The sequence below is a fragment of the Mizuhopecten yessoensis genome, unplaced genomic scaffold, assembly GCF_002113885.1.
Source record: "Mizuhopecten yessoensis strain PY_sf001 unplaced genomic scaffold, ASM211388v2 scaffold4359, whole genome shotgun sequence".
NCBI classification, from domain to species: domain Eukaryota; kingdom Metazoa; phylum Mollusca; class Bivalvia; order Pectinida; family Pectinidae; genus Mizuhopecten; species Mizuhopecten yessoensis.
This window is the reverse complement of record NW_018405506.1, coordinates 1,057,472-1,129,560: the sequence shown is the minus strand read 5'-3', so window position 1 is coordinate 1,129,560 and position 72,089 is coordinate 1,057,472. Positions and strand designations below refer to the sequence as shown.

The window sequence follows — 72,089 nt, the reverse complement described above, 5'->3', positions numbered from 1 at the left end:
ACAGGTAGTGGTATGACATCGTCCATACATCTCCACTGTATCATATAAAATGTTGGCCACATGCTTGACTGGATATTTAAGAAATCCTGTCCCTAACGCTGGAATTCCAAGGCTAACACAATGCTCTTTTTCGGCTTGAAGCAACGCTTGTGTGATGACGGATCGCATCACCTGTAATTAAGTAATACAAAGCAAACCACAATGAAACATGTTTTTTTTATATGCTAAAGTTTCTCTGCGTGTCCCATTTGTAGCATATTGGCTCCATATTACGCTGTTTGTCCTACTAGCGAGCAAAAGTCTACCTTTTGGTGTCCCGTTTGTAACAGATTGACTCTATATTATCCTGTTCGTCTTACTAGCACGCTAAAGTCTCCTTTTGGTGTCCAGTTTGTAGCAGATTGACTCTATATTATCCTGTTTGTCTTACTAGCACGCTAAAGTCTCCTTTCGGTGTCCAGTTTGTAGCAGATTGACTCTATATTATCCTGTTTGTCTTACTAGCACGCTAAAGTCTCCTTTTGGTGTCCAGTTTGTAGCAGATTGACTCTATATTATCCTGTTTGTCTTACTAGCACGCTAAAGTCTCCTTTCGGTGTCCAGTTTGTAGCAGATTGACTCTATATTATCCTGTTTGTCTTACTAGCACGCTAAAGTCTCCTTTTGGTGTCCAGTTTGTAGCAGATTGACTCTATATTATCCTGTTTGTCTTACTAGCACGCTAAAGTCTCCTTTCGGTGTCCAGTTTGTAGCAGATTGACTCTATATTATCCTGTTTGTCTTACTAGCACGCTAAAGTCTCCTTTTGGTGTCCAGTTTGTAGCAGATTGACTCTATATTATCCTGTTTGTCTTACTAGCACGCTAAAGTCTCCTTTCGGTGTCCAGTTTGTAGCAGATTGACTCTATATTATCCTGTTTGTCTTACTAGCACGCTAAAGTCTCCTTTTGGTGTCCAGTTTGTAGCAGATTGACTCTATATTATCCTGTTTGTCTTACTAGCACGCTAAAGTCTCCTTTCGGTGTCCAGTTTGTAGCAGATTGACTCTATATTATCCTGTTTGTCTTACTAGCACGCTAAAGTCTCCTTTTGGTGTCCAGTTTGTAGCAGATTGACTCTATATTATCCTGTTTGTCTTACTAGCACGCTAAAGTCTCCTTTCGGTGTCCAGTTTGTAGCAGATTGACTCTATATTATCCTGTTTGTCTTACTAGCACGCTAAAGTCTCCTTTTGGTGTCCAGTTTGTAGCAGATTGACTCTATATTATCCTGTTTGTCTTACTAGCACGCTAAAGTCTCCTTTCGGTGTCCAGTTTGTAGCAGATTGACTCTATATTATCCTGTTTGTCTTACTAGCACGCTAAAGTCTCCTTTTGGTGTCCAGTTTGTAGCAGATTGACTCTATATTATCCTGTTTGTCTTACTAGCACGCTAAAGTCTCCTTTCGGTGTCCAGTTTGTAGCAGATTGACTCTATATTATCCTGTTTGTCTTACTAGCACGCTAAAGTCTCCTTTTGGTGTCCAGTTTGTAGCAGATTGACTCTATATTATCCTGTTTGTCTTACTAGCACGCTAAAGTCTCCTTTCGGTGTCCAGTTTGTAGCAGATTGACTCTATATTATCCTGTTTGTCTTACTAGCACGCTAAAGTCTCCTTTTGGTGTCCAGTTTGTAGCAGATTGACTCTATATTATCCTGTTTGTCTTACTAGCACGCTAAAGTCTCCTTTCGGTGTCCAGTTTGTAGCAGATTGACTCTATATTATCCTGTTTGTCTTACTAGCACGCTAAAGTCTCCTTTTGGTGTCCAGTTTGTAGCAGATTGACTCTATATTATCCTGTTTGTCTTACTAGCACGCTAAAGTCTCCTTTCGGTGTCCAGTTTGTAGCAGATTGACTCTATATTATCCTGTTTGTCTTACTAGCACGCTAAAGTCTCCTTTTGGTGTCCAGTTTGTAGCAGATTGACTCTATATTATCCTGTTTGTCTTACTAGCACGCTAAAGTCTCCTTTCGGTGTCCAGTTTGTAGCAGATTGACTCTATATTATCCTGTTTGTCTTACTAGCACGCTAAAGTCTCCTTTTGGTGTCCAGTTTGTAGCAGATTGACTCTATATTATCCTGTTTGTCTTACTAGCACGCTAAAGTCTCCTTTCGGTGTCCAGTTTGTAGCAGATTGACTCTATATTATCCTGTTTGTCTTACTAGCACGCTAAAGTCTCCTTTTGGTGTCCAGTTTGTAGCAGATTGACTCTATATTATCCTGTTTGTCTTACTAGCACGCTAAAGTCTCCTTTCGGTGTCCAGTTTGTAGCAGATTGACTCTATATTATCCTGTTTGTCTTACTAGCACGCTAAAGTCTCCTTTTGGTGTCCAGTTTGTAGCAGATTGACTCTATATTATCCTGTTTGTCTTACTAGCACGCTAAAGTCTCCTTTCGGTGTCCAGTTTGTAGCAGATTGACTCTATATTATCCTGTTTGTCTTACTAGCACGCTAAAGTCTCCTTTTGGTGTCCAGTTTGTAGCAGATTGACTCTATATTATCCTGTTTGTCTTACTAGCACGCTAAAGTCTCCTTTCGGTGTCCAGTTTGTAGCAGATTGACTCTATATTATCCTGTTTGTCTTACTAGCACGCTAAAGTCTACCGTTAGGTGTCCCGTGTGTAGCAGATTGACTTTATATTATCCTGTTCGTCTTACTAGCACGCTAAAGTCTACTTTTGGTGTCCTGTTTGTAGCAGATTGACTCTATATTACCCTGTTTGTTTTACTAGCAGACTAAAGTCTCATGTTGGTGTCCCGTTTGTAGCAGATTGACTTTATATTATCCTATTTGTCTTACTAGCACGCTAAAGTCTCCTTTTGGTGTCCAGATTGTAGCAGATTGACTCTATATCATCCTGTTTGTAAGTCTACCGTTAGGTGTCCCGTGTGTAGCAGATTGACTCTATATTATCCTGTTTGTCTTACATTGGACACTAAAGTCTACCTTTTGGTATCATGTTTGTAGCAGATTGACTCTATATCATCCTGTTTGTCTTACTAGCATGCTTAAGTATCCTTTTGGTGTCCAGTTTGTAGCAGATTGACTCTATATTATCCTGTTTGTCTTACATTGGACACTAAAGGCTACCTTTTGGTATCATGTTTGTAGCTGATCGACTCTATATTATCCTGTTTGTCTTACATTGGACACTAAAGTCTACCGTTAGGTGTCCCGTGTGTAGCAGATTGACTCTATATTATCCTGTTTGTCTTACATTGGACACTAAAGGCTACCTTTTGGTATCATGTTTGAAGCAGATCGACTCTAAATTATCCTGTTTGTCTTACATTGGACACTAAAGTCTACCGTTAGGTATCCCGTGTGTAGCAGATTGACTCTATATTATCCTGTTTGTCTTACATTGGACACTAAAGTCTACTTTTTAGTATCCTGTTTGTAGCAGATTGCCTCTTTATTATGCTGTTTGTCTTACTAGCATGCTTAAGTATCCTTTTGGTGTCCAGTTTGTAAGAGATTGACCCTTTATGATGATGTTTGTCTTATTAGCCCACTAAGTCTCCTTTTGCTGTCCCGTGTAGCATATTGACTCTCTATCATATTAAGTGTCTTACCTTTACGCTGAGGTCGACCTTTAACGCTATATCATATTATGTGTCTTACCTTTACGTTGAAGTCTCCCTTTGACTTTATATCATATTATGTGTCCTACCTTTACGCTGAAGTCTCCCTTTGACTTTATATCATATTATGTGTCCTACCTTTACGCTGAAGTCTCCCTTTGACTATATATCATATTATGTGTCTTACCTTTACGTTGAAGTCTCCCTTTGACTTTATATCATATTATGTGTCCTACCTTTACGCTGAAGTCTCCCTTTGACTATATATCATATTATGTGTCTTACCTTTACGCCGAAGTCTCCCTTTAACTCTATATCATATTATATCCTGTTTGTCTTACATTGGACACTAAAGTCTACCTTTTGGTATCATGTTTGTAGCAGATTGACTCTATATCATCCTGTTTGTCTTACTAGCATGCTTAAGTATCCTTTTGGTGTCCAGTTTGTAAGAGATTGACCCTTTATGATGATGTTTGTCTTATTAGCCCACTAAGTCTCCTTTTGCTGTCCCGTGTAGCATATTGACTCTCTATCATATTAAGTGTCTTACCTTTACGCTGAGGTCGACCTTTAGCGCTATATCATATTATGTGTCTTACCTTTACGTTGAAGTCTCCCTTTGACTTTATATCATATTATGTGTCCTACCTTTACGCTGAAGTCTCCCTTTGACTATATATCATATTATGTGTCTTACCTTTACGTTGAAGTCTCCCTTTGACTTTATATCATATTATGTGTCCTACCTTTACGCTGAAGTCTCCCTTTGACTTTATATCATATTATGTGTCCTACCTTTACGCTGAAGGCTCCCTTTGACTCTATATCATATTATGTGTCCTGCCTTTACGCTGAAGTCTCCCTTTGACTCTATCTCATATTATGTGTCTCATCTTTACGCTGAAGTCTCCCTTTACCTCTATATCATATTATGTGTCTCATCTTTTCGCTGAAGTCTCCCTTTGACTCTATATCATATTATTTGTCTTACCTTTACGCTGAAGTCTCCCTTTGACTTTATATCATATTATGTGTCCTACCTTTACGCTGAAGTCTCCCTTTGACTTTATATCATATTATGTGTCCTACCTTTACGCTGAAGTCTCCTTTTACCTCTATATCATATTATGTGTCTCATCTTTACGATGAAGTCTTCCTTTGACTCTATATCATATCATATGTCTTACCTTTACGCTGAAGTCTACCTTTGACTCTATATTATATTATTTGTCTTACCTTTACGCTGAAGTCTCCCTTTGACTATATATCATATTATGTGTCTTACCTTTACGTTGAAGTCTCCCTTTGACTTTATATCATATTATGTGTCCTACCTTTACGCTGAAGTCTCCCTTTGACTCTATCTCATATTATGTGTCTCATCTTTACGCTGAAGTCTCCCTTTACCTCTATATCATATTATGTGTCTCATCTTTACGCTGAAGTCTCCCTTTGACTCTATATCATATCATATGTCTTACCTTTACGCTGAAGTCTACCTTTGACTCTATATTATATTATGTGTCTTACCTTTACGCTGAAGTCTTCCTTTAACTCTATATCATATTATGTTTCTCATCTTTACGCTGAAGTCTCCCTTTGACTCTATCTCATATTATGTGTCTCATCTTTACGCTGAAGTCTTCCTTTGACTCTATATCATATCATATGTCTTACCTTTACGCTGAAGTCTACCTTTGACTCTATATTATATTATGTGTCTTACCTTTACGCTGAAGTCTCCCGTTGTGTCCCATCTACTGTACAGCAGTCCGTGACAGATCTTTTTACAAGGAAGATTCCTAGCACCTGTTGAGATCGTTTCACCAAACCGCAGACCTTTGGAAGCCTGTTCATCAAATTCTTCTTTGATTTGATATCCACCTTGTTCTACGATGGTTTGGCTGATAGAACCACGCAATGAATCTCCTTTGCAACCCACACTGTTCACAAGCATGTCGACGTTCTATTAAGACATGGAAAAGCTATCATTATGATACTACGTCAGTTCCACAATGATAGGACTACACTGTCGTAAGGATATCGTCTCTCTGTCTTATTGAATGCTCTATATGCCACTGTCGGAACGATAAACAATTACTTGTATTAAAAATTCCGTCGGTGCAGAAAGCCAAAGTATATATACCATCTGTACTCTGGTGCCATTTCGTCTAGCTAGGTCTATTTGAGGGTACACGTGTCAAAATGAAAACAAATCCATGTCAAATACAGCAAGTGGGAACACGTCTAAGATCGTTACAGATATATACATTTTTTAACCACAAGAGAAATGTTTTTATTTATTTGGATATTTTTTAATATATTATTTCATTGTGTAAATCGTCCTTAAGTACATTCTAGCTACAAGGTTACGACCAACCACGGAGACTGAGAATTCACCTTTAGGGTCAACCAAATAGTGAGGTATAATATTAACATAAACTACAAAGTAAAGATGCGTTATGCAGCAAGCCAAACACATCAAATATCTACTGCAACATATCGTAACGTCTTCTTGTCATTGGTACAAATATTCAGAAGAATGAAAATCCAAACCGGGAGGGACCGATACATATGAGTAATTAAAGCAAAATGGGAAGGATGCATACAAAACACTCAATAACTATACGCCGGAATACACCACATAACTTAGTGTGATTAGGTGATTAATTGATTACAGTTTACTCCTACAAAGGTACATACACATTTGATTTTCTTTTGAGCGAAGTCACTGGCGGATGACGACGCTCGGGATATGTCTTTTCAAACGGTTTACCTGTATTTCGAGGTTTAACTCTTAAATGATGACACTCGAAACACTTTGCACGACACATAATATTCGGGTGCACAGCGAAATTTAACCCCCGCGAATATGAACTGAATATGAAACCGCGAAATATTGACCCCGCGAATTTAAAGCGCTATAAAATAAAAACTTAATATTACAAAAATCATGTAAATCAAATACGTTATTAACACTTGTCTTAATCACTCTTTTAGCCAGGATGTTATCACGCAGGGGGTCTTACAATGGGAGGAAACCAGAGCACCAGCAGAAAACCCACGGAATCTGCCAGGTGACCCCATGCCTTTTCACATGCGATCGGGTAATCGAACCCTGGCCGTCTTGGTGAAAGCCCAGTGCGTTATTCACTGCGCTAACCGACCACCCTTTGTCACAACAATAAGAATACATTACTTCATCATAGTCTTAACGAAAACAAATTCTAAGTCCTACTAATAAAGCATCATTGTAAACGCCAAGTTACAAACTATTTAACGCCGGGCTATGTAAGGCCCGTATTTTGACTCCATCGGTCCAAAAACCGGCTGATTAGTTCAACCTATAGAAAGTTGTTTGTCTAAACATGCCATAATGAAAGACTGCCTTATATTGCGATTTATCGGAGCAAATGTATTCAAACATATTTTTATAAAAATGTAAATACCTTAACGAGATCGGGATGTGTCAGATTCCCTTGAAAAATCTCGATTTGTATCGGAGATATTGCTTTCTTTGCTTCAACTGCATCTGGAAAATGCATATGTTGTTTTAATATCATTATCATATTAAACTGTTTTGTAATTACACTATAACACAAACAGGCCATTGTGTGTCTTTCTACCAGCGATTCGGCACTGACTTAATGTGAAGATTAACACATCATACGAAGACAAAAACAGCACAACCTCTGGCTTATTGTATTGCACTGTATATATATTACTAACGTTATTTATAGAATGTGGATATATCTTACAGTGCATTGTTTTATATTTAACTACCGTAGTATACAGAAAGTCAATAGGCTAGAGAAGGAGTACGTAGTAGAAAGGCTATAGAGAAGCATACAATATTCTACACAGCAAGTAAACACAAGTCACCTTCAGTACATCGGGAATGACTTTTTCGATTAGTAACATCAAATTAGAAAAAGTCGAAATAAAAACAATATTAGAAATAGCATAACATCCACACATAAAGCTAAATCGAAAGTAAAAAATTAACATGAAATGCTATAACACAAACTAGCGAGACCCAAAACAAAAGGGAAGACAACATGAACCTTTATAAACAAGAAGAGGAAAAACCAGGTTGTCCGGTACGGAAAGTGTTTCCGGTACCTCAAAAGGCTCCAATTATTATGTCATCAATATTGTATCCAACCCAAATAAGTTTCATGTCAGATAACTGCATCATACTTTTCCCGTAATAAACACTACTGTTGTAAATAGGGAGAACAGTGATTTTACATATTAATCAATAAGCACGTACCATCTAGCTGACAGTTGCAGAGATCCAGCACGTGTTGAGATCTTGGTTTAGGTAACAGCACATCTTCATATCCCGACAATGCTTCAAAAAGACTGGTCACACCCTCTTCAGAAGTTACAACCAACCTTACTTCTTTTACAAATTTGAGTTTCTTGTCTGGAAATTGTTTTAAAGATTTGGCGACTGCTTCAACTAAAGTGTGCATAGAAAACGTGGTTGTGTAGTCGATGGCTAAAGCTACAGATCTACATACATGCTGGTCCGATTTAACCAAGAGATGAGACACTGCCCTTTGTATCATGGTATCGATATCACTGTCGGTAGTTTGTTCATTTGGAAGGACAGCGAACATGATACGCCTGTTTTTAAGGTTACGACAAACGCTGTCTGTGAAGTGAGGATGATCTCCATCAATCAATGTCGCCCTCTTTTGCAGGACTTTCCAAAGTTCTTTGAACATTTCTTGTATGAGGTCATCGCCAACTTAACCAAAATAAATGAAACTATATCAAATGATATTTATATATACGTTCGTCATTTGATGGAATGATTCGGAAAAACCACATCAATAAACGATAAATTGAAACGGATCTGAATATGTACTGCAGCATTAAAATATATAGCATATACCTGACAATATTTGTTCAGCAATCTAGATAATCAAATTGTTGACGACTTTCTAAACATCATGACAATGCGAATAAATATGGTTGGCACATGTTACATTATCAGCTCTGCGACAAACAGATATGATTCCTTAACGAAGAAAACCTGTCATACTCACTTTTCTCAAAAACAGTCTCGCCTACACCAACAGCATTGTGCATGTCGTCAACCGGACACAAGATGACGTCGGCGTCGCTGTCTAATAGGACTCCCTGCTGGATCAGGATCCGCCGATTATTCATCATAAGAAAGCAATGTCTGTCTGTCAAAGTTGGCCGACATTTTGCTAAAAATCCGTCTTTGACTGTAACATTGCTGTTTATAAATTAATATATTTATGAATTAATACGGTACAATGTCAATGAAAAGAAAAGGAGAGATTTTATTGCCAGGCCATAGCTAGTATCCGCACTTATTTTATTGACTATGCATATATATTTGTGCTCTCATGAATTTCTATCTCAGAATTATATCATTTTGGAAATATGATAACAAATACGAAATAATCTGAATTATAATACATGGAATTATGTTTCAAGAGGCTACCGAATGGAAGTTTATGAATATATAATGAACTAAAATAAATAGTGGTCTTTTGAGAGAGAGGATCGCTTAATAGAGATGGGCTCTTGAGCAGATTTGACTGTAATAATATTATAAACAATGTATTCGATATAAATAGATAGTTACTCTACCTGCAGAAGCGTTGTCCGAGACCAACGAAGAACTCTCTGTCGATCGTTTCAGGAGGACGACATAAAAATTCGGCTCTGTGTGGTTCTGAACATGCACGCAAAGCGTCTCTTATTTTCGTTTTGATCTCAGGCATAACCGAATCCAAAAAGACAAAGTTAAATTGATATTGTATCTCGTCTGTTCCGTTCTCACTGGTTTTTAAGTGCTGATAGATGAACATGTTTTTGTATTCTTGTTCAATACCACCCTCAATGACTTCTTTCGTGACGTCTGATTGTACCTGAGTGCTCACTGTAATACTCCATTTACATAGACACTGGGAGATCAGTGAGGCCGCATCCAAGGAAATCGTCTCCTTCCTGGAAAACACATCGATGGACGTACCGTCTTTGCCACATGCCCAAAAGCACACCAGCTTCAATCCGTTCATCCTTTTATTGATGTATCGTATCACAGATGGGTTGGAGAGCAGTTGTATTTCTAGCTTTTTCATTGGTTGTGAAACCTTTTGAATGCATTTAGTAAGAAATGTCTGAATGAAGTCGTCGTGTTCCAAGTGTTCACGGTGCCCTTTTAACACGAGAGTCGAGTCTGTAACGTCATTGAGACAAACATCTAATTGTACATATTCCTCTCGGAGAAACAACGCAAATTGTTTTTTGAATGTCTTCAGCAATCCCAGAGTGCGGTTATTTAGATTGATTGTTTTCTCTGCTAAATCATCAGCAGATCCTTGCACTAAATCGCGGTTTCCTTTCGTAGATCCCTTATCAACGTCTGTTAGATCAGGATAATTTACTCTAGCGGTAATTGGGGTACAGTAACCAACAGAATCAGTTAAAATTGACTCTGTATTGTTGTTTCCACTTTTAACGTCATCGTTTCCAGCGTTTGGAAAATTGTGTTCTTCCTCCGTATCGAAGTCGGTTATCCCTCGTTCCATTGTTTGTGCTCCCTCGTATGTTTGCTGTGGTGACACTAGCTCGTCTGACATACTTTCCCGCTCCACCATTGATTCTGATCGGTGCAATGGTACTGTTGAGACAAGCTCGTCCGACTTCTCCGGTGATTCTGGCTGGTTGCTTTGTTCCTCAATATTTTTATCTTCGGAATCTTCCTCTTTCGTTTTTAGCGTGGTCGATGATATTGTTTTGTTCTGATCTAGTAGGGTTGAACTGACGAACGACCTGTAAACATATTTGTCGTTTACATAATCGCCATCAGTGTGTTCTTGATTTCCCACTCTGCTGCCCGACTCGTGGTCTAACAGGGTGTTGTCCTCCACTAATGATAAATATTGAGGTAGACAAATATCCTGATCCATCCTTTGCTTAGTTGGCCGCTCCTTCGTCTAAAGGAAAGTTTTCTTAGTCCCGATGCATACCATGACAATGACATTCATCCTAGTTCATGAGCCAACTAGGGTTACTGCAGGCTCATCCACTAGTATTGATGTCATTATGTCAGATAACTGTAACATAGTCAAAAATGTTGAAGTAAATGCACCCATGTGTAGTGATCACTGTCCAACTGGAGCAGAAATAACATATAAAACTCTGAAACAAAAATATTATGAAAAAAACTGTATTGTATTATAAGAATGCAGATTTTGTGAAAGCAAATGAATATCTATCATCTATTGACTGGGAGGACAATTTATCACAGTTACATGCAGAAAATATGAATGAATATATCACACAAGGTTTTTAGCGTGGTCGATGATATTGTTTTGTTCTGATCTAATAGGGTTGAACTGACGAATGACCTGTAAACATATTTGTCGTTTACATAATCGCCATCAGTGTGTTCTTGATTTCCCACTCTGCTGCCCGACTCGTGGTCTAACAGGGGGTTGTCCTCCACTAATGATAAATATTGAGGTAGATAAATATCCTGATCCATCCTTTGCTTAGTTGGCCGCTCCTTCGCCTAAAGGAACGTTTTCTTAGTCCCGATACATACAACGACAATGACATTCATCCTAGTTCATGAAATCATCGTTTTTGCCATCCTTTAACTGAGTATTTTCTTCAGCTACAGTCACGTGACAGGGAAAGAAGATTATACATTAATCCTTACAACTGTCTTCCTCATTTCAATTATATTGGCTGATATATAATCAATGATATTTACATGTGAAATAGGGTTTATCATACAGGTCATTATGCAGCATAAGGTACAACGTTTTTTGCCAAGATATCGTTTATATTTATGAAACATTAAGAGAACGAACTATTAGTACTATACAATTATGGACTTTTTACTAGGTGAATACAATGTGATACATGTATATATTGAGTAGACCAAAGCAATATTCTTTTTCAATATCAGGGCAATTGCTTTATTATACAACGTGGATTTAAATTACAAATAAACGTTAGGTCATATCCATTTGCTATTTTTAGAATTTGATAATTACCGTATTATGGCAAAATCCAGTGATTATAGCATATTAAATCATACACTGATAAAGCTAGTTCAACCAATCAGAAGCAGTTTATTTATAAGTTAGATAATAGTTATAGATTTTCGATCGTTATCTAACAGACATTGGGCCAGGAGACCCTTATTATCAGTGACCTATTGTTAATTACATGTATTGCTATCTGAGGTCCTAGTTAGGGTGAGAGTTGACAGTTAACAGCGATGAAATCTACCACTATCTCAGGGATGTACAATATTCAAATGACAACATAACTCTACACGCTGACGTGTGTGAAACATGAAATGTTTACCAACTTTCTGCATGTTTATCCAATGCTTCGACAATAAAAATATTTAAGGTTATAGAAGAAAGTAATACCCCACAATGATGTAGCTGATGTCTAGTGGTGTAATGTTTGGTATGATTACTACATATAAAGTACATGTAGCTGTCTTTAGTAATGTATGATACGTATAATGAAGCACATAATGTAGCGTTTAGTAGTACTGAATAATGTATAACATATCGTGTAGCTATTTTTTACCACAGGGACCTGCAAATTTCTTACAACTATATTTCGACCTAAAAAGGTGTTTACAGAATAATTTTACATGTTTAAGGAGTTTAGGTCGACTTTCGGTAAAAATGACACCCCAATGATTAGATTATACCGAAATTCGATCTAAACCCCTTAGACATGATAATAAAATCTAAACACCTTAGTTTAGGTCTAAATATAGTTGTAACAAATTCTCAGGTCCCTGTGATTATATACAAAGAAAATCTAACTAACGTTTTAACAGTATCATTGTACAGTACATGTATTAGATACGAAGTAGCTTATGTTTCAGTATTAATATACAATTCATGTAGAGTATTATACATGAACATGATAAATAATGTATCTCATATTTTAGAAATAATGTTGTACGGTGTATTATCTTTTTATACAATGCAGCTAATGTTGTATGGAACATGTATTATACATGATGTATCTCATATTTTAGAAATAATGTTATATTTAGTAATACATCTCCAGCACACACGCAGGCATACACACATAGGGAGATATTAGCCAGGTGGCATAGGACTATAAGTTAGCGCCTGATAAGGCAGCTCCTGCGAATTCCTCAAATTGTATTGATTACTGATTATTGAGTGGACGTAACCGTAATTGATGACCAGACAGATCCATCTAGACACTGACTGAGAGGAGATATCCTGCTGACCCTGCTTAATGGGCAAGAACAGACGAGATCGAGTACATGTACAGTTGGAGAGGAGAAACATTTAGGTTAGCTAGATAGGGCGCTATATTAAATGCTGTATATCATAACATTGTTGTATGGTACATATAACAAGTAATGTACACATAAGTCAAAATTCAATAGTAATCATGCCTGGTACACGTGAGGTGTACAATTAAGTTCGTGTTTTAAGAATAACGTCAGTAATTAATTGACAATAAATAGATGATACTTATATGATTGATTATTTAAGCATTATTTTTCTTTGGTCTAAAATATTGACATGACTGAAACAAACACACAAGCATGTACCATGACTGCATTCTTTAAACAGTTTAATCCTTTTGAAAAGCTATTCATGGAGTATAGGAGAATGAAATTGAAACCATATTTACCTGTTTTTGTGCTTGTTCTGCGCGCAGAATATAACAGTATATGGTCCTTTACGATAGCAAGGCTAGTTATAAATCATATCAACGTTTGAAACCAGGATGTTACTGTATCATTGTCAACTAATTCCTTCTATAAATAGATTAAAGATAGCCGTATTGTTTATTGAGCAAAAGATAAACATGTATTGTTGTTTAATAAATAATAACGGGCAAAGAATATATCATTTATCTAACAGGTAAAAATTTAACAAAAAATATAGGTGTTTGATTTTATTTGAATGTCCAGTCAGAAAATAATGTTTTGTTATTTTGTGGTATTTGTCTTTTTAAAATAATGAATTAGTATCATTGATTGTAAACATGGTCATTTACTCTCCTCACGGTGTAGAAATAACGGGTTACTATCATTAATTACTAAGTAGAAATAACGGGTTACTATAACTACTGTGTAGATATAACGGGTTACTATAATTACTGTGTAGAAATAACGGGTTTCTATAACTACTGTGTAGATATAACGGGTTACTATAATTACTGTGTAGAAATAACGGGTTACTATAACTACTTTGTAGAAATAACGGGTTACTATAACTACTGTGTAGAAATAACGGGTTACTATAACTACTTTGTAGAAATAACGGGTTACTATAACTACTGTGTAGAAATAACGGGTTACTATAATTACTGTATAGAAATAACGGGTTACTATAATAACTGTGTAGAAATAACGGGTAACTATAACTACTGTGTAGAAATAACGGGTTACTATAACTACTGTGTAGAAATAACGGGTTACTATAACTACTGTGTAGAAATAACGGGTTACTATAACTACTGTGTAGAAATAACGGGTTACTATAACTACTGTGTAGAAATAACGGGTTACTATAACTACTGTGTAGAAATAACGGGTTACTATAACTACTGTGTAGAAATAACGGGTTACTATAACTACTGTGTAGAAATAACGGGTTACTATAACTACTGTGTAGAAATAACGGGTTACTATAACTACTGTGTAGAAATAACGGGTTACTATAACTACTGTGTAGAAATAACGGGTTACTATAACTACTGTGTAGAAATAACGGGTTACTATAACTACTGTGTAGAAATAACGGGTTACTATAACTACTGTGTAGAAATAACGGGTTACTATAACTACTGTGTAGAAATAACGGGTTACTATAACTACTGTGTAGAAATAACGGGTTACTATAACTACTGTGTAGAAATAACGGGTTACTATAACTACTGTGTAGAAATAACGGGTCACTATAACTACTGTGTAGAAATAACGGGTTACTATAACTACTGTGTAGAAATAACGGGTTACTATAACTACTGTGTAGAAATAACGGGTTACTATAACTACTGTGTAGAAATAACGGGTTACTATAACTACTGTGTAGAAATAACGGGTTACTATAACTACTGTGTAGAAATAACGGGTTACTATAACTACTGTGTAGAAATAACGGGTTACTATAACTACTGTGTAGAAATAACGGGTTACTATAACTACTGTGTAGAAATAACGGGTTACTATAACTACTGTGTAGAAATAACGGGTTACTATAACTACTGTGTAGAAATAACGGGTTACTATAACTACTGTGTAGAAATAACGGGTTACTATAACTACTGTGTAGAAATAATGGGTTACTATCATTAATTAATGTGTAGATATAATTAGTAACTATCATTAATTAATGTGCATAAATAATGGGTTACTATAATTAATTAATCCTAAATGTGTAGATATAATGGGTAACTATCATTAATTAATGTGTATAAATAATGGGTAACTATCATTAATTAATGTGTATGAATAATGGGTAACTATCATTAATTAATGTGTATAAATAATGGGATACTATAATTAATTAATAATGGGTTACTATCATTACTGTGCAGATCAATAGTGGTTAATATCATTACTGTTTTACGCGCATTTCCTTTCCTTCTGATCATATACTCTTCAATACAATTACCGGATTAGCCCCTCCAATAAAGGTGCACGTGACCATGGATTTATTGACTATATAAGCAGACAATAAGTTGTCTGACGTCACGTTATCACTTCAGCTGAATTTAATAGTGTGTTGACTCATGCAGCACATAACCCTATTGCCTGATTACTGCAGATCGGATACCTGAGATGTAAGTCCGAGCTGAAATATAATTCTTAAACTAAGTGTAACTAGGTTATGTATAATTAACCAATACGTTATTTTCTGAAATTCCCTTTGTTTAATATATCATAGAATAAAGCATGTTTAATCATATCAAAGTGATATGTGTTTGTTTTATGTTTAAGTGAAGATGATTGATTGTGTTTACGCGTAGTGATACGATACACAACACTAGTTTCACTTCACATTAGCTTAGGTAGACACACATTTAGGAGGAAACCGGTGGCTTCCCATGTCCGGTATATTAGATAGTTGTGAAAGATAACTGAAAAGCAACGTAGGAAGACACAGAAACGGTTTGGTAAGTATAAGAACAAATATAAAGTATTTCTTTGTTTGACACGATATCAATAATTGTGTGTATATGGCAATGCAAGTTGCATACAGCTCGCAGGGACCTGATAATTTGGTGGATTGTTATAGCAGCTTCCTGTTTAATGTGTATGGACATCAACTGATGTGTTCAGAAATAGTATAGCAATTTTAAGGGTTTATGGTATTATTAGCGATAGGTGATCTAAGGCTCCGAACCTCTAATAATCTCTGAAGACATCATTTTAGGTCCAAATAGAGCTGTTGTAACAAATTCTCAGGTACCTGCTGCAGTGGTACAGGTAAGTTTTCACACTACCGGAACTCAAAATTGTGGTTATTTTGACCAATATAGCCAAGGTTTTTGTTATTTAAATATCTTCTGACTACATATAACTTTACTTGAATTCATTTGCAGTCAATTAACATACAAGAGAATTTAGCAGGCACAAGATATATATTTGTTGCATATTACCAACAGTGTACCAATATGTATACAATGTACAATGTACATACTATTTTAAAATACCTACATTTATGTAATCAAGATTCTACATTTAGTGGCTGGCAGATCAAGGATCCCCTAAATGAGGGTATTCAAGGTCAGAACCTAGTTTGCAGTGTTCTTTTAGAATTTGAAAGGGAGGAGTACACTTCCAAATCTTCTCGAAAAAATTGGTAAAATAAAGAATAAAAATGAACTAAATTTACCTAAATCTATATATATATAGTGTATGTTAAAGAACTGAATGAGTAGCCAGTAAAAAGACCGTCCTTGACTTCAGATATCTCACCAGCTATATGTACTTTCAGGAAAAAATAGAAGAATGGTCATGGATAACTATGAAATGTTGCATGGGAAATAAACCACCTTTTTTGTGTTGGATACATGCAACTTGAAATCTTACTGAAAATAGAATGCTCCCAATTGTAATGTGTTACATGTATGAATATAGATCTCACAAGTTTTTTCTGTTGTATTAGTGGCAGTTATGGTAGTGTTACTTCAATGCATTCTCTATAGATCTATGCCTTCTGTTGTTTTACAGGTATGATGAAGGCAGTGTTACATAATTTTCTATAGATATATAAGTCTTCTGTTGTTTTACAGGTATGACGAGGACGGTGACATACACCAGCTCATTGCTACTGCTGCTGCTGCTGGTCGGTGTACAAGGAGACATATATTTGCACATTCCACGAGGTTCCAACAACAGACTCGCAGAAACCACAGCAACCCGTACCAATGCCAACCGTGTGTTTGATTCCCAGGTACATGTTCTTTCAACAAATACACAAAACCAGTTAATTTATGTGACATATATAATTGGTGATTGGGTGGCGCAATGGATAGCATACTCTCCTTTCACCAGGGTCCTCCAGGTCCTCCGATTGTCTACCACACCAAGAGTGCTATACCCTTTGGGCAAACAAGGGTGATGAATATAAGTTGATAGAATATATTCGTTGTATTCAACATAAAATAGAAGCATCCCTGGAGACTTGACATGATATAATGTTAACTGTACAAATTATTCTTAAAGGTTTACATCATAATATGATACATTACGGTGTTATCTCTGTGAATTTATAAGACTGAAACAATCTGTCATACCTCGGGAATTTGGAGGTTTCCTGTATCAAATCAACGTGTTTTATTACTTATCATACTGTCAGAGTCACAGTTATACATGTAGTCAAACTATGCTCAGATCTTCTTTGGAATGTCATAAATGGTCTTGTATTACATGCCGTCTTTGTTTAAAGCTCTAGTTGATAGAAAAATGTCTCTGTTTAAACTTAAAGCTTTAGTTGATGTAAAAATAACTGCATTGGGGAGTTTAAAAAGTGGTCTTGCTCTTGACAATCATAGTTTCTTAATAGTGGCAGATTCTCCAGGAAGTTTTGCAGTACATGATGATGAATAAGCGTGCTTGTTTCTTTGTCATCTAAATGCAATTCACGTGGAACTGTTCTGAAAAATATTACTCTTCATTTGTTTTGATTAACTGATTCTCTTCATCAGACCTTTAATGGAAGATGTTTCGTTACAGAATAACAATCGAGGTGGATATAATGTAGGTGATGCTACCCAAGAAAAAGCTGGCAATGATGAAGGCGAGCAGTACAGAATGGTAAGTTAACTATGGTTAGCTGTGGTTAAACCAAGCGGTACATGGCAGGTTAACCATGGTTAAACTGAGAAGTACATGGCAGGTTAACCACGGTTAAACCGAGCGGTACATGGTAGGTTAACCATGGTTAAAATAAGCAGTACATGGCAGGTTAACCATGGTTAAACCAAGCAGTACATGGCAGGTTAATTATCGTTAAACCAAGCGGTACAAGACAGGTTAATCATCGTTAAACCAAGTGATTCATGGCAGGTTAACCATGGTTAAACCAAACAGTGCATGGCAGGTTAACCATGGTTAAACCAAGCAGTACATGGCAGGTTAATTATCGTTAACCCAAGCAGTACATGGCAGGTTAATTATCGTTAAACCAAGCGGTACAAGGCAGGTTAACCATGGTTAAACCGAGCAGTACATGGCAGGTTAATTATCGTTAAACCAAGCGGCACAAGGCAGGTTAACCATGGTTAAACCAAGCAGTACATGGCGGGTTAATTATCGTTAAACCAAGCGGTACAAGGCAGGATAACCATGGTTAAACCAAGCAGTACATGGCGGGTTAATTATCGTTAAACCAAGCGGTACAAGGCAGGATAACCATGGTTAAACCAAGCAGTACATGGCAGGTTAACCATGGTTAAACAAAGCAGTACATGGCAGGTTAATTATCGTTAAACCAAGCAGTACATGGCAGGTTATCCATGGTTAAACCAAGACGTACATGGCAGGTTAACCATCGTTAAACCAAGCAGTACATGGCAGGTTAACCATGGTTAAACAAAGCAGTACATGGCAGGTTAATTATCGTTAAACCAAGCGGTACAAGGCAGGTTAACCATGGTTAAACCAAACAGTGCATGGCAGGTTAACCGTGGTTAAACCAAGCGGTACATGGCAGGTTAACCATCGTTAAACCAAGTGGTACATGGCAGGTTAACCATCGTTAAACCAAACAGTAGTACATTAATGCAAACTGTCTTTCAAAGTCATATAACATAATATATGAAGTCTTTAGTCCAAACTGTCGGACATATCAATCATCTTTTGATATATTATATAGTTTAAATATACCATCTAGCACTGTAAAATTATTCGAAAATATGATCGGCTCTTTCATTTCATTATTAGAAATATTTCCAAAGTGGATCTTGGAAGACTAAGACAAACGATGCAGGTAAAAGTTTCCTGTCTGTGGAGTGGACAAATCAGCATGGCTGTGGGGGCAACGAGGACACGAATCCCCAGAAACAGAACTGTCACCTGGTGCTGCAGTATATGTGTCAGGACGATGTTGATTCACCAACAGGTGAGTTGTTACCTGTCTAGTACCTGTATTATAGGTATGGGTGTGTTTTATGGCTCATTACATGTGAACATAGGTACAGGTGATCATACATACACCATTTACCAGTGGCCATTATAGGTGTTGGTATATATAAGTTATTGGACTGTACAGATGATCAAATACCTATAGCTACCTGTCTAGTTACATTATTACAGGTGTCGGTGTATTATAAGACTTGTTACAGGTGGTCAGACATGCTAGCTACTATACTACGTTACATACACCAGTATATCCGGACACGTTTCTCAATGAGATTGCTAAATCATAAGTCAATGTTTATCTTCGGAACAGGAACGGACGATACCCTGAGGAATGGCGTAGAGACCAACACCCAAAACTATCAACCTCCCAACAACCTGGACGAGACAAAGAGCCAGAAAAACAACAGGAAAAACAACAATGTAAAATCGGAACGTGTTATACAGGAACCCTGGGAGTGGTACGATAGCTGTTACCTACGACAACGCAACAAAGGTCAGGGTTTACTTAGTTTCTAACATAATGTTTATTTTTCTAATGTTCAGTAGTTCTGAATTGAGTCTCGTAATGGGCTTAAGAGTTCTCAACCACCATTTACACATATCTTATGGGTCATGGATATGGGTCTCATAAGTAATAACGACAGTATGATCCATGTATGGGTCATGGATGTATCATGTTTGACTTAAGTTCAAAATCACTGTTTCTTCTATAAAAGGGCTTAAATTCATTTGAGAGCATCTAAATTTCGTACTAAAATTATATAGGTATCTACCCTATATACATATATGTAAAACAGCATTTGTGTGTCGTGTTGTCAAGCTAGTGAACTCCTAAAGATTTTTGATAAGTTTTCTTGAAATATTACCATTCTTTATATGATTTTCTTCAACATTATCTTTTGACAAATTGAAGTAGTTAAATCAAACATTATTCACCTTTGATGTTTTTGAACAGGATTATTTACGGCAGACCAGAAGCTTAAGAACAATAAATTTGGATACAGCAGTGCTACTTATACCAGACAAGATAATCAGGGCAATCGCTATGGTTACGAATGCCCTGAAGAGAGGGACTATTACCCATACTGGCATCCGACGCCCTGGACAGATATTGCTGTACTGGCAGAAAATGCTTCCATGTGTCGGTAAGTACAGATGGATGTTACTTACTAATCAGCATATGTAGGTAAACACCTAGATACTAAGGGTGTTTACTAAACGTATGGGTAGGTATTTTATGCTCCCTGTACTGTGCAGATTCAGGGAAAGTACACATGATCATACATACAATGTACCGACTGTTTCCTACCACTGCATGTTGCAAGAGGCTTTCTATATGGGCTCCCTGCAAATTGGGGGCTAGCTTCTGTTACTCGTTTAGGGGACACTAAAACAATCAAAATTAATATGCTGTCCCCATTGCAGCATTTGGGATCTCAATTGTTTCCTTTTCTCACTCCCTTATCTTTCTCTTCAATGGCGTCTCCTTAGGGACCCATCTTCATGCCACCTTAGGTGTTGCGAGGATCATAAATCCCAATCAAAGATATTGTAGGCATATATACGTTTGTTTAAAGGTTCTATGAACAGGAGAGCTTCAACAGCCGGTCCTACCACACATGTGTAGAAAGTTACAGCGACGGCAGCCGTAAACATTGGTCCAAGTGGAACAACCAACAACAGTGCGTAGAGAACGGTGGCCAGTGGATAGCATTCCATAACTACCTGGAGAAGGCTCCAGGTAAGATATTTCTCCCACCCTTCACAGGTGTGTCTCCCCTTTTTGCCGTGAATAGATCAGTTTGTCACCCCCTAGGGGGAGATACACTCGTGCCGATTAGCACATGTTCAACTGTGACACCATTTAATGTGTCACCAGTAATTATGACATCATCAAAAGCAAATGCAATATTCATACTCCACATATTTTTGTTTACAAACATGGCAGACTACTGTCATGGAGTTGTGACTAAAATAGTAGGATGGGAGAAAAATAATCATCTCCTACCTTGAGGTTGTAACAGAGAAATTTCAAAACCTCAGGGTGATTTTTTTGGTTGTCTAACCCTCAGCAGAGTGTTGGGTTAGTCAACACAAAACCATCACCCCTAGGGTTGGAGATTTCTCTGTCACACCCTCAAGGCAGGGGAAAATTCTATTTTAATAGTCAACAGTGTCCTCACTAAGTTTTTGAAAAAGAAGGATTGACTTAGAATAGCCGTTTGAATGTTCACATGCTATAAGGTTGACCTACACATGTACATATTTTATCGAGTAGCCGGTTCAAATATGATGAATAGCATGCTTCTTTTGCTGACAAATGGCTTTTAAACAGAACCCTGATCAATAATGTCAAATCCATCAGAAGAAACCTTAAGGTAAGGTAGATGTGTCAATCATGACATCACTACCATATACCTAGGGGCCGCGGTGGCCAAGTGGTTAAGGCATCTGACATTTTGCTACCACTAGCCCTCCTCCATTGGGTCGCGGGTTGGAAACCTACGTGGGGCAGTCACCAGGTATTGGCTGTCGGTCGGTGATTTATCTCTGGGAACTCCGGCTTTCCTCCACCACCAAAACCTGGCACGTCCTTAAATGACCATAGCTGTTAATAGGACTTAAAACACAAATAAACCTAACCAAACCAAACTAGCATACCTGAAGTTTCAGCTTTGTTAGATTAGTCATAACCTGTTACCTGCCGATGATCAAGTCAATTTATCTAAGTAAATGTGTGATTCTGTAACAAATCCCAATCCAAGCATTACCCAACATAGATTGGAATTTTACAGCATGATAACCCAGCACTAAGATCAGTTGTCTGGGATCAGAACCATGTATTTGATATTTTCCGTGTAAAACTTTTTTAAGATTAGATTTGATTTGATTTGATTTGATTTGATACACTATGAAAAGACATCACAATAGAAAGTGACATTCTTTTGATTGTGACATTGAGTGTTCCAGGTACAATGAATGAGATATTTATATATATCTTTACTTGCAGCGTTCACTAGTGAAGGAGAGTGTACCCGACAGACTGCGTGGGGCTACTCTTACATCTGGGCCGTACCATTCGATGCTCAGGATGTTACAAAGAAGGAATGCCTTATCAAGCTTGACGCTCCTGATTGTAGGGCTGCTGATTTTTCTAGGTAAGTCAAGATCATAAACCAGTCAGTAAGATTTATAAGGAATGTCTTTGCAAATGAAAGTTGAAAATACTACCATATACATGAAATGTATATGATTACAGGCATATCATGTCCCAATTTGAACAATGTAAACCTTAAACTCATTTAAGGTGAATTTCATAATCTGTACATGATACTAATGTTCAATATAAGTAATTACACTAATTTGTACAGAATGCATGGATTATAAATCAATTTGTCTTCATTTCAGATCTAATCACCTCGGTAATGGTGTTGATGGTACTGCCCTGAAGTATGACTGGACACTGCCCTACTTCCCGTCTGGTAACGCTAAGAGATGTGTATTCAGGATCAGGTAGGAACTATTTTGAGTGAAGTGTGAGATGTTTCGTGGGTGGTGCTGCTATTTTTTTGTGAATTTCAAGGTTTGAATAAAACCACTTATTTATGCCCCTGATACTTACTTATAAAACAGCTGTCTCTACATGTGTTTCTGTACTTTAACATTTCAGATACAACATTTCCACAGATGACTATGATCCCTATACCACCAACAGTAGTCACAACAGAAATGAGTAAGTGTGACGTAACTTCTACAGAAAGATGCAAGCTAACGGAACATACCGACAATGTCTAATGATTTCATGTGAAGTCAGACACTTAATAAGATACCTGTTAAAAGTTACCTCTTTACACAAGTGTTCTATAGATCTAGAGGTGGTCTAAGTGTAAATAATCATTAAAATCGTTGTAACACATTTCAAACTGACAATTCCTCAACAATCTAGGGGATAACTAGTTGGATAATATTTGTGAAAGGAAATTTCTACCTCTCCTGTATCATACAAGTGTATGAATCTGATATACAGTACACAGGTGGATTAATTAAAAACACTCATAACACTGTTGTAAGTGCCAAGGATTTTATCATACTTTAGCAATTAGCAAAACCTAGGAGTTAGGACATATAGTAGTCAATGACATCAACAAAATCTACAAGATGTATGCTTGTAAGTTTATTTCATTAAATAAGGAGTTTTGTGTATATCCTTTACCAGAGCGACTAAGACCATGTCTCCTGTGGAGCAGGACCCCTATGTGGACGTTGGTGAGAGGTCAGCTCTACGACTGAACATCAACACAGATCAGACCGGTCGGACATTCCAGGATCGTAGCCACGTGTTCCTACTGAAGCCCCGCCCCTCGGGAATGGATAATGACAGAATCTATAACCTCAACATCAGGGGCAAGCGAGGCAATATAGTCCAGGTGTATCCGGCTGTAGAGTACGACTTCCATCCTAACACCCTCAGTCTACGACCTAACGACCTTGTACATATACAGTGGACAGGTGAGTACGACTACCTCCCCAACACCCTCAGTCTACGACCTAACGACCTTGTACATATACAGTGGACAGGTGAGTACGACTTCCTCCCCAACACCCTCAGTCTACGACCTAACGACCTTGTACATATACAGTGGACAGGTGAGTACGACTTACTGCCCAACAACCTGAGTCTACGACCTAACAACCTTGTTCATATACAGTAGACAGGTGAGTACAACCAACACCCTTACACCCTCAGGTTCTGACCTAATGACTTAGTACATAGTACACAGTGGACAGGTAAGTATTGATTTCCCCTAACAACATAATCTCCACCCACTCAATGACCTAGAACATACATTATGTACAGTAGAAAAGTTAGTACCAGCACTATGACCTTCAACAACCTGGTACATGAGGACTATAGACAGTGGACAGGTTAGTTAAGTATGATTTACCGAAACACACTCTCCAACCTAACAACCTGGTACATACATGATATCAAGTGGATACGCGAGTTTGACAGTTACGTACGATATCTTGGGGCCTGTGCGTTTATGCAGACCAATTAGTAATATTTCAGGAGTAAAACCTGATGGACCTGCCAATGTTAATACAGTACTGGAAAATCTTTTCCAAGGTTCCCCGAAATACAACATCAGCTTACTAGGCTATAGGTTCATCCCTATTTTGTAAATAAACTACTCTGGTCCAATGGTTTGGAATGTAATAAACAAAATGGCCTTGGCAAACTGTTTGTATTGATTGTGAATGGGATATTGTAATATTTATTTACCATAATTGTTTTTTCCAGGTTCTAACAGCCATAACAATGGAGGAAATGGAGGAGATGGGCAAGCAGGAGACGAGGGACAAGGGAAAGATGGTAAGTCATATTAGGGAGGGTGGTGATTCAGACAAGGGAAGGAGTGGGTGATGCTGGGATGATTGTGGGTCATACGAGGGGAATGGATGGATAACACTGGACTAAGATGGGATGATGGTTCAGGTGGGTCATACAGAGCAAGAATATATTATTAAACAGCGGAGGACTGGTTGGTCATGCATGATATTGGGGTGATTTATTATGCATGGCAGGTGTGGGTCATATATATTGGGACAAAGTGGGTCATAATGTACAGGGGGGGTTTTGTGGACTTTACCTTGGGAAGGGTTGTACAGGAAGGACAATAGTTAGCCAACCGGGTCAATTGTACAGGTGGATTGATGGGAGGTCATATTGGGAGGGACAACAGATCTTGTAGTGTTTTAGATATGTAGTTGCTGTTTCTTTTAATGAAAACGTCAGTATGTTTTTGATTTTAGGTACCGATAGAAATAATATGGTTCAGATTGAAGACTTGAACAACAACTACCCTGTGCCATTTGAACAGTCTACTATGTGGCAGAATGCTGAAGTAAAATGGATTTATCATGGGAAAGGATCGGTGTCACCGAAGGACCTGGCAGTCAGCATGGCCTCATCGGGATACTATGTGTATGTAATCCATAACTCGTAGATTCTGTCATACTCTGTCTTCAGAATAAATGTGTATAAGACTATAAGTATATCATTGTCCAAGTGATTTCTTCATATAAGGGTACATCTATGCAGTGTACAGTTTATAATTCTGGTAGGTACGGCTATGTTAGAATTTGTAGGTGTATGCATACAGGTGAATCTTTACAGACGTACTTCGAAAGGTGAAATTTTGCACAAATTTGCCTACATTGTTTGTGTTGGTGTATAACGTTTGTGTGTATAGTGTTTGTGTATATATGAAATGTCTGTATTTTTGTACAGGTGCACCAAGGCGAGTAGTTGCGGAGGAATGTCGGGAGAAGCTGCCGACACCAAGACACTTATGAATAAACTGCTGAACAATGCCCCGGCATCATACGAGGGAGCTGTGCTAAAATTCAAGGCTGGCACCTACCACTACATGTGTAGCCGAAACAACAACTTCACAAACCGTAGCCAAAAGGGCACGATCATTGTTGGATAGGAACGACACATCTTATTTATTATGTACTACACAGATATTACACATCAAAAATATTTCACGATCAAACAGTATTTAAAATTCCCTTCATACCAAACAGTATCAAGAAGATTATGGGAAGTTCTTTTTACAGATCCAATGAAATTTTCTATGTGACTTTTCGATGACTAGTATGATATGTACACTATCACCTTCATCAGACAAATGATCATGACCAGTGAAGCGTATGCACACAAAGCTGTGAAATGCGTACGAGTTGTCCATAAAATCGATGTCGATTTCGGCTACGCTGGAAACGTATGTACAATAATAATCAATAATAGTATCAAGAATAGTTTCAATATAAAAAAAAAATACAGCTATTGATGAAATTACCGGATTTAAAACTGTTCGACAAGCGTCCTCAATTTAAAGGTTATTTTTTTAAAATTCATACTTTGTTATACCACTAACAAACCTTTTTGGTCCTCCTCAAAGAATATGTACCTTTATAAGATTTGGTACACGTTTTTGCCATTGTAATATATATAATTGCCATATATATTGTGTCATATCAATTTTTAAGAATTTGATATATATTCGTTTTGTTTTATTACTTTTACATTCCACCACATATGTGGAAACTTGTCCTCAAGATTTATATGTGATTCACAGGTCATAAGTTAACTTATTATAACTTTGTTTTGATATTAGCTATGAGATTGGTTTACTGTTTTGATATTAGCAATGAGATTGGTTTACTGTTTTGATATTAGCTATGAGATTGGTTTACTGTTTTGATATTAGCAATGAGATCGGTTAACTGTTTTAATATTATCTATGAGATTGGTTTACAGTAACAATACTCCAGTAGAGATCTTTGTTGTGGACACTTTTTTAACCTTTTCACCCCTATGTTACTTTAGTAGACCCTGCCATGCATTGATATGGATGAGTCCATTATGGGCTACTGTGGTGAAAGTGTTAAACGTTATGTTTATTGTATTTAACAATATCAAGTCTTGATTCAACAATTGAAGCACTTATTATTGATCAAGACTGATTAAACAATTGTAAAAGTTATTATTGATCAAGACTGATTAAACAATTGAAGCAGTTATTATTGATCAAGACTAATTCAACAATTGGAGCAGTTATTGATCAAGACTAATTCAACAATAGGAGCAGTTATTATTGATCAAGACTAATTAAACAATTGGAGCAGTTATTATGGATCAAAACTAATTATACGATTGGTACAGTTATTATTGATCAAGACTAATTAAACAATTGGAGCAGTTATAAGTGATCAAGACTGATTAAACAATTGGAGCAGTTATTATGGATCAAAACTAATTCAACAATAGGAGCAGTTATTATTGATCAAGACTAATTCAACAATTGAAGCACTTATTATTGATCAAGACTAATTCAACAATAGGAGCAGTTATTATTGATCAAGACTAATTATACGATTGGTACAGTTATTAGTGATCAAGACTAATTAAACAATTGGAGCAGTTATTATGGATCAAAACTAATTCAACAATTGGAGCAGTTGTTATTGATCAAGACTAATTCAACAATTGAAGCACTTATTATTGATCAAGACTAATTCAACAATAGGAGCAGTTATTATTGATCAAGACTAATTATACGATTGGTACAGTTATTATTGATCAAGACTAATTAAACAACTGGAGCAGTTATAATTGATCAAGACTAATTATACGATTGGTACAGTTATTAGTGATCAAGACTAATAAAACAATTGGAGCAGTAATTAGTGATCAAGACTGATTAAACAATTGGAGCAGTTATTATGGATCAAAACTAATTATACGATTGGTACAGTTATTATTGATCAAGACTAATTAAACAATTGGAGCAGTAATTATGGATCAAAACTAATTATACGATTAGTACAGTTATTATTGATCAAGACTAATTAAACAATTGGAGCAGTTATTATTGATCAAGACTGATTAAACAATTGGAACAGTCATTAGTGATCAAGACTAATTATACGATTGGAGCAGTTATTATTGATCAACAATGAGCATTTAAAAGGGGATGATATTCACCGATGGACTTAGCTTTATATTTAATATATATATATTTACTTTATTGATTTCAATTAGTTGTACATTTTCCAAAAATATGTAATTGTGTAATTCATAATATATACCTTATGTACACATTTTGTACATTATGCTGTTTGCTGGCAAATAGCATTAGTGTTATGTGATTCTGCTGGTTCAGACTTGGAGAGCAATATAAATAAATGCTATTCTTACTAAACCTGTTTTGTTTGACTCATTATATAGATGTATCCTATTGGATATAAAGATCCTCATTCTGTACAGATTTAAGGGCAATATGACTTAAAAGAGCCCTACAGTTATCACTTTGTCAAACAAGAGCATCAAGGGTCAGCATATCTCCCGAGATAATCCCATGCCGGGTTTGCTATTGACCCATCATTGATTTGTGTTTGAGAAGGGTAGGGAACTTATGTGAACAAATCTGTACAGTCTGAACTGTTCTATGCATAAGAAATGCAGATCTTGTACAATGATCATCCATTTACAAGTTACACAGGCTCCGAGATCATGAAACGATCTCAAGTCTAAAATTGTCTGAAGTTTGGTCTTGACCATTCACAGATAATGTCATGAACAGTGACATCATATGTGATTGGCAAAGTAAACACTGAAGTCTAAGATTATTTCATGATCCTGAGGCCAGTTGAGTATAAAAGTTTTCAATTATCATTAAGAGAAGCAAAATTTCATTTTTAGCAATGGTGACCTTGACCTCTGACTGCCCTTCCCAACAATCTATAGGCATATTATCAATCATTAGGACAACATTTTAAAGTTGTCATCTGGACATATACATGCAAGCAGAATACTATTTTTAGCATTGCTGACCTTGACCTCTTACACACCAGCCAAAAAACCCAAATCCACAGTAGGGGTCAAGTTCTACATGTTAAGGTCAAGGTCACTCTTTTTTAAAAATGGAATGGGGGAAATGTGCTGTCGAAAACACTTTCTGACCTGTCAGTGTTCTTTAATCAGTGCTAAATTATTTTTGAGAATATAAGTAACAAGAGACCCAGAAGGCCTGTATCGCTCACCTGAATATTTAAGCAGTCGTAGCAAAATGTTCTCATTAAATATTATCCTATACTACAAATATTTCACTTGCAAACTTTGTAGGCTCCATGTGTTGAAACTACCAGCCAAATATTATTATATGATTCTATGCTTTTTGGTTCTTCTTCAGAAGTTGTATGAAGTATTTTTCCCTGTGACCTTATAAGGAGATCTAGGTTACTTTCATTTTCAAACTTTGTCAGGTGCCATCCCAGGAAGCTACCAGCCCTAATATTATAATTCTTTGCTCTAAGATTAGTCAGAAGAAGTCTTTTAATTGTTTGACATATTTGACCCCTGTGACCTTATAAGGAGATCAAGGTTATTTACATTTTCAAACTTTGTTGGACTCTATCCCAGGAAGCAAACAGCCAAATATGAAGATTATATACCTTCCAGTTCTTAAGAAGAAGTTGTTGGAAGTGTTTGACATATTTGACCCCTGTGACCTTGGAAGAAAGTCAAGGTCATTTTGATTCTCAAACTTTGTCTGGCTCTATACAAGGAACCAACTTCCATACCTTTAAGTTCTATAGAAGAAGCTGTTTCGAAGAGTTTGACATATTTGACTGCTGCGACCTTGAAAGTAGGTCAAAGTCATTATCATTCTCAAACTTTGTCGGCCTCAATCAAAGGAAGCAACCGCCAAATATAAAAATTCCATACCTTTAAGTTTAGAAGAAGTCGTTTGAAAAGTTTGACATATTTGACCCATGTGACCTTGAAAGTAGGTCAACGCCATTTTAATTCCCAAACTTTGTCTGGCTCTTTCCGAAGCCAACTAGCAAAATATGAAGATTCCATACCTGTAATTTCTACAAAATAAGCCGTTTTGAAGAGTTTGACATATTTGACTGATGTGGCCTTGAAAGTAGGTCAAAGTCATTATCATTCTCAAACATTGTTGGGCTCTATCCCAGGAAGCCACCAGCAAAATATGAAGATTCTATACCTTTCCGTACTTCAAAAAAGTCGTTTGAAGTGTTTGACATATTTGACCCCTGTGACCTTGAAAGTAGGTCAAGGTTATTTTAATTTTCAACCTTTGTCTAGCTCTACCGAAGGAATCAACCAGCCAAACATTTGTCAAGTGTTTGACATATTTGACCCCTTTGACTTTTAAAATAGGTCATATTCATTATCATTCTTACACTTTGTTGGGCTCTATCCCAGGAATCCACCAGCCAAATATGAAGTTGCTATACCTTTCAGATCTTCAGAAGATGTTTGAAGTATTTGACCCCTGTGACTTTGAAAGTAGGTCAAGGTCATTTTCATTCTCAAACTTTGTCAGGCTCCTTCCAACAAAGCTTTCAGCCAAATATCATGACTCTTGGCCAGTTTGTTCTTCAGAAGAAGTTGTTTAAAGGAAAAGTTGATGGAAGACGACGGATGCCGCACCTCGGGCAGGTGAGCTAAAAATACTATATTGACAGTGTTAGCCAAGAACACTATTATGCATAAGGGAACAATGTTTTGCATTATCATGAGGCCATGTTACTGCTGATAATGTCGGCCACACTAGCCTGACCACACTATTACATGGGATATGGTCCCTTCTAGCCAACGACTCTATTAAGTATAAGGGAAAAATGTTTCACATTATCAGAGGACACTACAGCTGAAACGTCGGCCACATTAGCCTGAGGACTATCACCTACAGACATAGTCGAAGCTAGCCTGAGGAGCATTTTAAACAGAGACACACTTCAGTGAGCCTTAGCCGACACATCCTTGTCTGGTGTTTTTAATTTTTAAACATATAGCTTGTGACACTTCAAATGAAAAGGAAACAGTTAAAAAAAGCTGCATTAAATTTATTACTCTAGTATGCAATTTATCAAATCACTCATCCATTACAAATACGGTAGATGCGTGTAATTATTCTGAATAAATGTAATAAATGAGCTTCTGTTTAAATATATCCTGTACTAGCATCTCAAACATAATGCAGGTAAAGAAACCCTATAGCATACATGTACATGTGTATTGCCAATACAAATAACCGATACATAAAGATAATCTTTACAATGGTACAATGTATCGCCATTCAGTGATTCAGGTCACCAGGACTCGTTACAAAAACATTCACTAGAATACACAACAATTTTGTTTTTCACAAATCACTAACTTACACAACTTAACACGTGCTTGTACATTTGCATCTTTCCATAAAGTCCTATTGTTTAGTTAACAGTGGCTCACGTTACAGACTTGCAGATGTAGGTAGTTTTCCGAACTTTTGTTTCTATGTTGAAATAATTCTTTTTGCAATAATTTGATTTCAGCACTTTTTCCATCAACTCTAGATGTTAAGTCATTTAAGTAAATGCAGCACTAGACATGGAAACATGCATGAACTATGAAAAGTGCATGTATGGTAATTAAACTATAATCACATCCATTATAACACATCCATTATAATACATCCACATATATTCAATAAATAATTGCAAGAGGCTTTGAGAGCCTGTATCAACTGGATATTTAAGCAAATTATTCTCACAGAAAGGGGCTGGAGACACAGCGTCCTAGATAAATGATATATCTTCTATTTCTTTGTCAAAATATTCTCAATTGAAATAATATTTCAAGTAAATCTCTAGGGATACAGTCAAAACTCCGGGCTAACTCTGGTAGCATGAGAATCTCATCTCTTTATGCTCAGTACACACACACATTATGTATATATTAATTGGGTGGTAATATCAATCATTTAGAGGTATCAACTTATTATCAAAGGACTAGATTAACAGGGACAAATCAAGCATGTATTCATCTCCAGCAAATTGTATACATGAATGTGGTTATAGCGTATCATGTTATGACCCAGGGTTTAAATCCCAAAGGGCGGGGCCTAACCATGAGGTCAATTCTGATAGCATGATCATGTTTGTCTCTTCATGCCAAGCATTTGTATAATGGTTATAGGGTAGGGATCTCGACTATTCCTATATAATGACCATGTGACTAAATTTTTAACAGCTGGGGAACACTCCAAGGTGAAACCAGGTAGGCATCTATTAATTGTAATTACAAAATGTCTCTTCATTCCACATTTTTATGCCAAAAAATCTACATGCAGTTTCAGGGTGAGGTTCTCAACAATTTCTGTACTATGACTCTAGGGCTAAGTTTCAACAGCTAGCTGAGCCTGACTCTTCGCCTTGAGCCAATTTTGAAAGCATGATTGTGTTATTTGTTTCTTTGTGCCTGGCAATTGTATATATGATAAGATAGGGTAATCGGTGTGGGGATTTCAACTTGATCAAAGTTGCAATTGTGACCCAGGGACTAATTGAGTTGCCATGGGTTACCGGCTAGGGCATATGGTTATAGGGTGGGGATCCCAACCATTTCCATGCTATGACCTAGGTACTAAATATAAGCTCCCAAGGGTGGGGCAGACCAAGAGGCAAATCCAGGTAGTTTGGATATCTCGATCCATCTCTTCATACTCAGCTATTGTATATGGTTTGACTCTCAACCATTTTCATGTTATGATGCCATTCTAGACACACCCTTTAACTTCAAAGGTATTTTTTACAGATGGAGGTAGTGGTACAATATAGCTTACTTTGGTCGTTCAGACATGGCAAGCTAACAATTTTAACATAACTCTTACCAGTCTCAAACATGCAATTTTGAACAACATTACACAGACTGAAATTCAAATAATTTCTCCCCAGTAAAATACCAGGGGTGTACAGATTAAATTACTTCAAATGGTTAGGTAATAGTTAGGTAATAGTTAATCAGACAGCTTTAAAATAATAACACTCTTGGCTGAGATACTCCCAGTCAGCATCATGTCTTGGATTTAAATTAATTTGTGACTGCAAAAATACACTGTCTACTGACTACTGTGGACTAAATTTTGATTATTATGTTTACAGTCAGATGATAGCTATGGTTTGGGGATGGTACTCTGGTAATTCCTGGTGTTGAGTTGGAGTAAAATTCTCTGGGATACATAATATGGCAATATATCAATCACACTGTAAATGAAACAAAGACAATGAATCGTGGCACCATTTATAATCATGAGGTATAAAACAAGGTTATATAAAAAATACTCTGTTTGAAATATATACAGTATCATCAAGATACAAAAAAAGAAAGTGTGTTGCTGTCACTAACATCAAGTATTTATAGAACCAAGTCTATCATGTCCTGGACACTTGTTCCGATCCTCAGTGCAAGTCCATGTGTGTGTGTTAAACCAATCCTCAGCACTACGTTCATTGACCTAGATGAGTGTCAAACCAGGTTATAGTATTGACAAATGCATCAGACTCAGCATCTGTTGTGATGATTGGATGACTGTTTCCCTCGTATGTCACCAACCTGACAGAAAATAAAACGAAGTACACAATGAGGAAGTACACCGGAGATATTAATGTAGTGCACAGAAGGTAGTGATGTAGTATACAGGAGATGGTGATGTAGTGCACAGGAGATGGTGATGTAGTATACAGGAGGTAGTGATGTAGTATACAGGAGATGGTGATGTAGTATACAGGAGGTAGTGATGTAGTATACAGGAGGTAGTGATGTAGTATACAGGAGATAGTGATGTAGTATACAGGAGGTAGTGATGTAGTATACAGGAGATGGTGATGTAGTATACAGGAGGTAGTGATGTAGTATACAGGAGGTAGTGATGTAGTATACAGGAGGTAGTGATGTAGTATACAGGAGGTAGTGATGTAGTATACAGGAGGTAGTGATGTAGTATACAGGAGGTAGTGATGTAGTATACAGGAGGTAGTGATGTAGTATACAGGAGGTAGTGATGTAGTATACAGGAGGTAGTGATGTAGTATACAGGAGGTAGTGATGTAGTATACAGGAGGTAGTGATGTAGTATACAGGAGGTAGTGATGTAGTATACAGGAGGTAGTGATGTAGTATACAGGAGGTAGTGATGTAGTATACAGGAGGTAGTGATGTAGTATACAGGAGGTAGTGATGTAGTATACAGGAGGTAGTGATGTAGTATACAGGAGGTAGTGATGTAGTATACAGGAGGTAGTGATGTAGTATACAGGAGGTAGTGATGTAGTATACAGGAGGTAGTGATGTAGTATACAGGAGGTAGTGATGTAGTATACAGGAGGTAGTGATGTAGTATACAGGAGGTAGTGATGTAGTATACAGGAGGTAGTGATGTAGTATACAGGAGGTAGTGATGTAGTATACAGGAGGTAGTGATGTAGTATACAGGAGGTAGTGATGTAGTATACAGGAGGTAGTGATGTAGTATACAGGAGGTAGTGATGTAGTATACAGGAGGTAGTGATGTAGTATACAGGAGGTAGTGATGTAGTATACAGGAGGTAGTGATGTAGTATACAGGAGGTAGTGATGTAGTATACAGGAGGTAGTGATGTAGTATACAGGAGGTAGTGATGTAGTATACAGGAGGTAGTGATGTAGTATACAGGAGGTAGTGATGTAGTATACAGGAGGTAGTGATGTAGTATACAGGAGGTAGTGATGTAGTATACAGGAGGTAGTGATGTAGTATACAGGAGGTAGTGATGTAGTATACAGGAGGTAGTGATGTAGTATACAGGAGGTAGTGATGTAGTATACAGGAGGTAGTGATGTAGTATACAGGAGGTAGTGATGTAGTATACAGGAGGTAGTGATGTAGTATACAGGAGGTAGTGATGTAGTATACAGGAGGTAGTGATGTAGTATACAGGAGGTAGTGATGTAGTATACAGGAGGTAGTGATGTAGTATACAGGAGGTAGTGATGTAGTATACAGGAGGTAGTGATGTAGTATACAGGAGGTAGTGATGTAGTATACAGGAGGTAGTGATGTAGTATACAGGAGGTAGTGATGTAGTATACAGGAGGTAGTGATGTAGTATACAGGAGGTAGTGATGTAGTATACAGGAGGTAGTGATGTAGTATACAGGAGGTAGTGATGTAGTATACAGGAGGTAGTGATGTAGTATACAGGAGGTAGTGATGTAGTATACAGGAGGTAGTGATGTAGTATACAGGAGGTAGTGATGTAGTATACAGGAGGTAGTGATGTAGTATACAGGAGGTAGTGATGTAGTATACAGGAGGTAGTGATGTAGTATACAGGAGGTAGTGATGTAGTATACAGGAGGTAGTGATGTAGTATACAGGAGGTAGTGATGTAGTATACAGGAGGTAGTGATGTAGTATACAGGAGGTAGTGATGTAGTATACAGGAGGTAGTGATGTAGTATACAGGAGGTAGTGATGTAGTATACAGGAGGTAGTGATGTAGTATACAGGAGGTAGTGATGTAGTATACAGGAGGTAGTGATGTAGTATACAGGAGGTAGTGATGTAGTATACAGGAGGTAGTGATGTAGTATACAGGAGGTAGTGATGTAGTATACAGGAGGTAGTGATGTAGTATACAGGAGGTAGTGATGTAGTATACAGGAGGTAGTGATGTAGTATACAGGAGGTAGTGATGTAGTATACAGGAGGTAGTGATGTAGTATACAGGAGGTAGTGATGTAGTATACAGGAGGTAGTGATGTAGTATACAGGAGGTAGTGATGTAGTATACAGGAGGTAGTGATGTAGTATACAGGAGGTAGTGATGTAGTATACAGGAGGTAGTGATGTAGTATACAGGAGGTAGTGATGTAGTATACAGGAGGTAGTGATGTAGTATACAGGAGGTAGTGATGTAGTATACAGGAGGTAGTGATGTAGTATACAGGAGGTAGTGATGTAGTATACAGGAGGTAGTGATGTAGTATACAGGAGGTAGTGATGTAGTATACAGGAGGTAGTGATGTAGTATACAGGAGGTAGTGATGTAGTATACAGGAGGTAGTGATGTAGTATACAGGAGGTAGTGATGTAGTATACAGGAGGTAGTGATGTAGTATACAGGAGGTAGTGATGTAGTATACAGGAGGTAGTGATGTAGTATACAGGAGGTAGTGATGTAGTATACAGGAGGTAGTGATGTAGTATACAGGAGGTAGTGATGTAGTATACAGGAGGTAGTGATGTAGTATACAGGAGGTAGTGATGTAGTATACAGGAGGTAGTGATGTAGTATACAGGAGGTAGTGATGTAGTATACAGGAGGTAGTGATGTAGTATACAGGAGGTAGTGATGTAGTATACAGGAGGTAGTGATGTAGTATACAGGAGGTAGTGATGTAGTATACAGGAGGTAGTGATGTAGTATACAGGAGGTAGTGATGTAGTATACAGGAGGTAGTGATGTAGTATACAGGAGGTAGTGATGTAGTATACAGGAGGTAGTGATGTAGTATACAGGAGGTAGTGATGTAGTATACAGGAGGTAGTGATGTAGTATACAGGAGGTAGTGATGTAGTATACAGGAGGTAGTGATGTAGTATACAGGAGGTAGTGATGTAGTATACAGGAGGTAGTGATGTAGTATACAGGAGGTAGTGATGTAGTATACAGGAGGTAGTGATGTAGTATACAGGAGGTAGTGATGTAGTATACAGGAGGTAGTGATGTAGTATACAGGAGGTAGTGATGTAGTATACAGGAGGTAGTGATGTAGTATACAGGAGGTAGTGATGTAGTATACAGGAGGTAGTGATGTAGTATACAGGAGGTAGTGATGTAGTATACAGGATATGGTGATGTAGTGCACAGGAGGTAGTGATGTAGTATACAGGAAATTGTGATGTAGTGCACAGGAGGTAGTGATGTAGTATATACAGGAAATGGTGATGTAGTGCACAGGAGGTAGTGATGTAGTATACAGGAAATGGTGATGTAGTATACAGGAGAGAGTGATGTAGTATACAGGAAATGGTGATGTTGTTCACATAAGATGGTGATGTAGTGCACAGGAGGTAGTGATGTAGCATACAGGATATGGTGATGTAGTGCACAGGAGGTAGTGATGTAGTTTACAGGAAATGGTGATGTTGTACACAGGAAATGGTGATGCTGTACAAAGGAGCTAATTTAGCTATGAACAATTCGCTGTAAATATAAGAAATGCATTTCTATTTTGGTCAGTTTATGAGGTTATAACTCAACTTTAGTATGAGTAATGCTTCACAATCTATTCAATTTACACATGCACAGTTGGATTGATCATTTCATATATACCGATAAAAGTAATACCCCCAAAAGATCCTTAAACAGTATATTAATATGAATCACCATTTTGTAATAAATTCCCATCATGTATCATTTTGAAATAGATTACTACAAAGCTATCACAAAGTTGTAAAGTATAACCCATCACCAAGTGATAAACAACTAACATTCACCAGATGACATTATTCATTGCTATCCTAGAAAGTTAACTGTTATAAAACCATGCGCTATCAAAGGGCAATAACTCCCCATGACAGGGTTTTGCAGTACACATACTATCTGACAAACATGTCATATAGGTACGTGGTGTGACCATAATTTTACCTGGTGGGAATATTCCTGGATCTCAGAGCCTTGTAGAATTGCTCCCCTTGTTTCGGTGGAACTCTTCGGTCATCTAGACCTAGCATTATTTGTAATGGGGCCTTAAACTGAAATCAAATTCCAAATAAAAAAATATCAACTAACAACAAATTATGGCTAATTATCAATGTTACCTTTTAGCCAAAAATACATAAAAGATGTTCTTGGTTTCTTGATGAATAACAGTTATATTTCACAATGAGATGAATATTTTTATATTTTCCAAGGGTGTTTTAAAAACATGAGTGAAATATATGGTAAAAAATATTAAACTCATAACTAAAATAGAACAGTTTTTCATCAAGCCAACAAGATCATTCTGTCACTTGTAGTTTATTAAGACATGATATGGGCTTCAGTGAATAGACAGACCATCTCCCGACAAAAACATGGAGACAGGAATTTGAATTATGTACTGTATTACAATGTATCATAGCTATTTATATAGTATGGCGTCCCGATAAAAACACCAGTGATATTGTAACACGAGTACGTTGCCAATAACTATTTGGGTTTTTTTCAGACTAAATGTTTATCTCTGACTGGTCAGTTTAGTGTGAAAATGGAAAAACGATTTTATTTGTTACATGTAGAAAACTCATTTTCATTGTAAAACGCTATGTTTCACTGGTAAAATATAATACTGTACATGTAATATATCATGACCATAGTTTGATAGAGGATCATTGTAAGTTGAAATTAAGACGTTGACCTTGACCTTGGTATGAGTATCCAGAAGGTGGTATTTGACCAATGCACAGTCTAAAAGTGTACTAGGTATAAAACTGTCTGATCATCAACAACTTTGATAAGTTGAGGTAAATATATTTGAACTTTCACAATCTTCAAAATCAAATAATACCTAAAAAGAAATGTAAAAAGGAACAATGGATTTGTGACCTTTGGCCTGCATTTTTGTCAGTGTTACATTTGATCTGTATGTGTTAACCTTTCAAATTTAAATTTTGAATTGTTTTTTATGAAGTAAAGCTTGAACTCACCTGATCAATGTAAGCTATTGGTGACTTGGCCAACATCTGGGCCAAATGTTCTCCATCTGGTACGACCGTGTAATCAAAGGGAAGACCAGATTCTACCATCACCCTGAAATACAGGAAAGACCTTAATGGACATACTGTTACAGGGAAGCTTTCGTCGTTACAGCCATTTTGGAATTTCAACTTACACACAAAATTACAAAATCTAAGGACTGAAGGCATGACGTAACCAAATCTGGAAAAAACATGAAATCTCACCTGTAATACCATGAAAGTCCATAACAATTAGAAGTTATTTAGTGAGGGACAGCTGACCGTGATATCAGTTTAAAGTAGTACAAACTTACCAGTCAGGGATGTCAGTTACACCCATCATGTCTGCAACGAGAAAAATCATGTTTTATGTACAACATCAATAATTCTAACCCTGAACAATAATTGCCTGATTGTACGGGAAAACCTAAGAGGTCATCTATCTATAATAATGTCAGAAAGTCGAGGTAAGTGTGAATGTGTGCTTGGTGAGTTAACAAAAACCTACAGACAGATCTAGACACCAGCCATTTCCTATAGAGTTCCATAACCAAAGATCAGCGTGATTATGTTAAAGTTTAATTCTTATCTCTAAACAGCTTTTAACTATGGATTATTTACTTTGATATGATTTTTTCCCTAAAACTATGTTGTATAATATACAAAACTTCTAGTGCTAATACAGTCACTAGATCTAAACTTGTCCTTTGATTAAAGGTTAATCATGCATCCCATAAACGATTGGTACACACAATGTACACCTATGAAGTTTTCGCAATGGTAATTCAGAGAGCAAAATGCACTTTGAGAGATTATATTAGCGTAAAGAAACCGACAGCCGGAGACAAATGGACAAACAGGTATTGGACAGACCAAATGTGGCAAAGAGCTGGACATACAGATATACAAATTAGAAAGAGACTGACATTATATATTAGTTAGACATACCAGTATATATAAAACAGACATCCGGACAGACATAATTTGGTGAGACAGACAGTAAACAGATACAACAACTCACTTGTTAGATTTGTCACTGGATTTCTGCAGGATCCGACTCTGTAAAAGTCCTGAAACACCATACAAATCAAAAATGATTTTTCTCAAAGGAAAAAATACAGATTTTTTAATAACACAATTTAATTACAAGAACTTTGTCTATAAGTATTACAGTCTGATAAACATACCGAAAAGGTTTAGTATACCACAGACTTACCGGGTATTGACTGAGAAGGTGTAGCATACCACAGACTCACAAGGTATTGACTGAGGAGGTGTAGCATACCACAGACTCACAAGGTATTGACTGAGGAGGTGAAGTATACCACAGACTAACCGGGTATTGACTGAGGAGGTGCGGTATACCACAGACTTACCGGGTATTGACTTAGGAGGTGAAGCATACCACAGACTTACCAGGTATTGACTGAGGAGGTGTAGCATACCACAGACTTACCGGGTATTGACTTAGGAGGTGTAGCATACCACAGACTTACCGGGTATTGACCCAGGAGGTGTAGTATACCACAAACTTACCAGGTATTGACTGAGGAGGTGTAGTATACCACAGACTTACCAAGTATTGACTGAGGAGGTGTAGCATACTACAGACTTACCGGGTATTGACTGAGGAGGCGTAGTATACCACAGACTTACCAGGTTTTGACTGAGGAGGAGTAGTATACCACAGACTTACCAAGTATTGACTGAGGAGGTGTAGCATACCACAGACTTACCAGGTATTGACTGAGGAGGTGTAGTTATCCCAGACATATACCGGGTATTGACTGAGGAGGTGTAGTATACCACAGACATACCTGGTATTGACTGAGGAGGTGTAGTATACCACATACTTACCGGGTATTGACTGAGGAGGTGTAGTATAACCCAGACTTACCTGGTATTGACTGAGGAGGTGAAGTATACCACAGACTCACAAGGTATTGACTGAGGAGGTGTAGTATACCACAGACTTACCAGGTATTGACTGAGGATGTGTAGTATACCACAGACTTACCGGGTATTGACTGAGGAGGTGTAGTATAACACAGACCTACCGGGTATTGACTGAGGAGGTGTAGTATACCACAGACTTACCTGGTATTGACTGAGGAGGTGTAGTATACCACAGACTTACCGGGTATTGACTGAGGAGGTGTAGTATACCACAGACTTACCAGGTATTGACTGAGGAGGTGTAGTATACCACAGACTTACCAGGTATTGACTGAGGAGGTGTAGTATACCACAGACTTACCAGGTATTGACTGAGGAGGTGTAGTATACCACAGACTTACCAGGTATTGACTGAGGAGGTGTAGTATACCACAGACTTACCAGGTATTGACTGAGGAGGTGTAGTATACCACAGACTTACCAGGTATTGACTGAGGAGGTGTAGTATACCACAGACTTACCAGGTATTGACTGAGGAGGTGTAGTATACCACAGACTCACAAGGTATTGACTGAGGAGGTGTAGTATACCAAAGACTTATCAGGTATTGACTGAGGAGGTGTAGTATACCACAGACTCACAAGGTATTGACTGAGGAGGTTTAGTATACCACAGACTTACCGGGTATTGACTGAGGAGGTGTAGTATACCACAGACTTACCGGGTATTGACTGAGGAGGTGTAGTATACCACAGACTTACCGGGTATTGACTGAGGAGGTGTAGTATACCACAGACTTACCGGGTATTGACTGAGGAGGTGTAGTATACCACAGACTTACCGGGTATTGACTGAGGAGGTGTAGTATACCACAGACTTACCGGGTATTGACTGAGGAGGTGTAGTATACCACAGACTTACCGGGTATTGACTGAGGAGGTGTAGTATACCACAGACTTACCGGGTATTGACTGAGGAGGTGTAGTATACCACAGACTTATCAGGTATTGACTGAGGAGGTGTAGCATACCACAGACTTACCGGGTATTGACCCAGGAGGTGTGTTGTGAGGAAACCACCATGTGATCCACCAAAGGCTGCCACCTTACTGCCATCAACTCGACCACTCTTGACCACAGCCTCTGCCGCTGCCTGTAATCAAGAATTCACGGCTCTGTATTAAAAATACTCACTAAACATATTTGAGTGATTGACTAGTGACTCATTGTAAACAGGTCTGAGTGTGTTACCAGGACTTATTGTATACGGCTGAGTGTGTGACTAGTGACTCGCTGTATATGCCTGAGTGTGTGACTGGTGACTCTCTGTATATATCTGAGTGTGTGACTAGTGACTCGCTGTATATGTCTGAGTGTGTGACTAGTGACTCGCTGTATATGTCTGAGAGTGTGACAAGTGACTCTCTGTATATGTCTGAGAGTGTGACTAGTGACTCGCTGTATATGCCTGAGTATGTGACTGGTGACTCGCTGTATATGCCTGAGTATGTGACTGGTGACTCTCTGTATATATCTGAGTGTGTGACTGGTGACTCTCTGTATATACCTGAGTATGTGACTAGTGACTCGCTGTATATGTCTGAGTGTGTGACTAGTGACTCTCTGTATATATCTGAGGGTGTGACTGGTGACTCTCTGTATATGTCTGAGAGTGTGACTAGTGACTCGCTGTATATGCCTGTATATGTGACTGGTGACTCGCTGTATATTTCTGAGTGTGTGACTGGTGACTCTCTGTATATATTTGAGTGTGTGACTGGTGACTCGCTGTAGATTTCTGAGTGTGTGACTGGGGACTCTCTGTATATTTCTGAGAGTGCGACTGGTGACTCTCTGTATTTTTCTGAGTGTGTGACTGGGGACTCTCTGTATATTTCTGAGTGCGTGACTGGTGACTCTCTGTATTTTTCTGAGTGTGTGACTGGAGACTCTCTGTATATTTCTGGGTGTGTGACTGGTGACTCTCCGTATATATCTGAGTGTGTGTCTGGTGACTCTCTGTATATTTCTGGGTGTGTGACTGGTGACTCTATGTATATATCTGAGTGTGTGTCTGGTGACTCTCTGTATATGCCTGAGTGTGTGACTGGTGACGCTCTGTTTATATCTGAGTGTGTGATTGGTGATTCTCTGTATATATCTGAGTGTGTTACTAGCGTCTCGCGGTATATGTCTGAGTGTGTGACTGGTGCCTCTCTGTATATAAATGAGTGTTTGACTAGTGACTCGCTGTATATGGCTGAGAGTGTGACTAGTGACTAGCTGTATATGCCTGTATATGTGACTGGGGACTCGCTGTATATTTCTGAGTGTGACTGGTGATTCTCTGTATATTTCTGAGTGTGTGACTAGTGACTCGCAGTATATGTCTGAGAGGGTGACTAGTGACTCTCTGTATATACCTGAGTATGTGACTAGTGACCCGCTGTATATGTCTGAGTGTCTGACTAGTGACTCGCTGTATATTTCTGAGAGTGCGACTGGTGACTCTCTGTATTTTTCTGAGTGTGTGACTGGAGACTCTCTGTATATTTCTGAATGTGTGACTGGTGACTCTCTGTATACTTCTGAGTGTGTGACTGGTGACGCTCTGTTTATATCTGAGTGTGTGATTGGTGATTCTCTGTATATATCTGAGTGCGTGACTTGTGACTCGCTGTCTATGTCTGAGAGTGTGACTATTGACTCGCTGTATATGTCTAAGAGTGTGACTAGTGACTCACTGTATATGCCTGAGTTTGTGACTGGTGACTCGCTCTATATGCCTGAGTGTGTGACTGGTGACGCTCTGTTTATATCTGAGTGTGTGATTGGTGATTCTCTGTATATATCTGAGTGCGTGACTAGTGACTCGCTGTGTATGTCTGAGTGTGTGACTGGTGCCTCTCTGTATACCCCCCAGTGTGTGACTGGTGACTCTATGTATATATCTGAGTGTGTGTCTGGTGACTCTCTGTATATCTCTGAGTGTGTGACTAGTGGCTTTCTGTATATGTCTGAGGGTGTGACTAATGAATCGCTGTTTATGTCTATGTGCCTGGAGACTTACTGTATATGTCTAAGTTTGTGACTGGTGACTGGCTGCATATGTCTATGTCACTGGAGACTTACTGTATATGTCTATGTGACTAGTGACTCGCTACATATGTTGTCTGAGTGTGTGACTCGTGACTAGCTGTATATGTCTGAGTGTTTGGCTAATGGCTCCATGTACATGCATACGTTTTGGCTAGAATCCAGATGTAAATACAATATTACTTATGATTCGCAATAAAAAGAGGTATGGATCCCTCTATGTGTGTATGTGTTTGGGAGACTCCGGGTGTGATGTTGATAACTTATATACACATATCTATCTGTAGTCATGTACACATATTTGCCAGTACATTTTTCTGTGTCATTATCAACGGAGATGTAGACATTCAAACTTACATGGACATCTTTCACATCTTGGTCTCCTATGAATCCGAGAAGGGATCGCAAATTGTTCTCCCCAAATCCAAAAGACCCTCTGTAATTCACTATAAACATACAATAAACCAAATAACTGTCTTCAATTCACTACAAATGAACTGCATAACATATGATATTCTTGGAAATTTTCCCTCCAACAAATATTCGCTTTTTACCATTAAAATGCCATATTCGCCCAATTAATTTCACCCTACGTATGTTATTAGGTACTATAAAAAAAATAGAAAACTAAACCGGTGTGACAATTTCCTGGTACAATGTACTGTATAGGAGATACCAGACGTCACTATAAACACACTGTAAACAAAATAATGTACTGTTATCTTCTTATACGAATGTACATATATATGTAATTATAGTCTCTAGTAGCAATACATATCTCGGATGACTGTACATGCTTATACATTAATGCCAGTGTATAGTAACAATATAAATATATAGCACAGCTATATATTACTATACACTAGAGTGCCATTACTTACCCATAAGAACGGCAAAACCACAGGCAGAAAAACCAGCAGCATAACGCAGATAAGATGTAGGAAAGGCAGTGTGCGGTCCACCTGTACAGTACAGACAAAATAAATCGCTGTAAAAATGATTAAATTTATATATCTTATGGCTATTGATAGCCCCATTGTAACATGATGGGAGACATTTAGGATACTTTTGCATGCATTGCTGATTTAAGCGTTTCAACCAGCTGAACCGGAAAGAAAACGACAAACACTGATCAGAACTAAGGCTGACCTCTGGAAAATTTGGCATGCATATTGAGGGGTCCAGATATACCTGCTTGAAACTGAAAACTGAAAGGCAGACTTTTGCCAGTTTTCAGTACATAAAGTAAGTTCAAATCATATATTTCAAGACATTGTTATCAAATTTCCAAAACGGGTAAAAGAATCACATATATATCTTCATTTATTGCTACGTATTTGTGTAAAAGATTCTGGAACTGTTTACTTTTTTTTAGCTCTGCGTATTAGGTCTGTAAACTTCTGGTTCAAGTGCATTCTGTTATCATGGAGTATTGCTGGTCCATCTGAACTGTATCAGGCAGGAAACATGAATGCAGCCTTAGTGTGGCTGCCACAATAACCCATGAGGGGGAGACAATTGGGATGAATGTCATACTTTACCGTGAGGGAAAACAATCATAGGTGGTTTTTCCTTTTCTTCTGCTGGCATGATCAGGATAGCTTCATAGTCCATTTTACCTAAAATATATATTTAAGAGCTAAATATTGCTGATACTTACAAATAATAGAGTCCTAAGAGCCTTAATAGCTCACCTGGTGTTTTTATTTGAAATAAGTCAAACATGATACAAAAGAGTACGATCAATATGAGTACACACTTAACACAAGGATAATCCTGGAGGGGTATGGACTATAACTTGCTGAAATGGCCCATTTCTTTAAAATTCAAGGATTTTCTCTGTTAACACAATACTGAATTCCCATGATCATGATGCTCTATAAACAGTAGTAGTAAACAAAATGGCACTGTGCTTCTCTAGATCTGGTAGAAAGGTACATCAGGAAACTGACATCAACTACCAGTAATTAGCTTACTGCAATGAGAACAATTGACAAAAAGTGTTGAATAAGAAACTTGAACATCAAAAAGTCACATAATACTGAAGTTAATCTTTAATAGAATGAACCAGGATGAAAAGAAACAAAAAATCAATCGCAGCGTTTAAGTGGAATATTTAACATTAAACACTGTCTACAGGGAAAACTGACCATTATGCACTGCATATAGGGAATAGTTTGGTACTGTCAAATCCTTTATTTATACAGACGCCATCATATTTATAAGGACCACTACAGTAGAATACTTACCGTACTTCGGGTGTATCCGGTCATCTGTTGGTATTAGTGTTAACAGCTCGTATTTAGAATCAGTCAGTGGTGACGGCTGTCCATCTATAGGTGTCATTGTAAGTTCTGCCTCTGATCCTCCGATAGGAAGTTCAGCCACAGCCTTAGAACACACAAGCAAAACAGGATGAATATGTTCCTTCTCCAACATCCCATAATAATCTGTGATACCCGCTGTAATACATATTCTGTTTACTGGGAAACTTCAAAAAGTTTCCCGGGTCTAACATTTACCGTTTAACTGGTAAAATCAAGAATTGACCAGTGTTACGTTCACCCTTCTCATGCAACGACCTGTATGGTTTTGTATTAATGATAAATCACTAACTAGTGAAAAATTGATGATCTTTTATAAAACTTTTACCTTAGTCCCTATAAGGAACTGTAGCAAGTTTGTTAATACACCATTCATTTACCTTGAGAATACATGATACTTAAAAACTTTAAACCAAGTGACCCAGCTGTGACCTTTCAACTTTAACCAACAACCTTTAAAGCCTTCACTCTTTAGTCTTATCCCTAATATTTTGCTGTGTGGTGATAGTTCATTCATTACTCTGGAAGACATCACTATTCATAAATCTTAATCTCCCCTCACCAAAGTTTCCCTGTGCCCTTCATCTTTGACCTTCAGCCTTTTCAGCTCAACACAAACTCTGTATGTCTTGATGAGTAAATGCAGCAAATCTGGTTATATAGCACCCATACTGATGTTAAAGCAATGAAAATTAAAAGTTTAACTTGGACAGATGTGTACATAACAAGGTCAAACAACAGATATAATTGACATTAATAGGATACAGAGTCTATTTTGCTGTGTGATAAAACTGATTGTGGGTGGAGCTACAGAAATGATTGGCATCAATAAAAAGATAGTTTACCATGTAATGAGGTTGATTTGGGGAGGAGCAACAGAACACAATCCTATCTTGATTGACATCCATCACTCCAAAGGACTTGTTTCCTGAATAAAAAAGAAATTAAAACAAAATATGAGTGGGGTTCCTCAGCATATGGATAAAGAAAACAATCGTTCAATACAAGTACTAAAACATAACAGCACAATTTAATTCAATCCTGTCGATACATGATTTAAAAAATCATTGATCCTTAAAAAAAACAATATGCTACAATTGCTTAATTTTTTTCTATCCTAAATAAGTCACAATAAAGGGAGGTTTATTTTGTGTTATCAATAAGAACAAAAAAAATACAGCAATGTACATACAGATTATCAGGTTATTTATGGAAACAACAGGTTTATAATACTGATATTCTATATTTTTTTTGTAGTTCAGGTCAAGTGGGACCTTTTTTAATTAAATCTACACAGCAGCTGATGCTCTTCGGCAGTCAAAGGAAGAGATATCTTTGTAATGGGAGTTAAGCTCCTCATTCTCCATTGTGCCATGATGCAGCATGACAACGTTAACATCAAGAATTAGGATGAGAAAGCTTTACCTCCCTACCAAACCTAAAACCTATTTCTGCATTATATATCACTATAATTCAGACATTATCAACATAACGTTATTGCTGTACAACTTACCTTGAGTAATTCTTGTTATTGATTTTCCCTGCACATCAATTACCAGTCCTACCTTAAACAAATTAAGTCCAATATAACACCATCTTATAAAAAAATATTTCTTTGTAAAAAAAAAAAAAATTATCACCCACATTTTCTGGTAAAAAATGTTAAACTGAAGTATAAAACTGTACAGGATTGATTACCAGTTATTGGATAGAGAGCTTGAACAGTCCTAGGTTTAAATAAAATGCTATATTCCACAAATGATACATTCCAAATTAACTTCATCAAGGTATAATGCCACATTTCAAAATAACATCAATTAATGAACATAATTTTGCTCAATTTAAAAAAACTTACACACCATGACAGTAGTAGATCTATATTCTACCTATATAAATATAAACTTTATTTATTTTACAACAATTATGAAACAAGTTATTTCAATTTATATTAATCACTCTTGTTGACCTGGATGTTAGTGGGGTGGGTATTAGTGTACGAGAAAACCAGAGTACCCGAAGAAAACCCACGTGGTCGGGAAGGTGACCCCAAACTTTTCATGTCTGATCCGGGAATCGAACCCCAGCCACATGCACAATTGTGAAAGGAGAGTGTGCTATCCACTACAGCACCCGACCACTCTAAATACCATGTTCTACCTATGACAAATACCAAGTAATGCTAGACCTGTGATCTATCTGTGATGGTTACCTACCACATTACTCCTCCACAAAGAGCTGGTTACTACTCTACGGCTGTCGGCACTCCAGCAGCGCTGTGGTAATCCTAGCAGACTTAAACCAGGGAACTCATTAGCTGAAACAATAATGGCAAAAACACTTCAAATGGTATTTATTGATAATGTTTAATACATTTCACATTTCAAACACAATTACAATGTATTACAAACAAAATGAAATGAAATTTTAAACTCTCTATCACAACACTGTCAGTGTAAGCTTGTGACAGAGGTATAAACTCTATCACAACACTATCAGTGTAAGGTTGTGACAGAGGTATAAACTCTATCACAACACTGTCATAGTAAGCTTGTGACAGAGGTATAAACTCTATCACAACACTGTCAGTGTAGGCTTGTGACAGAGGTATAAACTCTATCACAACACTGTCAGTGTAAGCTTGTGACAGAGGTATACACTCCCAATCACAACACTGACAGTGTAAGCTTGTGACAGAGGTATAAACTCTATCACAACACTGACAGTGTAAGGTTGTGACAGAGGTATAAACTCTATCACAACACTGTCAGTGTAAGCTTGTGACAGAGGTATACACTCCCAATCACAACACTGACAGTGTAAGCTTGTGACAGAGGTATAAACTCTATCACAACACAGACAGTGTAAGCTTGTGACAGGGTATACACTCCCGATCACAACACTGACAGTGTAAGCTTGTGACAGGGGTATACACTCCCAATCACAATGTTGATAACATCAGCGTACCTGCTGGGGCAGCCACTGTATCAGACAGTACATTCAGGTCTCCAGTAGCCCAGTCATACTGTAGAAATAAAAACAAAACGAGCCAGACTTACTAAGGTTTAGCACCTTTCAATTCTTATCAAGTAATATAGTGATACAACGATTGGACTGAATCTTAGGTAACAAATATCAACAGTAGCAAAAACACTTTGTTGCACGTCAATACAACTGGTGTTTGTATTCCTGTCGGTACTATATACAAAAGAACGTTTAATAATGCTTGCTCAAGTCATTGTATGTACATCTACAGTCTGTATGTAGCTCCATAGCAAAGCTTGTATATGTTATAGGCTATACCAGGTGTAACAGATATGTGTACATATATAAATACAAGTCTATATGTCATATAAAGTACATGTATCATATATATTCAGCATTAAGCCCATGCCTAGTTATACCAACCAATATCTATTGCAGTTTAGTAGAAATGCAAATGAATTGCTATTAACCCTTTCATCACTGTTGACCATAATGGACTTTACCGGATCAATGCTAGTAGAGTCTGCTAAAGTTACATAGGGATGAAAGGGTTAAGCCGCTACTCCTCCTTGGAGTCAGATTGCATGTTGACTCCTGGGCTTATTGCAGAGTTGATATGGTATCTATAAGTCTACCCAGTCTATATCATAAAACGTGTATATATATATATAAATGTCTATGCTAAACCTCTTACTGATAAAAACACCTATATAATATATAACTCGGCAACAATTATCAACTACCAGTACTTATATTTATAATTACAGATGTAAATAACTGCCTGTATGCGAAATTGTCCTACAACTTACCATCAATAACCGGCTTCCCTGCATATGGGGTCCACCGATGTCGTTATCAAGGTACACCAGCTTGGACTGGTCAGGACTGACCCTTACACTTCTACAGCTACGACCTTCCTCACTGACCGTTTCTATTGTATTAGAATGGAAGAGAACATTACTACTTCATAGTGAAACATTTCTAAACTTTCCTTTATCAAAATTTTCAACTCCATCCTCCCCACCTATAGTATGAGTCAGTATCTGTGTACCTTATTTAATACAGAGATCAGAGTAACAAAGAAAAGTACATTTAAGTGTAACATTTATCGTAGAAGCTTATTGCTCATTTTACTTACTTAATACTGATGACTTGAAATCCAGATGATATACGAATGACCTGCATAGAGAAAGCCAACATCATTAACATATCAGGTGAAGCCTGTCTACAGCTGCTGTAATTTAACATGACTTTTCTGGCATTGTTTCTAATCTGATTATAATATATACTTACCTTACGTTTTCTATTTATTTTTGTATAATGAAAGAGTTTCTAGGGGCAACATACCTCCCNCCCACCCCCACCCCATCCCCCCCTTAAAAACAGTGAGCAACAAATAATTGTTCTTGATAGTATCAGATACAATAAGGATTTTAATTAGGAAGGGACTGCTCTTGTGAATTGATTGTTGCCTTGAAATTAGGTTCTTAGCAATTCCATTTTCAGTAACACCGACCTTGACCTTTGACAAACCCCATCCTAACTAAACGGCATACTTCATTTCTTCTAGGACAACCAACATTTAGCTTTGTGGAATAATTAAGTTTTGAGGTCATAATAAGAAACAAGAGGCCAAATGGGCCTGTATCACTCACCTGGTGTTAATATCACAATTGTAATCTTGAAAAGACTAAACTAAATATCAGTGCCGTGACTTAAAGTCATTCAAAAGACCCTGTTAAAAGATTTGACTACTGCGACTGTGGAAGTCAAACAAAAGCATTAAGTTGAACAAACGTTTAAAGATTTATACACAATTGACAAGATGTGATCTTGAAAGTGTTTCAAGGTCATTCACATGAACGAATCAAACTTGAAATCTCTTAATCTGAGCATGCTCGGGTCAAATATCACCATCCTTTGCATTTTAGTTATTCAGAAGAGGCTAAGAAGCTGTTTAAGGCTTTTAACATATTTGACCCCTGTGACCTTGAATATTGGTTAGGGTCATTCATTTGAAAAACTTGGTAGTCCTTCATCCCAGCATGCTTCTGGCCAAATATCATTACCCTAGACCTTTTGTTTTTAACATATTTGACCTCTGTGACCTTGAATAATGGCAAAGGTCATTCATTTGAATAAAATTGTTAGCCCTTCATCCCAGTATTTGGTTGTTAGACAGCTGTAGGGATGAGTGGACATACAGACAGCTGTAGGGATGAGTGGACATACAGACAGCTATATGGATGAATGGACATACAGACAGTTGTAGGGATGAGTGGACATACAGATAGCTGTAGGGATGAGTGGACATACAGACAGCTGTAGGGATGAGTGGACATGCAGACAGCTATATGGATGAATGGACATACAGACAGCTGTAGGGATGAGTGGACTTACAGATAGCGGTAGGGATGAGTGGACATACAGACAGCTGTAGGGATGAGTGGACTTACAGATAGCGGTAGGGATGAGTGGACATACTGACAGCTGTCGGGATGAGTGGACATACAGACAGCTGTAGGGATGAGTGGACATACTGACAGCTGTCGGGATGCGTGGACATACAGACAGCTGTAGGGGGGAGTGGACATACAGACAGCTGTATGGATGAATGGACATACAGACAGTTGTAGGGATGAGTGGACATACAGCCAGCTGTAGGGATGAGTGGACATTCAGATAGCGGTAGGGATGAGTGGACATACAGACGGCTGTAGGGATGAGTGGACATACAAATAGCTGTAGGGATGAGTGGACATAAAGACAGCTGTCAGGATGATTGGACATGCATGCAGAAAGCTGTAAGTATGAGTGGACATACATACAGCTGTAGGGATGAGTGGACATCCAGACCGCTGGAGGGATGAGTGTACATACAGACAGCTGTAGGGATTAGTGGACATACAGATAGCTGTAGTGATGAGTGGACATACAGACAGCTGTGGGGGTGAGTGGACATACAGACAGCAGTAGGGATGAGTGGACATACAGATAGCGGTAGGGATGAGTGAACATACTGACAGCTGTCGGGATGAGTGGACCTACAGACAGCTGTAGGGATGAGTAGACATACCGATAGCTGTAGGGATGAGTGGACAGACAGACAGCTGTAGGGATTAGTGGACATACAGATAGCTGTAGTGATGAGTGGACATACAGACAGCTATATGGATGAATGGACATACAGACAGTTGTAGGGATGAGTGGACATACAGTCAGCTGTAGGGATGAGTGGACATAAAGACAGCTGTCAGGATGATTGGACATGCATGCAGAAAGCTGTAAGTATGAGTGGACATACATACAGCTGTAGGGATGAGTGTACATACAGACAGCTGTAGGGATGAGTGGACATACAGACAGCTGTCAGGATGAGTGGACATGCATGCAGACAGCTGTAAGGATGAGTGGACATACAGACAGCTGTAAGGACAAATTATTGGTCATGATAGGAACAGTGAGGGGAGGTATGGTGAACACATGTACAGCTGAAAGGTGGGACAGATATAGTTGCACGGACCAATCATCAATCAAACCAGCCCAAGGTTAGTGCCTTACTTTCTGATTGGACAGTAAATTATACCAGGCCTGTATGGGTTGATGTCCCAGCCTATAAAAAGAACACCCGAGTCTGAGGGAGCCCAGCAAGCCTGAGGAAACAGAAAACATTTGGATTGTAGTAATGTTCATGTTAGCTTTACAAATTCATTAAGTACTACAACTTGTATATAATTTTCAAAACTCAAAGACGTATATGGTGAACACAAGCACGAAAGGTCTGTGCATGTAAAACTGCATTCAAGTTTATTATTGTGGCAGTGCTATTTTCAGGACAATTTACCAAGGAAAATGTCATTTTGGGTGTCATATTGAACTCAAATATCTCCAAACTCCAGATTACATAATCTACTCATTGTTATCTATATATGTTACCTGACCAAGGAAGAGGTCATCAGGAATGTCAGACAGAACTCGGATATCTCCTGACTCAAGGTCCAGAATACAAATTACACTCAGGTGTTTGCCTGTCAGCTGTTCTCCCCAATCGTCCTTGTAAAAATGTTCTGTGCCCTGAAAATCGATGAAGCTATTCCTGGAGACAACTTACAACTGTTTCACAAACCTGCATCCACAGCAAATGACTACAACAATCTCATAACTGACATTAATATACATTACTGCAACTCTTTAAAAGTTGTTCCATCATTGGCAATGAAATAACAATTATATTAGACAGTATAGAAATATAATGTCAAATTGTCAATTGTTCTCTTGTTATCTTATTTAATCTTTAATTCTTCAGACCAAGTGATGATAAGCTGTAATTATGAGTCTTACCCGTGATATTTCTTCTTTTTTGCCTTTGTCGTCATCTGCTTTCTCACGCTCAAAGTAGGACACAGATTTAGGCAGTTTCTTCTCAGCGATATAAAGCAGGCTTTTCTCGGAGTAAGACCAGACAAAACTTCCAAATTGGCCTTCAAAAAATCATATTACAAATCATACAATAGAATTCTTTCTATCCAAACATCGATCTGCTCCGGATAGTTCTAAACAGAGACACTGGTCGACTTTCATTCCTTCAAGCATTCAAGACATGAATACACTCATTTCCATTTTGAACAGCAACACTGATTCATTTTTTAAGAAATTTTATAGAATTAATCAATGTCTTGTCTAAATGATATGACAAGACAAAGCAATCACATACCATCATTCTCATAGATCTTGCCATGTTTAGACTGTGCTAGTGTATCAATACACTGGCTTTTGTGTGTTCCTTCCCAAACCTGCCACAATTAAAACAAAATAACAGTTATTCGCCGGGCCCATGATAGTGAACAAAAGAGACAGCCAAATAAAATTAATACACAGCTGATTGAGAAATTAAAACTTGGACCGAGAAGGGAGATATATGGCTTTTCACATGTCTGATGTATTCCATGTAAATTTTATCACATGATTAAGGTATTCCACATATACTTTATCACATGCCTGATATAATCCACATATAAATTATCATATGACTTTAGTATTTTTTAAGACTTATCACATGACCTACCTCTATAAAGTACTTATCCTCGTCTTTCTTGGTGACCTTTTTAACTATAGCTCTGAACGAACCTGATGGAGATTCTTCATTCCATAATCTGAAAGATTGTAGGTTCAGTCAAACCAAACTACAAAGTCAGACTATAATAAGGTAAAATAACTTGTACGATTATATTGAAAGTGGAGACAAGCATAGGTTTAATGTTGTGCATATTGACAGTCAAGTCAATCCTAGATTATGTATTACAACTTGACAATGGAGTCAATCCTAGGTTATGTATTACATATTGACAGATGAGTCAATGTATTACAACTTGACAGTAGAACAATCCAAGGTTATGTATTACATATTGACAGGCAAGTCAATTCTAGGTTATGTATTACATATTGACAGTACAGTCAATCCTAGATAATGTATTATATATTGACAGTGGAGTCAATCCTAGGTTATGTATTGTATACTGACAGTCAATCCTAGGTTATGTATTACATATTGAGTGAAGTCATGCAGTCCTAGATTATGTACTACATATTGATAGTTGAGTCAATCCTAGATTATGTATTACATATTGAGAGTGAAGTCAGTCCTAGATCATGTATTACATATTGACGGTGGAGTTAGTCCTAGGTTATGTATTACATATTGACAGTGGAGTCAATCCTAGATGTGACATTGTAAGTGTTACTTGTGTGTAACATTGTAAAGTAAGACTTACTTATGTGACACTTACTCATTAGATATTTCTCTATTTGGGGATCTGAAGTCCACACTGACATTCCCTTGTCCACTCAAAAGATAGTCTCGAGAAAATTTGACCTTCTCTTTCCTTTCAAAGTCATGTTGAGACCACTGAGTGTTAAGGATGGTCTGTTTTTTGCCAGAAAGGTTAGATATCCATGCAGACACCGGCTCAGGAAACCTGCTCAGCTGTCGATACACATCCACAATCTTGTTTACCTATAACAAATCAAAAAGATCCTATAGTTCAGGAATACTATGTAACAGAAAAAAGAATACTTTGTTTCCACTGGGGATTGAACCAGTGGCTTAAGCTTCCCAGTTCACTTCTCTACCAGATGGGCTCAAGGAAACCTCCGGCTAACACAAAGATAGGAGGTAACTCAATTGAACAATTGAATCCTGTCACACTACACAATTGTGGCAGGGTTCAATTGTACATAGGATTAAGGTCACCTTCTAGCTACAAGCTAGAGGGAAGTTCCCTTTAGCTCAGTGGTAGAGTGTCCGACTAGGAACCTGGAGATCGAGGATTTTGATCCCCGGTGGAAGCACACTATTCTCATTCCTGTTACAAATGGTGTCCGTGGTCCTCCCTGTAGTGACAGGGAGTTAGAACCTGCGGTTGTGGTGTTCGAGGGCGAACACATTTAAAAAGGGGAGAGTAGTGTGGCAGGGTTCAATTGTATATAGGATTAAGGTCGCCTTCTAGCTTCGAGCTAGAGGGAACTTCCCTTTAGCTCATTGGTAGAGCGTCCGACTAGGAACCTGAAGAGTGAGGGTTCGATCCCTGTGGAAGCACACTATTCTCTTTCTTGTTACACAATATATCCCCTTCTGAATATGTTAACCTTCAATCACCAATAAAACTACAGGTCTAACTCCCCGTCACCATGTACCGGGATGGCTAATGACACCATTTAACAGGAAAGTGAATAGTGTGTTTCCTCCAGAGATCGAACCAGCATAGACCCACCTTCGATCACACTCTGCTCCCCCACCAATTTAGCTAAAGGAAATTCCCTCAAGCACTAAATACAGTATAAGCAATCGGTTGATAGAGATCATGTACAATTGAAACCTTCCCCATAAAGAAAAATCCCTTTGTTTAATTAAAACTGTATTTTATTCAATAATCGAACATGTTAAACATAATCACATACATGTACATGTAATTCGAGAGGGATAGGAAAACAAGCTTAGAGCTTAATATATTGATTCCTCTCCCAAACTCCTTGTGCCTTAATCCTATAGTTAATGTTGTTATCACCCACAGCTGATCCTTATTATGTCCTAAATGGGTGATGATATATGCAAGGTAGCTTGTCAACGCATGTGTATGAATATCAACTCCTATCCACTATCGTAGTCATACGCATTTGCCTTAATTTTTGGATCAAATAATGATAAGGATGTTAAATGTTTGCTTTGATTTTGTTCATCAGAATTGGAACCAAAAGGCTCTGTATGCCCTTTTATTAGGCCATTGGCTGCATCCTAATGACAAACCATCTGTCAGCTGCAATTATATAACTAGTACACACATCTGCACACCGTCTGTAACCACTGCAAAATACAAAATACCCCCACTGACCAGCAACGAGTATTAGGCCTTATTAGTGGGACAATAGAGTAAGCATGACACCTCTTAAGTCTTCAGAATCAAGTGCATACCACTTCTAACCCCAGGTACCTGATAGTTATAAAAATTCACATAGAACTTACCCGGTGTCCCATTCTGCTCGAATCCAGTCTAGTTTCGTTATCCCGAATGCGTTATAAATCTGAATCAGTAGGGCGCTTGAGTCTAGCGCTAATTTAGTGGAGCGTGCATTCAATTTAGAAGTTGAAACGAAATAAACGAACAAACCAGTGTCTGTTCGTTTATTTGGATCAACCGGTACGTCCGTTTTTAAAAGTAACAATTTCGGGTAAAAATCCTAGCGAATCTGCAAATGTTCATGTAGGCCTTACAAGGCTTTGTCAAGGCTCGTCTGAAAGCAGCATCAGATTATTATATTTACATAAAAAAAATGTTTTTGATGATGTAAAGCAATAAGATATATTTTTGTAACAGTATCCAACAGCTGAATTTATAAGTGTTTTTTGCCACTACACCATAAGGTACAAAATAAATACAGACATTTTTGAGCTAATATACGTGTAAGTACAATGTTGATCAAACAAAGTGTGCTAAAATATGTATTGTTATGAATATTATAACAATATAGTGTTCAAATGAGTAAAATGTGATGAAATCAACCTCCATCAACCAACTACACAGCTGTCAAGGTTGGAAAAGGTTGAACTCGTCACTTTCATTCATTATTTAGTACACATATATCAAACGTTAAACAAAACGTCGAGTATTTTTTATATAATTTTGAACATTGAGACAGATGTCTTCGTTACTTTCCTGACTGAGTAGACCAGAACCCTTCAATAGCATATCCATATTAATTAACCATATTTAGATAAATTTCTTAAAAGTACAGTACGGTATTCATTAAAAAATTACAATCCATAAAAAATGTTAGCTATTTTCGATTGGATAAGAACGGAGACATGTGCTAAATCAAGTTGACTATAAAAAATCTGAATTTTAAGGTGCTACATCTACGTCGAAGCCTAGTTTGTAGTATTTCAAGCTTTCCTACGCTCACTGAGTGTTTATTGATAGCGTTTCACTATTTCTAACTGAGTTATCTAACGAATTCTACATTTTAACTGTATTAGGGAGAAATAATTTTTCATATAAGGTTAATCTACTTCGTGGTATAACACAATCTTGATTGTTTCTAAGGCCGTAATATCGACTAATTTCATTAACTTTATTGGGAACAATGTCATTTAGATAGAACGGAGCATATTTATGATGCATTTTATAAAATAAAATAAATCTTTTAGGTTTCTTCTATCTTCAAAATTTTCCCACCCAGTTTCGGTATATAAAGTTTGTGGAATACCGGTAACTACTCTTGCTGCTTCAAGTTTTAATTTTTCTAATTTTTCTGAATCAATTTTGTGATAACCATCTCAGAGTTCGCTTCCATATTCTAATAATGGTCTAATGAAAACAATATATGATTTAGCCAGAATTTCTTTCTTAATGTATATTTCAATTTACGCAAGACACAATTGTTTAGACTGATATTGCTATATTTTCGATATGATTTTCCCATTTCCTGTTAGCATTAAAAGTTACCCCAGCTGTTTGTGAGTAGAACTATTTTCCAATAATGTACGATCAAATAACAAATTAACCTGGACTTGTGGTAACGATCCATTAACAATTAATACTTCTGTTTTATTAGGGTAAAATTTACCTTCCAATCTTTTGACCAATTATCAATTATAGCTAAATCATGGTTAATACAATTTCCTATTTCAATATTATCATTCGAAGAGTAGGCAAGTGACGTATCATCTGCCAACATTCTTGATAGAGAAAGTAACTTATCAGAAATAAAAGAAGTAAAAACGAACCCAGGACAGAACCCTGAGCACACCAGCCTTAAGGTAACCGACTGAGGAATAAGAATCTCCTATAAAACAATTTGATTTCTATAATTTAAGTTATCTTTAATCCAGTTAAGAACATTTCCCACAAAACCATACGCTCTAAGTTCTTTCAACAATCCATTGTGCTCTATCGAAAGCTTTGAATATATAAACAAATACCATACCAGTCTGAAGGTTATCTTCCAAAGCTAAACAAATATTGTGATAAATATCTATCAGTTGATTACTTATAACATAATTATGCAGATGTTTATGAACGACCCTTTCAAAAACTTTACTCACCGTACTAAGAAGTGAAATCGGTCTATGATTTGAGGAAATAAAACATTCGCCCTCTTAAAATAAATGCATTACTACTGCTAAATTCCATTGTTTTGGAAATTTACATTAGGAAAATGACATATTAAATAGTATTTGAAGGGGTACACAAACAGTTTCAGCATTTCCTGAGTAATCTTATCATTTCCGGGTGCTTTATTAGACTTCAGGGTTTAAAGAATATCTTTTACTTCTCTTTGTGAAAAAGTATTGTTTTAATATTATTCTGACATCTAGATGGAAAGTCTGGAGTATCATGTGGTTCATTAGTAATTTGTTGGGTACAGAACCAAAAAAAATTATTCAGTAAATCTGCCTTCTTTTTATCATCAAACACAAGTTCAGCGTGTTTGTTATCATAAATTGAAGTATATATTCGGATATACCAGTTTTACCAACAAGTCGGCGCATTATTCGCCAATACGATTTGGAGTCGTTTAAATTAAAATTGTCAATCAAACCATACACGTCATATTAGTGTGTCCAGCACCTGTGCATGCATTCATGCTTACATGTATGAGCAATCCAGGCCAGGGGAGAACGGGTTAAGTTCGGGTAGTCCTGATATTTTTGGTATTAGCAAATATTCAGTTGACCGGGCGGGACATTCAAACGAAAACAATGGCGATTAAGACTCAACTACTTAATTTCTAAAACCTAAATTCTTTCTAGTTTTGCAAACTTTCTGTAAACCGAATTGCTACTTATTTATATCATACGTATAACACACTGACATATTTACACATGATCTTTCGTAGTTACTGTAATAAGTATCAATTTGGGGTAGGTTCCGCCCGTGATATCGGGTCAGGTCGTGAAATTGGCGGGAGAATATGACGTTGCATGCTTTACAACGTCATAAATTAAATATGCTGATTCCAACGTGGGCCGTACTTACCCCCAGACTATCCCCTGCCCGAACTTGCCCCAAGACAAGGCACTTTTTTGGCCATCCAATCTTCTGACAAGTTTTTTTGTTTGTTTTTTTTGGGGGGGGGGGGGGGGGGGGGCGGTGTCAACCTTTTAAACCGTAAATAAAAAATACTTTTCACATTATTCCAACGTCTACAATTTGACTCCCTTTAAGTTCCATTTAAAAAGTGACAAAGTTCGCCCGCACTTGTATCTTTGTTCGAGAGAAACAGTTATTAAGTTGTCATAGTCATATGACAAGCCAACAAAAAGTTTATCTACCCCTACTCCAATTTCTAGATTCATGTCTGTAGAATTTAGCCTATCCAAATTAAATTCACAATTAAAAGTTACTTATTTGTGTACTGAATGCTCCTTACTTGTTTTTTCATTACGATGTAGTTGCATTGGTTCTTCTTAACATTTGTTGAATTCCCCTCCTGGATAATATCTTTGTTTGCTGTTTTTGGAAACTATTTTATAGACCTGTATTATAGACCTGTATTATAGACCTGTATTCCTGTTATACAAATTGCATGTGTGTTACTGATATATACATTCTACTTGATACTCGGCGAATTTAATGCAACAGGTCATCGGTAAAATAATACACAATGCGTTAAAATTGATCACAGGGTAGTCGGTATATTATTCATTCATGTGTCACTGTACACGATTTATGACTGTTATGCTTTTATATGTACAAAGGTGTATTTCATCATCTGCTTCCACTTTAAGTCTTTATCCGATTTAGACAAGCTCGCATTAAAGGTTTAAGGTATAGCATTAATATGTCATCTGTATGTCACATATCATTCAGTGAAACGCTTTTATAGATATAAAGCTGTACCTAGCGCAGTAGCCGTCCGTTATCACTTATATATAAACACCAGCCTACTTAAAACTAGTTATCAGTTATAAATACAAGTCATGTTACCGTGGTTTATCAGTTAAAATCACAAGTCAAGCTACCATCAGTTATCAATGATAAACATAATTCAAGTTACCGTCATTTACTAACTATAAGTCCAGTAACTAACTATAAGTCCAGTTACTAACTGTAAGTCCAGTTACTAACTATAAGTCCAGTTACTAACTATAAGTCCAGTTACTAACGATAAGTCCAGTTACTAACTATAAGTCCAGTTACTAACTATAAGTCCAGTTACTAACGATAAGTCCAGTTACTAACTATCAGTAATCAAAATACAAAGATCTTTTCAGTCCAGTGTTAGACAAAACATGACTTTGATCCTAATTTCAGCCTACTTTTAGACAAACATGACAAATTTTCCAATTCTTCTTGCTGTTCAGCATAATGAATGTTGGTATACATCATATGTAAAGGATGAAGATTACCAGTGTGCCGAAAGTCTCCATACAATCTTGTTACATTACCATTCATCATACCAAACAGAGGGAACGATCACGTGCTCTTGTTATGCAAGCTTTCCTTTCTAAGAAAGAAAACGGCGATATAAATATATAGTTGTAAAGTATTTTGGAGCTTATTTTGTTCAAAGTACAACAAAGGCCAAACTGAAGTATACAGAGGACGATATTGTGAGAATGGTTGAGTTCCTGGTTGACGATATCGTTGTTGAGTTCGGTGGCATGATTTTTCAGCAGACTGTAGGCATTCTTGTTGAAAAAAACTGTGCCCCTCTTCAGGCATCCTCGATTTCACGGGGTTATGTCATAGCAAAATCGAAGGCTCAGTGTGACCACCTTGTTGATGAGACAAGAAGACTAGTTCGATCCTTAAATGTACATCAAAAGAATTTCGCGTTCACGTAACGGTAAAAATTGACAGGCTTTGAAGTCGGGCGTCTTTCCTTTGTAATCTTTAAAGGACAGGTATCGGCCTAGCGATTGGTCAGTTTTTGTTACCTGAGACCATTCAAACAGCTATCTTCGTGCCTTCAATTTTACTATGACATATTCCAGGGGTGTAGAGAGCGAAAGTGAGCGAAACGCCTGGATATCGGGGATGCTCTTCAGGCCGATTTGTTTCTGTTTTCATACGAAGCTGAATTCATTGATGAACTCTTTAGGACTGGAAATAAAAACCTAGCCAAGTCCTTCAATTTCATATTCAGTTATATCGGTGATGTGCTGTCTTTGAATAACACGAAATTCATTTACCACATCTATCGACCCTCGTGGGCTTGAAATCAAGCTTGGACACCATAGACTTTTCAACTTTAGCCGCTTCCCTCGATCTTTGCTTACAACATGGCCGAAAGTGACGACTAACTGCTAAGCTGTATATTAAGCGGGACGATTTCGACTTTCCGATCGTGAACTTCCCATTTCTTGATAGCAACATCCCTGCTTCCCCTATCTACGGTGTTTATAGGTCGCAGTTGATTCGGTACTCAAGAGATTGCTCCGAACATCACGACTTTTGTGAAAGATGTCGACTGCTGACGGACAAACTTACAACAAAGGGTTTCCAAAGATGGGGGAAATATGCTATCAATTTGTGTGATATTAGGTCGATGTTTTTTTTTTTATTATGCTCACTAGATTGCCTTGTGGTTTTGTTGAAACTTCGATATATATTTTTTCTTTTTCTCTAGAAAGCGTGGATGGGGTTGAAACACTGCCAAACTTTACAGAATAATCGAAAACCGTTCTTCGGCAGACGGGTCAAGACAACCTTCTTATTTGTGACTTTTTTAATCCAACGACCCTGTTTCAATTGTGATTATGATATCTACTAACCCAGCCACAGTTTTGTATGGAATACCACCAAAAAAACTATTAACCTAGCCACAGTGGTGTATGGAATACCACAAATAAAACTATTAACCTAGCCACAGTGGTGTATGGAATACCACAAAAAAAACTATTAACCTAGCCACAGTGGTGTATGGAATACCACGAATAAAACTATTAACCTAGCCACAGTGGTGTATGGAATCCCACAAATAAAACTATTACCCTAGCCACAGTGGTGTATGGAATACCACAAAAAAAACTATTAACCTAGCCACAGTGGTGTATGGAATACCACAAAAAAAACTATTAACCTAGCCACAGTGGTGTATGGAATACCACAACTAAAACTATTAACCTAGCCACAGTGGTGTATGGAATACCACAAAAAAAACTATTAACCTAGCCACAGTGGTGTATGGAATACCACTAATAAAACTATTAACCTAGCCACAGTGGTGAATGGAATACCACCAAAAAAACTACGGACTCGGCCTCAGTGGTGAATGGAATACCACTAATAAAATTGTTAACCCAGCCACAGTGGTGAATGGAATACCACCAAAAACACTACGGACTCGGCCACAGTGGCGGTGAATGAGCGATCACAAACATTCATTGACTCGATCACAGTAGCAATATATGAAATAACAATTGAAGTTTTTAGCCCTGTCCACATGCTGGTGTATAAAATACACAAAATAATCCACTGACCCAGCCTCAGCGGTGACGTTTGTGATACGTCTCTTGCTGAATTTAAGCTGGTGGTCTGGGGCAAAGATTGTAAGTTTTCTAGTAGGATGGTTTTATTGACAAAAATTATTGTTACCATCAGCAAAGTATACAAACCTGACTTTGAAGGCAAATTGGTCGCAGATGGCTCGCTACTCATGCATTATATTGAAATATTTCCATACTCATTTGTGACTTTGATATACTGATATAGTGAACACACACGTCGGAGGATACCAAAGCGGATATGGCAATGTCCGTATCACTGTCGGTAAGTCAGGGAATTTGTTGTTATGTATTTGATACGTTTTTTCTATATCTGGAATAGGAAATGCATTGAGGAACTGAAATCCATATTGTTAATGATAATATCACTTTCTTCTTTAAAATATACATCAACAAACATATAATTTCTCTTTGTAGTGAACATTTACAAATTAACCTCTGAGAGGAATATATAAAAGCTTTCAGCTTTTACGCTATAGATGGGGGTTTTCTTGATTGATTCAAACATATTTTATTGACATTGGATAGTCAACGGGATAAACATAACACTGTTTTTGATAGAATATACGAGAGGAAATCATTAAAGATGTAGGCTTGAAATTGAGTGTATGCCATGTGCTGGAATAATGAATAAAAACCCTGGTTAACTAACAAACATATATCTTGACTTTGTAACATACATCAACACACATATCACTTATATTTGCAATAGACATCCACAAACAAATCACTTGTAAAATGTACATGCTACATGTGGTATAGGTATTACCTCCTCTTCTGGAGCACGTGTTCATGATGTCTTTCTTTTTATTTTATTGCCTTTTTTGTTCCTGAATTGTTCGTGCAAGTTCCACTTTGAATTGATGAATTTATGAATTTATGTTGACGATATGATGTTCATGTATTTGTGTTACTTAAATATACAGATGTTGTTTTTTTTTTAATACAAAAACAAACATATCACCTATATTTGTAATTCTGTAATTGTATTGACAACTAGTTTACATTTTACGTATCAGTTGCTAGGTGTTCTGGCGACCCTGATCGCAGTAAGCTGCCACGATCCATTGCCTGTCACGTGTAAATTCCCCGAAGTAAAGGAGATCGACCCCGGCTATGAAAAAGTAACAAACAAGGAAGGGATCAAACTCTCAAAGCGTCAGAAGAAAATTGAGATTCCAGCGTAAGTACTGGTGCAGAATACATACCGAGGTTCCATTCGTTGTACAGGTCTATCGAGTTTCCGGCGTAAGTACAAAAACAGTAGTCGGATCTAGTGTACTCTCGAGATGCAAGGGACCGCGATGGCTAAGTGGTTAAGGCGTCTGACATTTTGCTACAACTAGCCCTCCACCACTGGGTCGCGGGTTCGATACCCACGTGGGATAGTCGCCAGGTACTGACCGTAGGTCGGTGGTTTTTCTCCGGGAACTCCGGCTTTCCTCCACCACCGAAACCATGCACGTCCTTAAGTGACCATGTCTGTGAATAGGACACAAAACACAAACAAACAAACAAAAATCGAGATTCAAGTGTAAGGAGTCTGGACAAGTGCAATGGTCAGAGATCTACAGTGATCCCATTTGTTAAAATTTTTTTTTAGAAATTTCAGCATATGTACAGGACTAGTGGGTAATGGTCTACTGTAGGTTCAACGTAAGTACAAACTCAGTGATCAGAAATCTACCGAGATTACATTTGTCAGGGGCATACTGATTTTCATTGCAGTAATCAGCTAGCTAGAGGTCTATCGAGATTCTAACGTAAGTATGAGTGTAGATGCCAGAGGTCTATCGAAATTCTAGATCAAGTATTATGGCATACGCCAGAATCAATTATGTCGTGAGTCCCATGTAGAAAAGGCAGCATTCAGTGGTCTATCAATTCCATTTGTCTGAGGCCTATTCTAAATCCATGATCAATGGGTATAAAAAGAGATATGTATCAGAGATACAACAGGAATACAGGGAAATGTTTTCAATCATCCAAAAATAAGTTAAAACGTGATTCATTATTGCATCGCAAAGTTAGGAAGACATACAGAGGATGTCCTTTGCTGTATGTTAGTACGTTACTTTTTGTCGGAACAATCGGAACAATCGCCACGCATCATTATTAATGATATTGCTAAAAATATTTCATGCGATATTTTTTTTTCTGATTCAGAGCTAACCCCAAAAAATACCGCGGAGAGATATGGGAAGGCACACGAGCATCACAAAGGTTAGTAATTTGTAGGTTTATAATGTTATCAGACACAATCTTTGAGTAACGCTTTACATGAATTTGTACGGAGCGATCAGAATAGACCTAACAATGAACACCAAGGTTTATTATTTAACTTATATTGTATTGATAGCATTCAAATTCTCTAGAGATTGATGCTCCACAATTTGGAATATGTGAATATTGTATGGAAGAAAGATTGCGATAAGTCTCGTTTGGAATTGTGTGGGTCCTTCCTTCCTATGTACCTTCTGTAACCACCGGAAATTGGCCCAGTAAAGTTACCTGAGGACCACTAAGCTTCCATCAAATATTATACGTACTAGCGAGAACCCATCCAGCTAATAACAATACTAGACGTTGCTGAGCTATCGTTCATGTCCAAGTGTTAAAGTGCATCACTGGAAAAGCAACCTAATAAAGCAGTATTACCTTTAATTTTGGATATAGAGTGCACATGTCCCTATACCGCGAGTCTGGTTTTCCCATCGTCGCTTAGTTTTTTTCTCAGTCTTTCTCGCTCTTTGACCTCGCTGGGGCTCTGCTTGACCAAGGCACGGTTTGAGACCTTCATCAAGTAAACACTCGCTTGGTCTCTACAGCCATTCGATCTGGTTTGGCACTAAACTGGTTGCTGAAAGTCCGATTGTCTTTCATGATATCGCCTCCACACCGTTACATGGTTTGTAGTTGAGGTAAATGGTTAAATCATTTCATACCGGTAGTCATGTCTGTGTTGTGGTTGTAGTGGATTATTAAGACAGACTATTATGTTCGTAAGTAATAGTGCGTGGTCAAGACAGCTTATCCTGTGTTTTGGATCCTGGGACTATTATTACAGCTATTAGTGTGTTGTACTACACTAATAGCTTATTATTAATGAGCTATTAATAATTGTCGTGTGACAATGAACTTCCATGCTTTATTGCAGTTGCTGTGGATGGTCATGACATTTGGCAAGAAACGTTTATTTGTATATATTTTTGTTATTGTGGTGAATGGTCACGGCACCTCTTCTGGTTTTGTTTCACTGGTGATAATATATGCCAATGCTGTGTTGTAATTGTGTGTTGGGTGGTCACGACACCTTCTGTGGTTTTTGTCCCTCTGGTGATGATAGATGACAATGCTGTGTTGTAGTTGTGGTGGATGGCTGAGTCCTCATATCGTGTCACCGTTCCTCCACCTCTGTAACGAGAGACGAACATTCACACAGACCGGAAACTACGTCATCTACCAATCCCGATTCTGCTTAGTGTCCCGTCCATTTAACAGCTTCAAGTATCCGTCAGTGGAATGCATGTAAGTACTACATGATTGCTAAATAATAAGGAAGATTTATTTTGCATTACGATATTATATTACTTTTTAAAAGACACGAACTCCAAGTACTACTTGATTCTCATTCCCCACTTACAGCCTATAGTGAAGATACCGCAGATTCGAATCATCTTCTTCGCCTTCTTGCATACTATGACAAACAGTACCCACATTATGACAGTAACGATCATTTATTAACAAACCTTACTATTCTATTTTCATTTCTCCAGTTGCAACATTTCAGCATACCTTACGAAGTTTACATTTCCAGAGCCTCTCCGTCTAATCAACAATCTAATCAGAATATACGATTGTCATAATACTAGAAATGGTATTCAGGGTCTACCGTGAATAAAGACTTATTCACTATGAATAAGATCATTTTTATGGAAATACTTAATGTGTAAGAAGTGAAACATCATTACGAGTGTCACATGGGAAACCCTTACACTTCCGGAGCACCTGATACTATATCCGGTTCACAATGCTATCATTCATGTTCGGGTCTCCTCTGTTCCAGTTGTTTTCCTTTTGAATCGATAAGTAGTTGGGGGTTTATCCATATGTATCCTATTGTTGACATTATGGCTGCTCTCGTTATACAATGCGAGCTGATCTACCTCACTTTCTCTTGCTCGTTCACTGTAGAGTAGAAACAACAGAATTAATCTATTGGTTTATTGTAGGGTTGATCGACAGCAATTACGATCGTTGTTACATTTTAGCATTGTTCTACTCGAAAGACCATTGTAGATTTGAAAAACAATAACTCGTTACGCTAGTTTGTACATTGAAGAATTGAAACCCAACGCATGTGTGCATTGTATTTGTCTTTGTCGTGAAAAATCACACAGTATTTAAGTTAAGACCATTATTTGTTTATATCTGCAGTAACAAAGAGTGTAAGAACGTGTGGATCCGCCCCGGGGAGGCCTACAGGTGTGTGCCCGGGGGCTCACGGGTATATGGAGTACCCGTCTACTGCATCAACAAAGGCAAGCCTACCTGGTACACCATGCCCCTGAAGGTCAACACGTGCTGCGTCTGTCGTCACTTTGTCTGTCCGAAGCTTCTCCATCATGTCTAAACGTATTAGTAAAGCAATCGTACTTATGAACTGTTTGTTTTTTTCTTCATTGGTTGGTTGGTTTTGTTAGTGTTTTACGTCCTATTAACAGCTCTGTTCATTTAAGAACGCGCGAAGTTGTGGTGGTGGAGGAAAGCCGGAGAAACCATTGACCTACGACCAGTACCTGGCGACAGCCCCACGTAGGTCTCGTACTCCGCTACCCAGTGGTGGAGGGCTAGTGGTAGCAGAATACCAGACGCCTTAACCACTTCGCCATCTTCTTTTGGAGTAAACGTGACAACAGTCTTCATATTGCACTCGGATGCTTACACAAATTGCACAAGGGCGTCTAATACCAATGTATGTGAATTACTGTTTTTGATAATTTTAACACAATCATTTTTGACAAGCAAGTATTAGCATTCTTCAATCTAACTCAATAAACATGAAGATATTTTAGGAATATGTATATATGTAAAGAACCTCGGGATTTTTTTGTAATTTTCTGTAACACAATTGAAAACTGTTCTGCACTGCCAATGGTATTCTCTAGTGAAAATGAATCCATGGGATCACTTCTTGAGATCGGCCAAAACAAATTCAGTAGTCTTTTTTCAATTAAATTCCTTTGTAAATGTATGGCCGCATTAGTTACCAATAACCTGCATGAACACGTTTAAATTGGGAAAGCAGTTCAATACATATGGTTATCATTTTGGAATTTTTAACCACATAGACAAATCTTATTGCCACGTGGAACAGTTGAGTACTAAATAAAACACAAAGAAACGATACGGTGTGATTGTTAAGGACAATAATGTGATACATGAAACAAAGATCATAACCGAGGACTCATGGCACTGCTTCGATATTATTCTTTTGTAACCTGGGAAAATAGTGGTGAAAGCTAAGAACAAGTAATTTAATACGTATGGGTGTATAAGGGATAAAGGTCGTATGCAGTATCTGACTATGTACGAAGTGCGTGCGGAATTGTGTAATGGTGTTGTTATATGATTATGAACAAGGTGTGTTTGGGAGTACAAGGTACATGGTAGGTATGAGACGGATTTCAGGGTATGTAAAGAGGCATGTTTGACGCAATGTACGTACGAAGTAAGGATAGGAAAATGTACAAGGCATCTGTCAGAGACGTGTCTAGGGTAAGTTGTGTATTAAGTATGTACAAGACGGGTTATGTACCGACACTACTGACATAATGATGGATAGCGCTAGAGTGGGAAAGGCCCGCAGGAATTCAAATACACTGATATGGAATATAAAGACTTAATAGGCAGGGACATGGAAGGACGAATTAAAGTTTGTCATACCGCTTGTCCTCTAACGGAATGAAGGATCTGGAGCCTCGAGACTGGTAATTGTTAAACATACACATCGAGGAAGAGCTAAACAGATCACGCAACAGGAAGTGAACAAGATGCCGGGGTGCAAAAGGGCAGGAATAGCGCGGGTGAGTATTTCACACGACACTCACCTAAACTCTCTGTTCTAGTTTTCAGCGTGCGTATCAACTTAATGTATAGTTTTACCGTCACAAGGACATTTATAACTATTTATTGCTGTAGATATATATATAGAGAGAGAATACTACATGCCTTTTTCCATATCACACTCAAGGCTGATATTGGAGTCTCGGGTTGATACTGGGAGATATGAAAAGGGCATGTTTTATTCTGTTTATTATATACTTACTAATACAATTCGGATAGATCTATCTTTTGATTTTTTTTTTCTTTTGCAATATTGAAAAACGAAACAGTTTTCCCAAAGGGGTGTGATACAGGTTGTGCGGGCTGACACGGCGAGGGCTGATATGGGTTTTGGTGTGTGATATGGCGAAGGTTGATATGGGTAAGAGCAATTAGGTCTTATCGCAATTACAAAAAAACGTATGTTTTAGTAAGTATGTAATAAATATGTATATAGGACGTTCGTGGTACTGTTTCACTAGAAGATATAAAGACCTCATACAACGCCATTATTGAGTCATAATACTGAGCAGCGAACTTGCTCTATAATAAGCTACCAGGCATCACTAAAAAAATATAACATTTTGAGACTCACAAACATTTACTTTTTAAACCTTGACATTGTACGAAGAGCTTTAGGTTTTCTTTTGATGTTTATTAAAACGCAACAATGCCTTACCTCGTTTTAAATATGCACACTTAGTAACAAACATTTACAATGTTGTGTATTAGATGTTGATGCAAATAATATATATAAACGTAATATTGTTATTGTCCACAATACTGCATTGGCATTAAAATGGATCTATTCTTTAGATATTCTTTAACCATTTTCTTCAATTTTGTCCAAATATCCTTGGGATTCCGAACAGTGCATGAAGCCATTTCAAATGATAAATTATTACTATTAAGTCATTAACATGTAATGCTGAGTTAGAGAGAGAATATTCAGTCTGTCAACGTTTGAGGTGAAAAATAAACGTAATTATGAGTATCTGCAGGAATTTGCATACAAGTCAGCGAATAGAGAGCGGCATTTTTTTTGTGAGAAGTACATCCAAAAACATTAGAAGAATTAATGATAATATTACGAACAGAAAATACTAAACACTTAGGTCATAACAAAAACATATCTACGCAAAGTTCAGCCGGCCATTATTGCATACGATGAAACAATCCTCAAGAAAATGTTTTTCAATCAAATCACGGAAGAATGAGCCACGTTTCCTCCCCATAACTTTGTACCAAGTTTCCTCGTAATTTCCCCAATACAAAGGTTGCTGAACCTGTTCCCTCATTGTAAACATAAAAGGTCACTGGTAAAACGCATGTTATCAACAGTCTTTGTCAAAGCGTGAGTTAACATCATTTTGGCTTTTCTGAAGCCAATATTTCATGGCTTCTAATTCAAGTTCTTTTTTTTTTTGTAATTGTTTATTTTTTCATCTTTTTTTTAAACATACATACAATCTTATAATCAAAAGATCATTATCAGCATCATCATAAAAAGCCATTCATCATGATTGACAATGATATAATACATATAATAATAATAAACAATTCCAAAAAAAAACAAAAAAAACCCAGTGAACACCAACAACAAATGTAAGATACAAGTTACATCAAAGTCGATTCGACTTTCGTCATATTCCCATATCTACCAACAACACTGATAACTTCTAAGTTTACATACATGTTAGAAAAAATAATGGAAACAGCATATACCATTTCTTCAACGAGTGTTAGAATCAAACAATATTAAACTTATTCCAATTAAAAAAAAAAAAAAAAAAAAAAAAAAAAGGTTGTACATTTGTTCAATGTTAAAGAAAATCAGAATTTTTCGAATGCAAATGCTGTTATTTCATTCCTATCATTCCTTTCTTGTTTACTAGTAGAAAATGGTTAAATTAATAAAGTATACTTTTTTTACTTAATCAGTTAACCACAATGACGCTTGAAGCCGACGACGTGATGCATCATCTATCCACAAAGGTGGGATCAACATTTGGCCCCACTAAGTTTATTTCATTTTTACCCGATATGTAGATACACAAAAATGAACAATAACTGCTTAAATCATATTTATTATTACTACTGATGACCGTAGTGGACCTCCTTGCATGACACCAGTTGAGTGACGGGGTATTTCGTACGAAATGACAGATAAATGTCACAGGCGAATGTAACTTTGAAGATGAAGTATGATAGTGTATACAATTACTGTTATTTTGATACTTAATATGTCATATTGGTATGCATAAAGTAAGCGTTGTTATATTTTTAATTAATTTAAAAACATGTAAAATTTTCACAAAAGTTTAAAATATAACCAACATAGTCAACTTATATAGTAACTAACAATGGTAGTCTATATTTAAACTTCTTTAAAATCTTTCCATGAATATATTCTGTCTATAGAATCACTTTTATGTAATACCTAAACCAGTAAAACACTTTCCATTATGCCAAACATGATCAATGCCCCAATTCACATAATCATGAAGATTTGATTTTAAATGTTTATTATGGTAAATATCGATACATTTTTTATTTTATTTTTTAAATCTAAAGTATTATATGACAAATTTACAGGTTGTCAATTGTTTCAAAATCCCTGATGTTGAAAGATATTATTGGTAGCCGACTCTTCAGCAAGTATGAAAAATAAACTCGTTTTAGAACTATGTAAATTAACGTGTCCAAATTGGTAATTTTCCCATTAGTAATGAAATTGCACATAATTTTCTTCTTAAATCTTCAATAAAAAGAACAATTATTTCTTGAAAAGTATAATATTTGATATCAAAATAAAAGATGGAATATGTTGCACATGATGATAATATGATTTTATAGTAATTGTGTCATTAACATGCTCTAGGAGCAATTGTATTACCGCACCTTTAACACCCACACAGGTGTAAGTCAATGTGGTCCCATTTGTCATAAAATGAATTCTGAAACTTACCGTCCTGGTTTAAGCTTCCTTCACCACTACCTTTTTGTATTTATCTTGTTTTGAAATTCCAAGCGGGTTGCTACGCTTATGTTAAATCTCCATAGGCGTTGACCCTACCTTTGACAATAGCAAGATATACAATTCAAACGTTATGAAAAAGTATTCAGTATAATTGCGTGGTTTTTAATGTTTGTCCTTGACTACTACAGTGTACATTAAATATTACTGCAGTCGACTCTTAAGTTACCACGACAGGAGTCGACTCTTAGATTACCACGACAGGAGTCGACTCTTAG

The 72,089-nt window shown here is 37.3% G+C and overlaps 5 protein-coding genes across 6 annotated transcripts in view; 3 read left to right on the top strand and 2 right to left on the bottom strand.

Moving 5' to 3' along the window:
* Nucleotides 1-13,410, bottom strand: part of LOC110448863 — a 16,934-nt gene extending 3,524 nt beyond the window's left edge. The window contains exons 1-7 of the mRNA XM_021495338.1: nt 13,336-13,410; nt 9,268-10,739; nt 8,691-8,887; nt 7,907-8,389; nt 7,083-7,165; nt 5,360-5,599; nt 1-171 (exon numbers count right to left, since the gene is read on the bottom strand). The exon at nt 1-171 is cut by the window's left edge and continues 51 nt beyond it. Coding sequence (XP_021351013.1) covers nt 1-171; nt 5,360-5,599; nt 7,083-7,165; nt 7,907-8,389; nt 8,691-8,887; nt 9,268-10,592 — 2,499 coding nt within the window. The 5' untranslated portion in view covers nt 10,593-10,739; nt 13,336-13,410. The remainder of the gene's footprint in view (nt 172-5,359; nt 5,600-7,082; nt 7,166-7,906; nt 8,390-8,690; nt 8,888-9,267; nt 10,740-13,335) is intronic.
* Nucleotides 13,411-15,696: 2,286 nt separating this feature from the next.
* On the top strand, nt 15,697-26,027 carry LOC110448838 (protein DD3-3-like). The gene is made up of 14 exons (XM_021495300.1): nt 15,697-15,828; nt 16,951-17,111; nt 17,894-17,974; nt 19,103-19,280; nt 19,611-19,793; nt 20,256-20,445; nt 20,878-21,041; nt 22,311-22,458; nt 22,709-22,813; nt 22,971-23,033; nt 23,517-23,809; nt 24,603-24,674; nt 25,115-25,286; nt 25,593-26,027. Exons 2-14 carry the CDS (start codon nt 16,953-16,955, stop codon nt 25,792-25,794), a joined length of 2,010 nt encoding a protein of 669 aa, XP_021350975.1. The 5' UTR covers nt 15,697-15,828; nt 16,951-16,952; the 3' UTR covers nt 25,795-26,027.
* Nucleotides 26,028-30,741: 4,714 nt separating this feature from the next.
* Nucleotides 30,742-56,309, bottom strand: LOC110448837 (acylamino-acid-releasing enzyme-like). Its single transcript, XM_021495299.1, has 23 exons — nt 56,244-56,309; nt 54,511-54,737; nt 53,790-53,877; nt 53,439-53,517; nt 53,066-53,205; nt 52,661-52,798; nt 52,286-52,377; nt 49,863-49,903; nt 49,534-49,655; nt 48,707-48,764; nt 47,956-48,056; nt 47,256-47,307; nt 46,588-46,670; nt 45,668-45,809; nt 44,960-45,037; nt 44,300-44,380; nt 43,776-43,864; nt 41,365-41,475; nt 39,449-39,497; nt 38,742-38,772; nt 38,398-38,500; nt 37,358-37,464; nt 30,742-33,278 (listed from the first exon to the last, which is right to left on the bottom strand). Exons 1-23 carry the CDS (start codon nt 56,253-56,255, stop codon nt 33,173-33,175), a joined length of 2,130 nt encoding a protein of 709 aa, XP_021350974.1. The 5' UTR covers nt 56,256-56,309; the 3' UTR covers nt 30,742-33,172.
* A 6,598-nt stretch (nt 56,310-62,907) lies between these two features.
* LOC110448819 lies at nt 62,908-67,388 on the top strand. Its single transcript, XM_021495264.1, has 5 exons — nt 62,908-62,994; nt 63,749-63,912; nt 64,896-64,952; nt 66,096-66,257; nt 67,167-67,388. Exons 1-5 carry the CDS (start codon nt 62,971-62,973, stop codon nt 67,360-67,362), a joined length of 603 nt encoding a protein of 200 aa, XP_021350939.1. The 5' UTR covers nt 62,908-62,970; the 3' UTR covers nt 67,363-67,388.
* Nucleotides 67,389-68,555: 1,167 nt separating this feature from the next.
* Nucleotides 68,556-72,089, top strand: part of LOC110448862 — a 6,882-nt gene continuing 3,348 nt past the window's right edge. The window contains exons 1-2 of one of the 2 annotated variants that reach the window (XM_021495335.1): nt 68,556-68,815; nt 70,776-70,829. In XM_021495335.1, coding sequence (XP_021351010.1) covers nt 68,783-68,815; nt 70,776-70,829 — 87 coding nt within the window. In that variant the 5' untranslated portion in view covers nt 68,556-68,782. The remainder of the gene's footprint in view (nt 68,816-70,775; nt 70,830-72,089) is intronic. The other variant, XM_021495336.1, reaches the window with a different exon arrangement.

Excerpts from the sequence above, each read along its gene's own strand:
- LOC110448838 (XM_021495300.1), top strand. The coding sequence starts at position 16,953 with ATGACGAGGACGGTGACATACACCAGCTCATTGCTACTGCTGCTGCTG. Across the intron at positions 21,042-22,310 it reads CTACCTGGAGAAGGCTCCAG|CGTTCACTAGTGAAGGAGAG; the intron begins GTAAGATATTTC and ends CTTTACTTGCAG. Across the intron at positions 25,287-25,592 it reads GCCTCATCGGGATACTATGT|GTGCACCAAGGCGAGTAGTT; the intron begins GTATGTAATCCA and ends ATTTTTGTACAG.
- LOC110448837 (XM_021495299.1), bottom strand. Across the intron at positions 48,765-49,533 it reads AGGGAAGCCGGTTATTGATG|TATGACTGGGCTACTGGAGA; the intron begins GTAAGTTGTAGG and ends TTATTTCTACAG. Across the intron at positions 38,773-39,448 it reads TCCAGTGACAAATCTAACAA|ACATGATGGGTGTAACTGAC; the intron begins GTGAGTTGTTGT and ends TTCTCGTTGCAG.
- LOC110448819 (XM_021495264.1), top strand. The coding sequence starts at position 62,971 with ATGGCAATGTCCGTATCACTGTCG. Across the intron at positions 63,913-64,895 it reads AAGAAAATTGAGATTCCAGC|AGCTAACCCCAAAAAATACC; the intron begins GTAAGTACTGGT and ends TTTCTGATTCAG. Across the intron at positions 64,953-66,095 it reads GGCACACGAGCATCACAAAG|TTGTGGTGGATGGCTGAGTC; the intron begins GTTAGTAATTTG and ends GCTGTGTTGTAG.